This window comes from Cricetulus griseus, chromosome 5, assembly GCF_003668045.3.
Source record: "Cricetulus griseus strain 17A/GY chromosome 5, alternate assembly CriGri-PICRH-1.0, whole genome shotgun sequence".
Lineage (NCBI taxonomy): Eukaryota > Metazoa > Chordata > Mammalia > Rodentia > Cricetidae > Cricetulus > Cricetulus griseus.
This window is the reverse complement of record NC_048598.1, coordinates 156235385-156307473: the sequence shown is the minus strand read 5'-3', so window position 1 is coordinate 156307473 and position 72089 is coordinate 156235385. Positions and strand designations below refer to the sequence as shown.

The window sequence follows — 72089 nt, the reverse complement described above, 5'->3', positions numbered from 1 at the left end:
ATCGCCAGGGGTTTGTCGTCTAGACAATTCTGGTCTGTTATCCAGACTGATTAGGTGCTAGATGTCAACTGCTTTATTTTTGTTCACAAGCTTAATACATAGTCATACACCAATTGTATTTACTTTTCTTTGCAATTTATAGCTTACTTCTACTACTGAAATAGAAGTTTCAAAGCCATAGCTACTTAATAGGGCATGAACATATGGTATCTCTTCTTATCTTTCCATTTTTGTTCAAGTTATTAGTTAAATTGACCACAGTCACAGAAATCATAATTTCTCACTATGAGGGAGCATTTCTGTAAAGGAAGTAATGAAAACAGTAGTGAAGATAGGAATTTTCTTACCCACAATCACTTGGGATTAATAGAGTTTGATAAATAGTAAAGTCTTATGAGACTTAGTTTTAGCTGAAAAATTGAGCAAGAACCATTTAATAAATCTAAGTCTTCCCCCAAACGATATGACAGACTTTGAAGGTCTCTGTGGAGGGCCTCACTATCCTTGGGGAGGAGTTGGGAAATGGGTTGGGGGATTCGTGGGGGACATGGGAGGATGGGAGGGTGAGGGAATGGGGGGGATGAATATGTAAATATGAGTAGTAATTAAATAATTTAAATTCAAAAAAGATGGAAGAGAGGTTAAAAACCCATGAGGCAAAACGTCGATTAATACAAATGGGTTAATTTAAGTTCTAAGAGCTAGTGGGACAAGCCGAAGCTATAGGCTGATCTTTCATAATCAATAAAAGTCTCTGTGTCATTATTTGGGGCTGTCAGAGTAAAAGAAAGTCCAACTACTGGTAATAAGCCTGCTCTGGATGCAGGTGGACTGCATTTGGGTCCCTAGCACCCATAGAAAAAGCTGTGGCTGCCATCCCATGCCTCTAATCCCATCGCAGGGAAGAGGCATGTGAACTCAGGAACTCTCTGGCCAGCAAGCAAAGTTCCAGATTCAGCAAGATAGCATGCTTCGGAAAATATAGTTGAGAATGACTGGAGCAGACACCAAATATTGGCCTCTGGTCTCCACAGAAGCATGCGTTGATGTATGCACACCTGTACACATACTTGCACGTGCATGCACACATACATACAGATACACATGAATTTTAAAAAAGGAGCCATGTATAAATATGCAATGAACTTAGAGGTTTCTGAATTCAAAAGGGTCCGATAAAAATCTTTTATCTATTTTCCATGAACAATTCTTACCATTTATAAAATAAATTATTGCCTAGGATGGTGATATATGCCTGAAATCCCAGCATATAGAAGGAGAATCATTGCAAGTGTGTGGCTATCCTTGTCTAGGGAGTAAGTGCCAGGCAGCCATGTCTACATAGAAGGAACTTATCACACAAATCAAAGCTGGCTCTTTCTGCATCCGGAATGGATAAAGATGTGATCTCTCAGCATACTCATCTAGATGCCTGATATCATAAGTCCACCTTCCCCCCATTGACTCTATTTAACTGTAAGGAAAAGTAAATTCTTCCTTCATAATTTGTCTTTATGGTGTTGCATCACAGCAACAGAAAAGCAATGAACACGTAAGTTGAACTAGAAAAGCTGTTGAATATCTTAAGAAAAACTTAAAAATCTGTTCTCATAGGATCCTGGAACCACGATGCTCCCAGTAATGTGTATTGTAGAGGCCCATTGAAGAGATTTCAGAATAACCATGTGCTTTAATAGTAAAGTAAGCTAGCAGCTATTTCTGTGATATTTTGTCAAATAATCTGGCTGCCTCTTCCCATGTACTAAGAATTTGCCTGAGGCAAAATTTTAAAGTAATGGACTTTGGCAGAGGAAACTTCAAGACTTCATAATGTTAAGTTTGTATTACAGTTATTACTAATTTCTCTTATGAAGGTCTACAATGAAAATGAGCAATTGCAGCACAATAAAATACAAAATGGAGTTTAGAGAGAAAAAGGACATCAAGGAGCTTATTACACTCAAGCTATGTGCTGAAAGATAGGCTGTACTTGCTAAGGAGTTTATTTAGCCCCATTAAAGAGAAACCTGCCTTATATTATAAAGATAAGAAAAGTACTTCCTAGGCAAGAGAGCATCCAGATCAGCTTCCAACTTCTGACAGGTTTGAAGAAGTTTTCAATTCCCAGAAAGCTCACAAATGTTGTTGCAGAGGTGATTCCAAGGGACAAGAGTCCATCCCAAGCTGGCACCTAAACTCAACAGGGTCATGGATGTGGTAGTAGCTTTGGAGGCATGAAAAATGTAATGATGAAGGGGTTGCGAATTTTTTCCTCTGAAATATCAGAGAGCCACTGAAGCCAGGAAACATGTGGCAGGCTAGTTCCCATTTTTTAGGACTTTTTTTATGAAGGTGGGCAAGTGAAGTCTGAGTTGCAGTAAACACCCCATGAGGTTGTAAAGGCCAGTTCTACTAGACATCTGCCAAGACCTACATACAGGGTATATGACCAGTGAAAGAGGGAGGGTCTGTTGTAGGCAGCAAAGTAGGAAGGCCAGGGCAGTTTAAGCCTTTAGACATTTGATATGGAACCATAAGATAGGGTATTTGCTCTACCATCTTTGGCTCAGTATTTCCTCACAGTGTTTCCATTCCTTCCTTTTCGAAGAGAAATGCATGTTCTATGCAACTTATGTTGGGAGTATGTAACATGCCGTTTTAGTTTTCAGTTTACATTTCAATGACTGCTTTGAATATTAGAAGAGGCATTTGACTTTGGACCTTTAAATGATGTTTAAAGTGTTTTAAACGATGGGGACTTTTGAAGTTGCATTAAACACATTTCACACTATAGGATGACTAAGAGCCAATGGGGGCAGTGAGTGGAAGGTGGTGGTTTGAATGATAAATGCCATTCATGGGCTCAGGTTTTTAAACATTTGGTTTGAACTTTTTGGACAATGTTATGTAACCACTAGGAGGTACAGTGTTGCTTCAGATGAAATAAGCACTAAGAACAGGCATGGAGAATTTATATACTTGTCTCACTTGCAGTTCTCTCTTAGCTTTATTCATATGGGTAAAGAAGTGATCTCTATTATCCTATTTCAGCTTCCTGTTGCCACACTGCCCCACCATCAAGGACCTTCACGGGACCTGCAGCCCACAGTGAATGGGGACTAGGTTTCACCCAGCTTGGTGCTTCCACTGCAGTTGCGCCAAACTCATCCCCCTGCTAGCTCTCTCCAGCCTCCACTTTTATATAGGTTAATTATAATTTTATTCAAGGAGAAGGCACTTACACAAGAAACAGATGACCACCACAAGTTCCCTCTCCAGGTATCCACACAGGCTGCTCTCTGCAACCCGACCTGAACCCAGAGACTGAGCTTGGGTCCTGACCCCCAACCTAATCCTACCCTTTGCCACATTCACACAAGTGACCAAGCCCAAATGGGTGTGGTCATAGCTCCAGATGATGGGGGTGTATATCTCACTAAAATACATAATAATTAAATAAATTTAAAAACAAAAACTCGGAGACTAGCAACAAATGTTACTGCTAGTGCTCTCAAGACTTGTTTTCCTACTGGATCCCATGGAGTCATCATCATCCCATTTCAGCAGGAAATAAATCTAAGGAAAGAACAACCCCTTTCTCTACAGTTGGCATTAAGAGTATTTTCAATTTTTTCCTTTTCTCTCTTTGATGCAAAAGGAATAATTCACCTGCTTAGGGTTGGTTTTAAGTTGTATAAGGTAGAGTATGGAAGGTGATGCTCAGACTAGGGTATCTCTTTTAGTAAAGCTTAAGGGTATTGATGAGCAAGGTATTGTTAGTATGGGATATGGTTAGATTAACATATTTTCTAGTGACCTAACTTTAGCAACTGTTCTCTATAGATAACTTAAACTGTTTTATTCTTGTATGTTAACTCTTTGGGTCTTTCTCTGTTTATAATGTTTTGCACACAAATATAAATATATCTTGATGTATATATTTTTGTATATTGATACAACTTAGGATTTTTATAATATTGCACTTTACAGTTCTACGTGTAGTCAAGATGTTTCAGTTCTATCTCTGTTTGAGAAATATATATATATATATATATATATGTATATAGTTTTTTGAAGTCATTGTCCTTGCCAAATTATTGTGGGAAGCATCAGCTATTGTACAACTATGTTTCTGAGAATTACAGATTTTTATCATCCATGTTTCTTACCTATGAGATTAGTCAGACATAGATACTTCAAACACTTCAAAGACCTGCAGAATATGGCATTTAAAAGTTTTAATATTTGTACTGCATTGATTTGAGACACAATTGCTACTGACAGCACCAAGCTATTCCTTAGAAAATGTTGGGCACTGATGACACTTCTTCTGGAGTCCATTTGCTCCTTGGTAAATGGCCTCTTGTGCATAAAACTGCCCCCACCTCAACTGCTGACTTTGGACATGCTGTTCTAGCTGAACTTGCAGGAGATAAACATAAAGAAGACTGCTGAACCTTGTTAGGTCAGGGTAAGACAGACTTTCAACATCCCTGCTTCTGTCTTGGTCAGTCAGATACTCTAGGCCTTAGCCAAAGCTGGTTGCCCCTATGCTACTGTGAGACTTTGCACGACTGTCCAGGTAGCCTGCTGTTTCTGTCTTCACCGAATCTTTTTGAAGTTGCTTGCCTGCACTTCCTGCCTACCCTAGTATTGTTATCCTTCTTATCAGGTCTTTGATGAGGTTGAAGATTAGACTGTCACAATTATTCTCTCTTCCTAGGTAGAAATTTTCTCTTCCTAGGTACAAGACTTAAACTTTCCAGCTTAGCAGAACTCCTTAGTAATCTCTGTTCTGCCTTTACCCTAGGAATGGATATGTAGTTCTTGCCATTTGATCTTGTTGCTTCACTGGCAATAGGTCTTAAGTGTGTATGCTCTTAAGTTTCCTTCTCCTGGAGCACACTTGATATTTGCTATCTTTGTATAGTTTTTTTTTTTTTTTATCAAGCCTAAATCCTTTTCATTAGAGTAAAAGGGGAATTATAGTGAGATATGCACACCCGCAACCTGTAATGCTGACCACACCTGATGGGGAATGTACTACTGTGTACGTTTATCTTATTGATTATTGAATAAAATACTGTTTGGCCAATGAGACAACAAGTTAGATGGAACTAGGAGTCAAAGAGGATTCTGGGAAATGTAGTGGAGAACTGCTGATCCAGGCAGGAAGTTACATAGCAAGGAGACTCATATTTAAGTGAAAGAGAAACAGGAAGGGCTCTCTTTTTTCCCCTCGGCTCCTACTCCAGCCGCGCGATATGATCCACCAGCTAGAAGGGACGCCAATAAGGCGTCCGATAAGATAAGTCTTATAAAATATATAGATATATGATAATTAAGACTGAGCTAACAGATGAGAATCCTAGTCATTGGCCAAACAGCATTGTAACTAATACAAGTCTCTCTGTGTATTCATTTGGGCCTAACTCAGGCAGGCGGCTGTCGTAAAGCTCACCCGTGACAGTGGGGCTCAGGCGGCATTTGGCAAAATGATTTATCGTAACACACACCCATTTGGGCTTGGTCACAAGTGTGGACTTGATGGAGGGTAGGATTAGGTCAGGGGTTGGGACCCAAGCTCAGTCTCTGGGTTCAGACTGGGTCCAAGCAAGCAGCCTGTATGGATCCTTGGAGAGGGAAGATCATCTGTTTTTTGTGTAAGTGCTTTCTCCCTGAATAAAAATATATTAACCTATATTGAGCCTTGTACAGTGAATCTCTATCCATGCATCTACAACTACTAACAATGGGAAATAATCTTTAAGTTAGTTAGAAACTTGTTATGTGGCTTTATAGAATTAAAAATATGTGCAGATGAAACTGTTGTGATCATCTCACAAACACGTTCAGTGTATCTTCATTTTAGATGCTGATTTCTCTAACTATACTTTATAGTGTGGTTCAGAAATGAAACCTGCATTTTTGTAATAGTTTATATTATTTCAAACTTATGATTGATTGTTTTTAAAATTGAACACATTTTGACAATTTTAACTGTAAACATGGCAACTTCCTAAGGGAAACCCAGTTAGGGGACACTTTATGTTGGATTAGTCTTTAAACATGTCTGTGGGGATTTGTCTTAATTAGGCTATTGATATGACAAGCTTCAGTTCATTGTGGGTATTACCATTTATTAGTCAGGGTATCCCAAATTGTATGAGAATGGAGAAATCAAGGTGTGAGCAAGTGAGCATGTATGTACTCTTTTCTCTCTGCTCCTGACTGTGAATGTGTTAGGACTAGCCTTTTTATGTTCCTGCTGCCTTGACCTCCCTGTGGTAGACTATAACCTGGAAGTGCGAGTTAAAAACCATCCTTTTCCCTTATTTTAATGTTGTCAATATACTTTATCCCAGAAATCGTAGTTAAAACAGAGCAGAAATAGTATCATTTCTATACTACTAAGTGTTAGTTATAAATTTAACATGTTATTAAGTTCTAAGAAACTTTTACTACAGAAGATACTTTAGGGAAATTAAATAAACCTACTGTAATTCATTAACTGAGAACACTTTTTCCTCTTTGATACCCAGTGACAATCATCTTATAAGTAGGAAAATTACTTTAATAAATTAGGGAAGGATCTAATGTCTGTTTTTGCTTAACATTCATTTACAGAATTATTAATTCAAGCACTTTTTCTATTATTTTACAAGAAACAATTATAGTTAGCCCTAATCAGAATATCTTAGCCATAGTTAATTCATTGATTGAATTTGTAAATGATATGCTAATCAAAAGGTATTAAGGAGGACATAGAATTAGCAATAATTTAGAATATTTTGCATAACATAATTAGTATCTGAAATTAAGTTCAATAGCCTTAAATCATAACAATAACAAATATTAAGTCCTATATTTATAACCAATTAAAAAGCCTATTCCCTAATGAGATTCTACTAGCTAAAATATCATAGATAATAGCAAACTACACACTCTCTATTATAGAAACTAGAGAAAGAAATGCCAAAACAGGCATAAAACTTATGTTTAAAAATACATTGAAGGCCAGGCTTTGGTGGTGCATGCCTTTAAGCCCAACACTTGGGAGGCAGAGGCAGGTGGATCTCTGTGAGTTCGAGGCCAGCCTGCTCTACTGTTCTAGTTACAGGACAGGATCCAAAGAAATACAGAGAAGCCCTGGCTCAAAAACATATATATATATATATATATATATATATATATATATATGATCATCAACAGATACAAAGAAATCACTAGCTCTAAAGATAAAAATTACTCCCTGGTGAAATGAGCTACCCAGATACTTTCTATCAGGGGCATCTGCCATGCTTGAGAATGAATAAGGCCATGTTTGCCACAGGGCAAGTGTCCAACTAGGGAAAACAGAAGCTAGTAGAGGGGAAATGGCCATATAAGCTAGAGTGAATGACTGGAAGACAGACACCTCAAACTTAGGATATGGTTTTTATATGAATATTTGCTGAATAATATGACAATTATGTGGGGCTTGGGGAGCACAACAACAAAGATTAAATCTTCCAAGATTTCAATATGTGGAAAAGAAGATGTCTCATGAGAGAGGGGAGCATATAAAAAACACAGAAAAATCTCATTTGAAACTGAGGTAAAATGACATTTTTATTTATTTTTTATTTAAATTAGAAACAACCTTATTTTATATATCAATCCCAGTTCCCTCTCCTTCCCATCCTCCCATGACCCCCACCTACCTCCATCCCATCACTTTTCTGCTCCATCGAAAGGATGAGACCTTCCATGGGGATCATCAAACTCTGTCACATCATTTGGGGCAGGGCCTAGGCCTTCTACCATGGTTGTAGGCTGAGAGAGTACTCCTCTATGGGGAATGGGATCCCAATGTCTATGTGTATACTAGGGATAAATACTGTTCCACCACCAAAGGACCAGGTCTCCTAACTGACACTCACATTCAGTGGGCCTGGTTCTATCCTATGCTGGTTTCCGAGCTGTCAGTCTGGAGTCTATGAGCTCCCCCTTGTCCAGGTCAGTTGTTTCTGTGGGTTTCCCCAGCCTGGTCTTGACCCCTTTGCTCATTACTCCTCCCTTTCTACAACTGGATTCCAGGAATTCAGCTCACTGCTTAGTTTTGGGTCTCTGCTTCTGCTTCCATCAGCTACTGAATGAAGGCTCTAGGATGGCATATAAGGTAGTCATCAATCTGATTATAGGTGAAAGGCATTTGAAGAATTGACTTGGGGTAAGAACAAAGAAGAGCAAGAAAAGAGACACCTTAATAGAGGGAGCCATTACAGGTTTAAAGGTAAAATTACTTTTAAATTTCTAGTTTTAACTAAGCTGAATGCCTGATAGGTTGTCATTATTTGTTCCTCGACTCACCTTCAAAATATAAAAAAAAATCCATAAACAATTTCCATCAATTAAAGAAATTAAATGCAGTTATCTATGCATTTGTGTGTTTATATAAGGTAGGCAAGGGCAAGTGCAAGTGCATGCGTCCCACAGTGCATAGGTGGAGGTAAGAAGGCAACTTTCTGGAGTATGTCCTGGTTCCCATTCCACCTTGTGGATCCTGGTAACCAAACTAAAACTTTTGGGAAGTTCTTTAACCAATTGATCCATCTCACAACCTTCATGTAAAAAATATAAATTCAAATTATATATATTCTGCCTGGCACACAACTTAAAAGTTAACTAATGTTAACTTTGAGTTTGCTCAATAATTTGGAAAAAATAATATCAACAAAAAATCCAAATACTCATTTGACAAAGATCACATTATAAATAGATTGACTAAATAACAGGGACAAAAATGACATAAAAGATAAAAGAGGAATGCATTAAATAATTATAGTGTATAAAATAAATAACTACTAACATACTTAATCCTTTAAATTAGTTTGAACACAGGCTTGAACAAAGCAAAAGACACTGAATTCACAGACATGCATAAAGTCTCCAAGATGAAGCACAAAGACAGAAAGATTAAAAAAGATGAGCAAATAAAGCATAAAGAATATAGACAATTAATTTCATTAATGTGTCACTAGATCATCAGTGAGATAGGAGCTGGAGAATGCAACAGAAGAAATATTTGAAAAGATAATGACTAGTAAGTTTGCAAAATAGATAAAGGAAATCAAACCGAAGACAAAAGAGACACAGTGAGCACTACTAAGCAGGAAAAATGCAAAGAAACTGGCAAATATATTGTGACTTAACTGTTGTAAATTGAGGATAAGAAGAAAAATTTTAAACCAGATGGAAAAAAATCCAACAAACAAACAAAAACACTACTTCACATTATCTTTATGAAGCCAGTGTAAAACATTTGGTTACTAAAGAACCTACAGAAGCAAAATCCAAAGCTCACTCACTCACTCACTCACTCACTCACTCACTCACTTCCCTCCCTCCCTCACTCAACCAAAGAACATGGTGTGATCTTCTTACTGATGAAAAGGAATGGAATCAGAAACCAGTAATAGTAGAAAATTTAAATATTTGTCAAAGTGGCAGAAAATGAATAAAAGTCTGGAAAGGTAGAGGGAATTTGAAAATACTACATGAAATTCAGGGAGAACCCTCCTATTAGGTATACAAAACAGAAATTTTACATAGCAGGCTAAGCATTGTAGAATGTTGGCATGTTTCAAAAAAGCTCCAGGTGGAGAACTCACATGATTCAGAACTCCTCATTTCCTACAACCTGTGTTTGAAATGTTGGGCATTCAGAAGTTCTGGTGTTCCTTTAGTGTAAGGAGCCTAAAGAAGGTTTAAGAAATGCAGTGGGCTAGAGAAAATATAGGTGTGAACTGTAAATAACATCAACAATCCACAGTCTGATGAAGGATCAGTGTGTCAGTTACTGGTTGACAGAACACAGTACACATATACACAGACACATGATGGGGGAAATATTTCTGTGTATGTTTACAAATAAAGTACTTGCTTGGCCAATGAGACAGCAGGTTAGGTTAGACTAGGAGTCAAAGAGGATTCTGGGAAATGTAGTAGAGAAGTGGTGTTCCAGACAGGAAGTGACATAGCAAGGAGACTCATATTTAAGAAGAGGAAAAAGGAAGTGTCGCTCTCTTCCCCTCGGCTCCTGCTCCAGCAGCATGATGTGATTCACCAGCAAGGAGGGACGCCAATAAGACGTCCGATAAGATAAGTCCCATAAAATATATAGATGTATGGTAATTGAGACTGAGCTAACAAATGAGAATCCTAGTCATTGGCCAAGCAGCTTTGTAACTAATACAAGTCTCTCTGTGTATTCATTTGGGCCTAACTCGGGTGGGCGGCTGGCGTAAAGCTCGCACGTGGCGGTGGGGCTCAGGCAGCTTTTGGCAAAAAGATTTATCGTAACAGACACCCTCAGGAAGAATAACTTTAAAGGAACAGGGAACATGCATGTCATCCTAGCATGCAAGTGGCTGAGGCACAAGGATGCAAATTTTAGACCAGCTGGGACTATACTATGTAGTAAAGGAGTTCTAGGATATACTGGATAACAGAACAAAACCTTGTCAAGAATAAAAGAGAGGGTGAAGGGTGGCAAGACATGAAGAGAAGATAAAAATGAACTTGTATGTTCATACTTCCCTTTGCTATTCTTTCATTGTAGCCTCTTTTTGTTCAGACTTGTTACATCAAATAATTTATACACATCTTTCCATTCTCTTTCATTTAGGTTGTACTATAGGAGACATTTCGCATTTCATTGAGAATTCTCATCACATAGTTTAAAATGCTCTTTGAATGCTCTAGTGACTTTCTTACTCTGTAGCATTCCTAGACATATTGCCTTACATGGACATTTATCTGTATGGAAAGTGTTAGGTAGTCTAGCTTTTATCATAAACACTATCCACATGTCCATGACTTTGACAGTTATGGTGTTTATCATTTATATAAAATCTATAGCAGGATTAATATACTCCCTAAGGCTGGTGTCTTGTGTAGGATGACTTGGCAGTCTTGACAGCTGGAATCACTGGGCACTTTTTTCTCATGCATGACTACTTTGACAAAGTGAATTTCCTATGGCATTGATGGAAACCAGTCAATTAATCATATATAACTGTAAAAGCTTGCAGAATGGGACACTGTTGACAAAGAGTCTCAAATTGCCCACATATGCATAGTTCATCATTGTACTTTTAAACTTCACAAATCAATCTCTGTGATTTGTATAAATTACTTCATATATCTTTTCAGTGATATTTTGTAGAGTAATGAATTTCATGTGGAAAAACAAACAAACAGAAAACAGAATAGCTAAAGCAGTCCTGTGCAATAAAAGAACTCCTGGAGGTATCACCATCCCTGATGTTAAGTTCAACTACAGAGCCATAGTTATAAAAACTGCATGATATGGTGAGAAAAAGACAGGGGATCAATGGAATCAAATAAAAAAACCCAGATGTAAATCCAAACAACTATGGACACCTGATTTTTGACAAAGAAGCCAAAATTATACAACAGAAATAAGATAGCACCTTAAACAAATGCTACTGGTATGACTGGATGTTGGCACATAGAGAAATGCCAATAGATCCACATCTATCACCCTGCATAGTACTCACGTCCAAGTGGATAAAAGACCTCAACATAAATCCAGATACAATGAACCTTATAGAAAAGAGAGTAAGAAATAGCCTTGAATGCATTGGCACTGGAGACAACTTCCTGAACAGGACACCAACAGCACAGACAACATTCAGATCAATAATTAATTAATTGGACCAAATACAACAGAAAAGCTTCTGTAAGAGCAAGGATACTCACTGTCAATAAGATATAATGGCAGCCTATAAAACGGGAAAAAATTTCACAAACCCCACATCTGAACAGAGGGCTGATTTCCAAAATATATAAAGAACTAAAGAAACTAGACATAAGAAAAAAAGCAAAAACAAAAACAAATGAGCCTCATTGTTTGTTTGAGAATAAAAAGCTCATGTGGTGAACTTGGCAAATGAAACATGTTACTACTCTGTTTTTCTTGTTCTTGTACTCTTTGTGTTACTGTTACATTTGGCCTGATGTAGAGGAAATTGTTGATTCTTCCAGTAAAATCCCTTTTTGAGCCCTCAATTTTCTCATAGATTTCAAAATAAAAATCTAAAAATCTCTGGTACTATTGATAACTGCAATGCCTTCATTCACATATTTCAAATATACTATTTTAAATATTTTAATATATAATTATTAATTATTAAATCTTATGTATTGGAAATATGCTGTCATGTTCTGATTATATGCAAAACATTGTATGGAACTGAATAATATAGTTGGGAAGCAAAATACAGGGTGAAAGTTTTCAAAATGGAAGTCAGAGAGGCATGTTTGGTGACAACTGTGAAAACAAAGCAAGAGCAATGGAGCTTTGTAGGTGAAAACATTTCTTTAGCAGAGGTGACACAATCTCCTCCCTCCCTCTCCTCCCTCCCTCCCTCCCTCCCTCCTCCCTCCCTCCCTCTCCTCCCTCCCTCCCTCCTCCTTCTTTCTTTCTCTCTTTTTCCCCCTTCTCTCTCTTTCTCTGTGTGTGTGTATGTCTCTCTCTCTCTTTCTGTGTGTGTGTGTGTGTGTGTGTGTGTGTGTGTGTGTGTGTGTGTGTGTGTGTGTGTTTGAGTATTCCAGTGTGTTGGGAGAAGGTGACGCGGTGAAATAAGAACCGTGACACAATGGATGCATTGGGGGAACTTGTGTGAGACACTGGCTTTTTCTCTGCACTCTGTGGACTATCACTGTGAGATTTCAGTAGGCCCATTTATAAAGAAGCTGCTGACTCATGGGGTAGTCAGACTGAAAGGGACCTATAACAGAGGGTGAGTCAAGAGTGAGGAAGCAATTGGAACAGGTGGTGATATGGGCAGCATGTGGCTGGCAGAAATGATGAGACATTGTTGAGTTCTTTCACTGTTTAGGTGATAACCAGTGAGAATGCCTATGGATGTGGGGTATGAAAGAGAGAAGGAATGCTAAGTAACTTCAAGGCTTAGTGGGCAACAATCAGAACAATTGGAGGAACGTATTGCTGCAGAAAGGGGATTAGGTTCTCATTGGGTGTGTCACCTTTCTGACTTCAGTTGAGATAGCTGGGAGACAGGAGTAATTCATAGGACTCAGTTGTAGACACTCTGTCTGCATAGTCCTAATATAAACCTGTGACACTAGATGTGTTCATTGAATGCACTGTTTAAGATAAAAAGCAGAATACATTTAAAGCATAACATCTAAACTACTTGAGCATTAAAAGGTCTTGGGACAAATCAGAACAAATAGGAAGAAAAAAACCAAAACAAATGGAAATAAAGAACCTGTATTGTATAGTTCTTCAAACTCTGCCACTGCATTGCTGTTACTACAATATAAAGTAGGACCTGAGGTTTGGCCATTGCTTGCCTCTGTGGTCTCTGGAGACTGTGGTGATACTGTGGTTATAGGGTTCTGTCATGTAGGAAGGAGCTCCTTGAAACATTGAAAACATGTTCCCTACAGGTTGCTTCAGCTACACAGATCATGCCTATTTGTAAGTATAATTTGTGAAATGCTTTAGTGACTTAGAAAACACAGCTGGTTTTACTCTATCACCTCAGAGGAGCACCATTCTAGCAGCTGAACAAAGTTGTAGTATTTGCTAATGGAAGCCCTGTTCACAAAGACAGTTTCTAGAGTGGAATCAAAAGAAAGAAAAGGGAAGAACCAAACATATGCACAAAATAAAAGGATGCACAATTCTTACCATTGGGAAGCCAAAAAAGTATAAAAAGTAAAAATAAAGTTGTGTCTTTATTTAGAAGGATTTAGAATCACAACAATATTATGTGTCACATGCAAATGGAAAACTCAGTGAGGCACGGTTTTCTGCCCTTGATACTGGACATGGTTTATGGTGTTGTCTCCTTTAATCTTTCCTTGTGAGAGGAAAAAGAAACAGAGACATATAGTTAACAATAACATTTAAAACTGCATGTGTCATTTGTCCAAACTTACAGTCACAGCACCCAGAAAATGCATAGGATACAGTAAACAATCAGTGAAGGCTTGCTGAATATGGCAGTGGTTTGAATTGTGTTTGTATTCACAGTCCTTGAGCCTTTGCTGAAGAGTCTCCAGGCAGTTTTCCACAGTCTGTCTATACAGCTCTTCACTTGGGCATTTTTAGTTGGGAGAGTGAGCATCACAGGACACACTTATTCACAAGCTAATTTATCAAGACCCAAGAGCAGGCTTTTCTATTTCTACATGTGACCCAGACATGTTTGACACAATTTCAGTGTTCAACATAATCACAGATTTGTACATTCAAAAGCCACTTCATTATGCAAGTTGTATTAACATTTGTTATCCTGCCAAATAATTCATTCAATAAATTTAAATTTAAAATATGTCTTAAATGCTGATGTTTTACTGATTATAAAATAACATATGCTTATTATAGGAAGTTGGGAATATGCAGAAAAATCCAAAGAAGGAAACCCTTCACTCTCAGTCCCAGAGTTAACAGAAAACACTTTTCAAAGATTTGGTGTGATTTTCTTTTGCCAGTCATTAAAAGTTCATTGCTCTGGAAGTAACTGTAATAATAACTCCATTGCTTATTCACACACAAGGTGAATTACCTGACCTAAATGTACCAAAAAATCTGTGAAGAAAAGGAATTAGTGTTAAGACATTTCATGAGTGAGATAAACAAGACAAGGAGACTGGGCTGCTTTCTCAAGGTTGCAGTTAGAGCCCTACTGACGCCATTGAACTCACCCCTCTGGTTTCAAGTGCTGTTAAATCTAACTTCTCTCTGGTTGATAAAGGTCTATTCTGCTTTTACATGTCCATCACAAACACTTTAACAATTAAACATTCCTCTCCCTATCCTTCATTGATTGAGCCCCTTGAAGACACAGCCTTCCTAGGCCTTGCTCTCTGATTCCACATGCTCCTTTATAACGATACACTTGTTCTTAGGTTTGTGGTCTCCTTTTGTTGTTTGACAAAAAAAATATTTGAAATATAAATTATTGACAAGACAAGAGTTGCTGAATAAAACAAATTGTCCAGCAGGTGACATTCTGCGTCTCACTCCTAATGCTGCTTTTGGGGTCCACCACTTTCTTGCCTGCCTCGCGAATGTCAGTACAGGCTGAGGTGAACCCTTTCCATGAATTATTACTTTCAAAATCTTATGGAGGAAAAGGGCTCAGTGCTTTGCAGTTTGAAGGCTGGGGCAGATTTGTCAGACATGGTTTGACACTTCGTGAATCCATCCGCTGGATAACAGTAAGACTCATTTCCCAGCAGCATCAGTGGTTCTCTCAAGGAGAGGGTGGTTAGGCTTATTTTCTATAAGGAAGCCTGCTGCATTAAAAAGGGAAATAAATACTCTGCTTTCGTTTTACTTTTATTTTCTCTAGAGAAGACAGAATCACTTCTTTGAGGTGCCCAACTTTGAAAGGTCTGCTGAGGTTGCTATTATCATCGTTTGTTACAGTGGCTTTAAAAAACAAAACAAAAGATGCCTATATTCAGTGTGTCTCTTCAGAACTTATTTTATTTTCAACACCCAGTCCTGCTTCTTTGCTGATCTTTTGCATGATGCTGTGCTGGCATTAGCTTTGCTATTTATGATTTCTACATTTCCATTATGATGCTCACATGTTTATTTTAGTGCAGAAATATATTTCACCAACTCTAAAAACCCAAACCATTAGAATATACATCTGCCATTGAAATCTTGCTGATTGTATCCACAAATGAAAAGAGAAGACCCTTGCTCCCATTTTAATCCATTAAAATGGATAGTTCATTATCTCTTCTTAGGTCTCCAGGAGGCTGGATATCTACTGGGGGGCTGGGGAGGGGGGGTACAGAGCCATTGTTTACTATGATGAACTACTAAAACCTGTCTGCATTTCAGTTGCAAACCCAGAGGCATGGCCCTGCCCCATTTAGGGAATGTCTTCACATTGCTTAACTCTGTGTTCCTATAGGGAAATGCACACAATGTTTTTTCTGTATAAAGCATAAAGATGAAATTCGAAAGCCTGGCTCTGCTACTCAATACCCAGACTGGAAAGGAGATCACATTGATGCTTTCTACAAGGAACCTTATTTTTTGTTGCCACAGTCCTCCAAACTGTGACCCTTTTATCTTTGCCTTCATAATATCTAACACACTTCTCCTGGGGATGAATGTTATGTTACCCTATTATTTCCTGCATTTCTGGTCATACATTAAAAACTAATGTACTTTATATTTGTAATTATGTATAAAGTCACAAATTTCATTTTTTATTTGTCCAATCATATTAAGTAAGCAGTTTCCAAATACAGTAACTTTTACCTAGAGTCAGATATTGATAATTCTTTAGTTAATTTGTTATTATTTTGGAGTATTATGTGTCTGTCTTTGAAGCTGAGATGTGTTTCTTGTATGCAATGGAAGAATGGATTCTGTCTTCATATCCATTCTGTTAGCCTGTATCTTTTTATAGGCAAGTTAAGATCATTGACATTGAGGGATATTAATGACCATTGATTGTTGATTCTTTTTTGTTTTGGATTTGTTGGTGGTGGCGTTATTGTGTGTGTATTTCCCCACTTTTTTTTTTTTGGTAAAGTGGGATTTCCCGTGGTTTTTTTGAGTGTAGTTATATTTATTACGTTGGAGTTTTCCTTCCATTAATTTCTGTAGGGCTGGATTTGTGGACATGTGTTGCTTAAATCTGGTTTTGTCATGGAATATCTTGGTTTTCCATCTATAGTGATTGAATGCTTTGCTGGATAAAGTAGTCTGGGATGACATCCATGTTCCCTTAGAGTTTGTAGAACATCTATCCATAATCTTCTGGCTTTCAAAGTTTCCATTGACAAGTCGGGTGTAATTCAGATAGGTTTGCCTTTGTATGTTACTTGGCCTTTTTCTTTTGCTGCTCTTAATATTTTTTTTTTATTCTGTACGTTTGGTGTTTTGATTATTATGTGGTGAGGGGACTTCCTTTTGTCGTCCAATCTATTTGGTGTTCTGTAAGCTTCTTGTACTTTCATAGACATATCTTTCTGTAGGTTAGGGAAGTTTTCTTCTATGATTTTGTTGAATCTGTACCGTTGTGCTGAATTTCTTCACCTTCTTCTATACCTATTATTCTTAGGTTTGGTCTTTTCATGGTGTCCCATATTTCCTGGATATTTTGTGTTAGGGATTTGTTGGACTTGAGATTTTCTTTGGTCTGTATATCCTCTAGTGAGTCTTCAACACCTGAGATTCTCTCTTCTATATCTTGTATTCTATTGGTTATGCTTTCATCTGTTTACCCAGCTTTTCTATTTCCAGCATCCCCTCATTCTGTGTTTTCTTTAATGTTTCTAATTGTGCTTTCAAACCGTGAACTGTTTGAATTGTTTCCTTCACTTGTTTGGTTGTTTTTTCTTGGTTTTCTTTAGATTCTTTAAGGGATTTGTTTATTTCTTGAATTTTTGATTTGTCTTTTCCTCCATTTCATGTAAGTTTTTGCTTGTTTTTTCTTCTATTTCTTTAAGGGATTTTCTTTTTTTCCTCTTTAATAGTCTGTATCATCTTCATAAGATAATTTTTAAGGTCAGTCTCTTTTTCATCTTCTGCATTGGGCTTTTCAGTTCTTGCTTGTGTAGAGTCCCTAGATTCTGGTGGTGTCATATTGGTCTTTCTGTTGTTGAGTGTGTTCTTATACTGTCATCTTCCCATCCCTTCTTCCAGTGGGTGCAGGTGGGGTCTCTCCCTCTCTCAGGTGGCAAGTGGAAGGCTCAGGCAGCAGACTCAGGTGGCAGCTGGAGGGAAGAGGGCAGTGGGTGGACAAGGGTTAGGTGTATCCGGACTCAGGGTGGGCCTTCCGGTCTGGGAAGTTCCACTGCACTATTGTTGCGGGGACGGCTCAGGCAGAAGCAATCAGGGGGTGATGGGGAGGTTGGGGGTAGAGCAGCTCCCAGACTCACTCAGGTGGCAGGTGGAGGGCAGAAGGCAGAGGGCAGAGGGTGGACAAGGATGAGGTGTGTCTGTACTCAGGGTGCCCCACCACATCCCCCATCAGCTATTTTCTTTGATGATAAAATGTCTCTAAGGGGTCCTATTTGCTTATCCAGAACAAGCCTCCATTAGAACCACAAAGGTCCATTTAGTGAGTGAGTATAGACTTGAACACTTTTGGTGGTCAGGCAAAACACTATTATTTTATTCTATGAGATGTTGTGTCCCAACAGGCATTTGTGTTTGTAAGTGATGTGGAAAGGAATGAGTAGCCACTGAGCCATTTATCCTGACTATGTAAGTTATTAGTTATTATGAAATACCATAAACAAAAGTTTTCTAACATCCTTACATAGCACAAAGAATGTGAAATAGTAATTATTATTATACTTAGTTAGTTATAAGTTAACTAGATAAGCTCAGAGTCATATCAGTTGGGTCTAGTAAATACTTGTCTATCAGTACACCACCTGAGTTTTGATAAAATACCATAAACAACAGTGCAGAATGCCCAGAGAGGAGACTAACTGTTTATGCCAGCCAGAATGATAATTCTCATCATCCATAAACTACTAACAGAAATCTCACAATAACCACCACCCATTCAAACTCTACAAATCAGGCAAAGGAACAGGAACAATGAAGAGAATAGTCCAATCAATAGAAGGCAACAGAACATATCTTAAAATTGGCAGAGGATATAATATACTTATTTTGACTGTATTTCATATAGTAAGAACTATGAGTCTTTAAAGAAAGAAATTAAAGAATATACCAGAAAATGGAAAGATCTCCCATGCTCCTGGATAGCTAGAATCAACATACTAAAAATGGCAATCTTGCCAAAAGCAATCTACAGATTAATGCAATTCCCACCAAAATCCCAACACAATTCTTCACAGACCTTGAAAGAACAGTACTCAACTTCATGTGAAAAACAAAAAACCCAGGATAGCCAAAAAAGCCCTATACAATAGCAGAACTTCCAGAGGCATCACTATCCCTGAATTCAAGCTCTATTATAGAGCTATAGTCCTGAAAACAGCTTGGCATTGGTACAAAAGTAGGCAGGTTGAACAATGGAATCAAATTGAAAACCCTTATATTAACCCATATACCTTATGAACACCTGATTTTTGACAAACAACCTAAATTTGTACAGTGGAAAAAAGAAAACATCTTCAACAAATGGTGCTGGCATAACTGGATTCAGACATATAGAAGATTGCAGAGTGACCCATATCTATCGTCAGAACTAAACTTAAGTCCAAATGGATCAAAGAGCTCAACGTAAATTCAGCCACACTGAACCTCCTAGAAGAGAAGGTAGGTGGTACCCATGAACAAATTAGTACAGGAGACCATTTTCTGAACATAACAGCACTAGTTCAAATATTGAGATTGACAATTAATAAATAGGACCTCCTGAAACCAAGAAGCTTCTGTAAAGCAAAGGACACAGTCAGCAAGACGAAATGCCAGCCTACAGAATGGGAAAAATTATTCACCAACCCCACATCTGACAGAGGGCTGATCACCAAAATATACAATGAACTCAAGAAGCTAGCCACCAAAACACTAAACAATGCAATGAAAAGATAAGAGTACAGAAATAGAGAATTCTCAACAAAGGAATCCAAAATGGCTGAAAAACACTTGAGAAAGTGCTCAACATACACCCAAAGAATGCACACTCATACAATAAGGACATATGTTCAACTATGTTCATAGCAGCATTATTGTAATAGCCAGAACCTGGAAACAACCTAGATGTCCCTCAACTAACGAATGGATAGAGAAAATGTGGTATATTTACACAATTTCCCCACTCTGTGGGGGAAAACAACAACCAAAAAAACAATGGAATCTTGAAATTCGCAGGCAAATGGATAGAAGTAGAAGAAACCATCCTCAGTGAGGTAACCCAAATCACTAAAAGATAAACATGGTATGTACTCACTCATTTTTGATTTTTAGACATAGAGCAAAGTATCACAAGCCTACATTCCACATTGCCAGAGGAGCTAGGAAACAAGGAGGACCCCAAGAGAAGATTGCATAGGCTCTTGAAAAAGGGGATGGGGACAAGAACCCCTGACCAAACTGGAGCCCGTGGGCAGGGAGAGGAAGGAGAGGCTTCATCCAGTTGCTGTTTGAAGCAAAAACAGACAACCATAGCTAGGCACTGAACAATACTACTGGAATTCGGTTGTGGAGAGGGAGGATTGTTGAGCAAACTAGCCAAGACGGTGATGACGAAACCTACAGAAATATTGGACCTGACCTACTGTCATAAAGCTGGGGAAACAGCATTGGACCAAACCAAACCCTCTGAATGTGGGTACCAGCTAGGAGCCCAAGAGAGTCTATGGTTCCTCTAACAGTGGAGCCAGTCTTTATCCCTAGGGCACAAATAGACATTGGGAGCCCATTCCCTATGGAGGGATACAATTGCAGCCCAGACACAGCAAGGAGGGTCTAGATCCTCCCCCAAACAATAACACAGACTTTGAATGTCCTTGGTGGAGGGCCTCACTATCCCTGGGGAGGATTCGGGGTGTGTAGTAGGGTGGGGTGTGTTGGTTGGGGAACATGGGAGGATGGGAGGGTGAGAGAATGGGGGAGATGGATATGTAAACATGAGTAATTAAAAATAATTAAAAATGAAAAAAGAAACCAGCTGATAAGCTGAGGAGAGAAAGTAAGAAGATAATTGGCCAATGCCCAAATTCATCCATCCTAGACAACACGGAGATTATAAGTGGAAGATGACTTTGTCATATACATATAAGTTGAAAGAAAGAAATTGTGCTTATTCATCTTTTCTGGAGATACATTCTGAAGGAATGTAGAAGAGTAATCCTAACCATAATGTTTTGCCCAGGTAAGTATACTACATTTCAGTGGTCTAGTGGATACCATGACCAACCAGTACATCTTTATATCTTACAGGCTCAGGGACTGGAACCTGTCATAACTGTGAAACTTACACAGCACCGACTGCAAAATGCTGTCTTTATTAGTTGAGGTAGCGAGTGGAAGTTACTGGCATACGGTTTGCAATTTTGTGACCTAATTAAAGAACTCACTTTCAGTCTTGCAGTCAACCCCAACTTAAATTAAGCATAGTGAGGTGAACAGAATTCTTCTCTTGGCACAAAATATTAATGTAACCTTTGATCTCTCTGATCTCTGGTTATATTATATCAGCGGCAACAAAAAAAAGAACATTGTAGCTGTAATGGTTACTTGTTGGGCCTGAGATGCCTAGATCATGCTGCCCATATCTGGAAATAGTTACTTCCATGGTGGTTGGAACAGATTTGTAAATACATGTTGTCAGTTAGAGATCCTCAAAAATATTGGCAAGAGGGAATACTGACAGATCAAAACAAGGCCCGTGGGGTCTTGGGGCTTTGCATACAGGCATCAATAAAAATTTATTTACCACCTTTATAAAGTACTTTGGCATGACTGGTGGCAGTAGTCAAGTATTAATCTATACAATTCAATTATATAATGAGGTAATTTAATAAATTAGAAAAGTCTTAGGGAGCCCTGCTTTGAATAAGGCACTGTAGTACTTTCCACACAGGATTAATGAGTTAATTCATGGCCTATCCAAAAAATAATGTGTATAGTTTTGCAGAAGGAACTTGAAGAGTACAAAAATCCAGAGTGTAAGGCAGAGAACAAAACTGTATTTTTTATTAGTGTTGCATATAGATAGGTAGTCAGTTAGTGCTTGTTTTTCAGCAGATAATATAAGAAATAGACAGTGCTAAAGAGCTTGTAGCTCCTTCTGTTTACCTGATTCAGAATTGCCTTAATAGGAGGTGACATCAAGCCCATGCTTAAATAGCAGACAGTAGTTTAAACAGGTAGGAGAGCATTTTAGAAACTGAAACCAAGAAGTGGAAAAGTGTGGCAATGTTTTTAGGTTGGATGGATTACTATGGGAGCCACTGAAGAGAAGCCTAGAAAGTTCAGGGACGGTGTGGATTTTATTGACTATTAAAGGCAATAAGGAATCATCCAGGGTTTTAAAGGAGAGAAATAAAGGATTATCAGTCTTTGCATTATTTCGCTAGTCCAAATGATTTTTCCATTTAACATTGACCATAGCCTTTCCAGACCAAATAAAAAGCTGGAGTACTTTGCAAATGCAACACCTTTCTCCCTAAGCCAGGAGGGGCACAGTACTGATTACCTTCCATTTCCAACGACCTACATGTCATTCACTTTGCATTTCTTTTATTTTTTATTAAATTTAAGTTTTTAAATTTTATTTTACAATTCAACCAAACCAAAGTTCTCCCTCCCATCCCTCCTCCCCCCCATTACCTCCCCCCCCCGCTACACCCCCTCACCTACTCCTCCCAACAGGTAAGTACTCCCATGGGGAGTAGACAAATTCTGGCACATTAAGTTGGGGCAGGACTAAGCCCGTCTCCCACGCATGAAGGCTGAGTATGGCAACCCCTCATAGGGAATGGGTGTCAACAAGCTAGCTCATTCACCAGGGATAGCCCCTGGTCCTACTGCCAGGGTCCCTTCAGATAAACCAAGCTTCACAATTGTCTCCTGCCTATGAAGGGCCTAGTTTCCTATGGGAAGTATTTTCCTAATGATGAAAAAATATTTTAAGCTTGAAGGAATATGAAGGAAGATTGGAAGCTTAATAACATATTAACATGGGTACCCAAGTTATTTTGTTTTTAAAATAATTTTAATTACTTTTAAATTTAAAAATATTTTAAAAATCAAATGTTTCATTATTTTGATGTGGCTAATTATCTTGGTACAACAGACATATGGAACAGAAAACAAGGTACTGGGTATGAAGTTTAATTTTTGCTGTGTGGTTAACTTGAATGGACAAAGCACTGAGGTTTTTTTGTTTTTTCTTTAGCAACACAGATACACACACACACACACACACACACACACACACACACACACACACACACACACACACACCTGATAAAGGATGAAAGTAGAAATAAAGTATTATTTCAAAGAAGAAAGGAAGGTAGAAGGGAGGGAGGTAGGAAGAGAGGGAGGGAAGAAAGGAGGAAAGCCCTGAAGGTGAAACCTACTTTTATTTAATCATGTGTGCTATAAAACTGACTAGAAAGAAGACAAGGTTAAAAGCCATTGAAACTAAGGCTGGGGAGGGACCAGAGAGAAGAGCATTCAAAATGTACAGTTAATATGGAAACCAGTGTGTTTGCTGAAGAAACACAGCTCCATGATCAGTTGCTTGGGTCTTTTCTCCATCAAAATAACTCTTCTTAGAATCTCTGGTATAAAATTTTTAGCTTTCATTGTCTGACACACAATACCCTCCAATAATCTATTATATTGCACCACAAAAAGGTATTATTTTAGTAAGCTGAGTGGTTCAGCAGTTGAAATTGCATGGGATTCAACCTCCTCCTCCTACGGTTCCAACAGAGATGTGCAGAAGAGGCATTCCAGAGCAGTGTATGCTCCTGCTTCTCTAACTTCTGCCAGGTCTGACACCCTGACAAACTGGGTGGATTAGTGAGGGATTGTAAGAAACTGTTCCTGAAGAGAAGAACATGCACCCAAGTTGCAATGGTTTTCAGAAGTGGTTCTATCTGTTACCCATTCCAACCCCATCGATTTTTGTCCCAGGCTTCACATGGTCTGATTAGTGGAATGTGTGGTAAGGGTGGAAATTCCTAAAGGATAGCTCAACTACAGAAGTAGCATATTCCTATACCTGGAAAGCATCATTCTAGCTGAAAAGTCTTGGGAGAATTGCTATTTGAAAGGAAAAGAAAGGAAAAATCTCTCCATGAAAAAACTGAATGAGCAACCAGCACCATGTCTGGGAGCATCAAGTATCTGACCATCTACACCCTGGTTGAGCTGCTAGAGATCTTCTATGTGCTCCAAGAGTATCCTTTCCCCTCCTTTTTTTAAATTTAGAGATAGTCTTATTTTACATATCAATCCCCCCATTCCCTCTCACTCCTATCCTCCCATGCCCCTTACCAACCCCTATCCCTCTCCAAGGATGGTGAGGCCTTCCATGGGAGATCATCAAAGTCTGTCACATCATTTGGGGGAGGGCCTAGACCCAGCTGCTTGTATCTGGGCTGAATTAGTAGCCCTCCATAGGGAATGGGCTCCCAAGTAACTTTCAGTGAGTTTCTGATATCCCCTGTAGTCCAGGGTGGTACAATACTGTCTGATTTTCAGGATAACTCACCCTGCCTTTGCTCTTACTCATCTCTGTTTTAGAACCTTTATCTGCTTTTGTCAAGAATACTTACAAAGTACCAGATGCCTTCTTTTTTGCTTTTCCAACAAACCCCACTGTTCCCCAAGATCGTTTGCAATCAGTGAATCTTGTTGAACCGCTATGCTAAGAGTTAATCAATCAAAAGTACATTTTCTCCTTCTTGGAGAAAAGAATATTTAATTCTGAACTTAAACACAGTGGTCAAGGAAGGAGGTAAAAGGTAAATCAAACCAGTCTTGCCACTGGTGACCTGTCACAATATGATAATGGCCTCAAAATGGTCACAGTATTATTGTTTTCTTACAATATGATAAAGGGTACATTGGAGTGGGTTTTTGTTTCTTTTAGTGTACATGAGAAATGAATGACTAGGAGAGTTTTTTGTGAAGGTTTACTAAACTTTGCAAAGAACACAAAGAAAATGAAATCTTCCTTGTGTTAAATTCATTTATCATATAAAACTTGGAATGGTTCTTATCTGCATATTAAAGAGTTTTGTCATTCTTTTTGTTTCTTTTGTCTGATTGGCTACTAGATGATGTCTTCTAGAATAAATGGAAAAATTTTAAATTACAGTACTTAAAAAAATTGCCAGGTACTTTTGTAGCAAAACTGACAAAACAGAGACCATTATATAAGCAGTGGGGGTGTAGGCTACAAGGGCTGAGAGAAAAATTGTTTCTATCCACTGCCCTAAATTTAAACAGACCTACCAGTATGTGTTTCCTTAGAGAGGGAAGAATATAACATGGTACTGATGAATATTTTCTGGATTCAAAACAAGGCAGGATTTTGATGAAGAGAGAGAATGCCTGGTCTGCACATTATGAGGAATGGAGATTTACATTGTTTACTGTTTGTTGTCTGAGGAAAGGGGAGATTTGATGGCTGCTATTATTGTGGAAAGGATGGTGGCCTCCACTCTTTGCTACTCTTTCTTTGACTCACTGTTTTCTCTAAAATGCACACATGCATGTCAATAGGCATCTGCTGTAGCCCTCTCACACAAGGAGGATTCATGACTATTATGACCTGTATAGTTGTGTCCACATCAAAATGCATACATTGAAATAGAATCTCCAGTATAATTGTGTTTAGGGATGGTACATATCAATGGGATTTAGTTTATGAAAATGGAGAAGTCCTGAACAGGATCTGTGCCTTCTAAGAAGTCATAGTGCAAGCTTGGGCTCTTTCTAAAGTAGATGAGGACTCACTTGTCCAGAACCTTTCCACTCTGCATCCCGATTGTGTGTTTGGGTTGCAGTCATCCAGTAATAATTTACACACACACACACACACACACACACACACACACACACACACACACACGGGGTAGGGGAAGACAGAGAGAGGGAGGGAGAGTTTGTTCTAATGGTCTTACAACAATCTATAACAGCAGGGCAGTTTGGGGGTGTCAACCATCCAGTGTGTATTATGTGCAAATGTGATCCATTCTAACTCACCCAGAGTGATCCTCAGTATACCTGGCCCATGTCAGAACATCTGATCACTGCACAAAAATGATCAGGAAATCATTTCAACATCTGTGAGCAGTCATTTGCCCCATTGCGGGGGTAGTTAGACCCTGAAGGCAAACTTTTTCAGTGACTCAAAGTTGGAATTCTTGCTTTGACTGTGGCTCCTGCATTTGTTTTGTTTCTTGAATAATTATGCCCTAGGAAGAAGGGAAGAAAGGGGAGTTAGAGAATTTGAGGCTTTCTCTGGGAAGATGGAACTGGAGAAGGAAAGAATGCCAGTAGTACCTGGAACTGAACACTCCCCACCAAGCCCAGTGCAGCTACTGTGACCAACCAGCTTTCTAGCTGAGGTAGGCCATTGCAATCCAAGAAACTCTAGCAGGACCATCAAGGGCACAGACTGAGGATTTTATTTTCTGGTTGTTTAGTAGATGAAGAAAAATGGTAATGAGCCAACTACGCATTTTCTAAGTGAAACAGTCATTGTTGAAAGCGACAAACAGGCTTTCCCCAACATTTACCCTTTCTCATGGGGGTAGAAGTCCAAATCCTCAACTGTTTTTTTTCAAGCTAATGGATCTTTCAGAGGATCAACTAAACAATCTTTTGAAGCTTAGCATAACTCTAGCAGATCGTAAATAGTAAATATTGTACTAACTTAAATGAAGTTGGGTGGCAGAAGGGTGACCTTCCCCACAAGACAGCACTAGATGTTTTTTACATCCTGTCTATCTGTGCAGCACTAGCCTCCTGTCCTTTCTCTGAGAAAGTCCCTCTTTGGTAATCATTCCTCTGGGACTCCCAGATATCCCTCTGCTCTACAAAGAACCTGATGGTCATCTTCATAGATAGTAAATTTCTGTATGTGTGGGTATAACATATGTCTGTATGTTTATATAGGTGTGTGGGAGATGGTCCACACCCATTAACACTCGCAGAGACTGAAGGAGAAGTTGGGATTCCTGTTACACTATTCCACATTTTTTCAGGAAGCATCTGTCAATAAACCCAGAACTTATCATTTTTATCTAGGCTGGCTGACCAACAAGCCTGGGAGATCTTCCAGTCTTCCCTCATCCCACCAACATGGGTTACTGGTAGATTTGGCTATACTTACATTTTCCATCAAGGTTGAACATCCTTGGATAAGGATGATTCAGGTCCCCATGCCTATGTAACACATGTATTTGCCCACTGAACCATCTCTCTATGCCCAGAACTAAATTTTAATCCTGAAACGAAGTAGTCATTTCAGGATTCATAGAAGATTTCTGGTTTGTCTCCTTGCTTAAAATTTTCTTTGTAACATAGAGCCTGGGTGAATGGACGTGTGTGCTGTAAGAGAGACACATTAACTAGGAAATGCATTCATTTTCTTGTTAGCAGAGTGTTGATAGTAACTGGGTATGTATCCCTGAAGAATGTGTGTGGTTCTAAAGGAAGACTTTATAAAGATAAAATAGTGCTGACAAGGAGCTAGACTTGCAGGTGGTTTGGGGCTGCCTATATGGGTTGTGGAAACCTGAACTTAGGACTTCTTAAAGAATACTAAGCATTCTTAACTACAGCCTCAATAACTTCATTTTTAAACTGTGGTTTTACACCTGGACAAAGAGTATGTATGGGTGGTACATGGTGCTGTCTGTGTTGGACAACCTGATTTTTTGAGTTCTCATCTCATTGTCTTGTCATCTCTAAGCATTGCACTGAATATACAAACTAATATGAGATCTTAAGAATGTAGCTGTCGTGTAGATTCTGGGATCCTTTTCCCAAATTAAGCTTGCTATCTATATATTTGGGGCAAGATATTGACTACATTTGAGCTTCTCAAATAGACTTGACCCATGGAATAGAAGTATCTGCTTTAAACGATATTCCAGAATGTGTGTGAGGGGAGAAAAGAGGGAAGGAGGAAGACAGACAGAGACAGACAGAGAGAGGAGAGGGAGAGGAAAAGGAAGGAGAGAGAGAGAGAGAGAGAGAGAGAGAGAGAGAGAGAGAGAGAGAGAGAGAGAGAGCATATATACACATATACACATGGAGATCAAACGCTATCCATCCTTTCTGTAATGTAAGGATGGGCAGTTAGAAGGGGAGGCAGCAAGAGAGGCATGTAGGGAAAGAAGATGCATGAAAACTGTGTGTAAAATATCATAGAGAAATCCAATTGTTTGTATGCTGCTTCTTACAAGTTAATAAAGCAAACAACAAAAACAATAAAGAGTACAGCATAAGAGTAGCACAGGTCGCATTCTTTCATTCTTTCTTGGTTGTAGGTATTGAGTGCTCTCTGTTCTGTGGGTTTTACTGGGAGCATTGTTCTTTTTGCTGTTGTTGATGTTTGGTTGTTGTTGTTTTCTTATTATTTTAGGCTCTCTCCATAGCAGAAGAAGCCTGCTATGGGAGCAGACACCATGTAATCCAGATGTGGATCACTACACAAAGGCACCAGAGAAAGTTTTAAGAGCCAGGGAGAGAGATGCAGACAAAGGATTGGAAAATCTTTCAATATACTCAGTCTCAGCTCAAGTATTTCAAAATGCCAGATTCTCTACCGGCATTTACAGTGAAAATCCAGCAGCAGACCACACTGCCTGACTCTAGATCCATGTGGACATGCTCAGTGTAATCAAGAAGAGGGTTTGGCATCTGCAATCTGACAGCTTTCATCTTTTGCAGAAGCTGTGTTTGAAAATCTTGTGATATATGCCCTTTCCTCACATCTAAACACACAGCATAGCTTCTCGTCTATGAAGTGTTTCCATGTTGGAATTTCAACAGTCAAGAAGAGAAATGCCAGGAGAATTGTTTGTGACAACAAGATGATATGCAAAATAGTTTTGGATATCAGTTCCCTTGGAACGTCTCAAATGTGAAAGCTTATTTGTTTGGAAGAGAGGAATTCTCTTTAGCAGCAAAGAGAGTAACAAAACAGCCAAGGTGGAGTGAACATGATTAAAAAGAAATAGAGTCAGGGAAACAGCATTATATTACATTTTCCTCTAAATCTAAGCTACTATATCTGTATATGAGCAGAGAACAGAAAAGCTGGTATGCAGAAAGCAGGCGTCCATCCTAATATCCCAACACACTGGATGTAAGAAAGCACCAGCTACATGCCATAAGATCTAATTACCACGAATTGCCTTTCCTGCCCCACAGCAATCATTTTGATGACAGGCTTCTCTGCACTGTAAAACAAAATGGGAAACCTGTGCTGTATAAACCACCTCATGCTTCTTTTCTTCCTCTGCTATCGGCCTCCCTATCTCATTTATTTTCCACACATTAATGGTAGCAGTCACCTTGAGCTGGTGATGCAGAGTAATTTTCACAGAAACCTTGATCAGAAACCATAAATCAGTCTGATGTGCTTTTATGGTCTAATAACATTCCGTTTGCTCCTACAGGTCTGTATGTAAAACTGCATTGCAGTGAGTCCTCTGGATTTTCTTTTTCTTTTTTTGTGTAGCTCATTCTTGCTCTCAGGCACTTACTCACTCTCCCTCCCTTCATTCTCCTTCTCCCTCTCAGCCTCTCTAACATGATTTCTAGGCACACATAAGCGCATACCCATCATCATTGGTATAGTTCGTGTGTTACAAAACAGCATTTAACTGCCATTGTATACATGCCAAGGTAGCGGGGATGCATACACTTTCAGAAGGGGAAAACGATGTGTGTTAGATAACAATGAAGTATCTCTGACCGCAGTAGTGAATGCATCAGTTGTCCAGGCTGTGCTATGTCTTGGTCGACTTCAGAATGAGGTTTGCATGTGTATGATTGTGTTCTGCTGTATACTGATTGCCAGAGGCTTGCACTCTTCCCTCAGTCCAGCAGAAAGAGTATGATGTGGAGTGGAATGTAGGCTAGTGGGATATCTGGAAGAAGATCTGTGATCTCAAGGCAAAGGAGGCATGAGTTTGAAGTAAATGCAGTAGGATAAAGGCAGCAGTGCAAAGGTTGCTATCTGTTGAAGGTGAGGTCCTGAGCCTGTTATTCAGTTGCATCAATGGCAGGACTGATAAGCAAGCATCAGCATGCCATCAGGCTACTGTGAAGTATGTGCAAGTTAGCCATAGTGATCACCTACCTTAGCCTGCAGCATAATCTGAACATATCTGTGTACTTGGCTCAAGGACCAGGAGGAAAAGGCAAACCAGGTAAAAACCAATCTCCACCATCTCACCTACTTATGTGTGTGCTACCTAAAAGTCCTCTGGGTAGGTACAATGTAATGGGTAGCCGTTTCCCTTTTAGACAGAAGAAAGAACACTTATATCTGTGTTTTCCACAGGATGGAAACATCTACAAGTGAAAAATCATTCCTGCATTGCAGTTTGGTGAATCAGTGCAGGAAATGAACAAAGACCCTCTGACTCAGGCTGGGAGAGTCAAGCTTTGCTTTGGAAGGGAGGAAAGCTGGCAACAAGCTCTGATTTTTTTCACTGCTAATGTATCGAGTGATAATTACTCCCCAGTAGACCTCCATAAATTCCAACATTCTTAACCGGTGCTTCATGAATATACGAAAGGGCTGAAATGTACCCAGGTGTATTAATCAAAATTTCTAGGACACTCTTCCTTACTTGGTAGTAAGATACATCTCCAATTATTTATACCTATATCTATTTTCATATCTGCAGGCATTGCCCTTGTGCATGTGAGTAGAGTCTTGTATTGGATGCTGGCATAGCAAGCAATCATAAGGACATTCAAAATGTCAATGAAAGGATAACTGTAGAATGTGGATGTCAGCTTCATCTGTAGGGCTCTTTGTTTCCAACTGTAAGTCACATCAATCCCCTTGCCTCACATGCAATAGTATTCAAGTTAGGCAGCAGGGCTGTGTTCCTTTTTGTTTAAATTTATTTCCTTTAGCAAGAAAATATTTTTTCTCCCATCATATCACAGAGTCCTGTCACCATTGCTGCACCCTGAGTCCTCAGTAACAGTTCAGCACTGAATTTTCAGAAACTGACAGGCAATTTCTCCTTTTGCAACAGCTGGGGCTTTTCAGTGCTGCAGTAGCAAAGGCTAAATGTGAAAAGGAAATGGGGGTGAACACAAGTCCTTTCTCTCCAGTGTCCACTGCCCTTGGATTCACAGCCCAGCATTTGCTGTCTGTGTAGGAACTATTTCTAAACCCTCATAGCTGGAGGCAATGTACACCAGACCAGTGGGGTGGGAGTAATAAAGGAGAGATTCAGTAAAGAACAAATTCTTTTCAGATTAGCTGATTGGCAGCTGTGAGTAACTCGGCTCTGGCAGCAAGGCTGGAAAGAGCAGCCTCAACCTTGGTGCTCATTATTTAGCTGTAAGCCTTTCCTGCCAGGAACATTTTTCTCTTTCAATTCCTAAACTACTTTAACTCCTTATGATCCAATCCTTCATCAAAAAGAGTGAACTAAAAAGACCTTTATTGGAACCCCTAGGTTGTAGATGAGAATTGACTGCAAGATACAACTTCCTTTACCAACAATTCTAATCAGAGCTGATATTATGTTAGGAAAGTCTGAATTAACACTAGGTATATAATACTCATTCTGTGTCAGATCTGATAGATGTCTTGAGGAAAAAAAAGAAGAAATTAGTATCATATGTAGGTTTTATATATGACTACATAAAGAATTTAACCTACTAAGAACAAGAGGGAACATGAAGTAATAATTTACTGATTCTAAAGGTATCTCTTCTTGGCAGTCAGGACAATGCAATCAACAGAGGTAATGTTCTTAAAGCCTCCTGATCTAAACGTAAAAACGTCATCAGAGCTAACAGGAGGCCACTTTGACTCTGAACTGCTGTAAGAGAAACATAAGCAAAACTAACCTTTAAAGCCACAGTCTTATGATTTAATCAAAATATGTTTATGTACATTCAATTATGACATCTAACTGACAGAAAAAGGACTTGTAAAAATCATTTGTCTCTCTACGTATATCTCTTGGGTGTATATTGATGTATTTCTACAGATATTTATAAAGAACTTGTTTTTTCCATGAAGCTCAAAAATTACATTATAATTTAAAAATATTGATGCCATTTTTTCTTACTATAAGATCAATAAATGTTTAAATAAAGCATTGAATAAGGATATAATTTGTCTAAAAGCTGCTTTGTTGGATCTTGTGGTTATAAAAATCGTGGGTACCTATCTTCAATTATCTTGGCAATAGTGTTTAGAGGGAGGAATTAATGGATCTTTGGAGACAAAACCAGGTCTATGGTTTATTCTTTCTTGTAGTGCAAAATATGAATCTAAAAGCAGGAGCCTAGGTCACTCATCTTCTTGCTCAGCCTTGTGGAGGATGTGATTTCACTTTTCTGATTGATACACATTTTTTCTATATGTAGAGATAAAAAATAGGTTATGGGTTATTAATAGCTGGGACAACATAACATTCATTCTTAAAGTGTGATGTTTTTCCTAAATTATATAATAAAATAACACATCTAAGCATTTTTATTCAAAAAAGACAGGAATAATACAAGACTTTTTCAAAATGACTAACATTTAGTCTTATCAGGCTCCTTTCTGATGCAGTTGCTAGGAGATTAAAAGATCATTTTGTAGGCTAATGTGCAAATATCAGAGGTTATGTCTGATCTTTAATATAGCTAAAATATGTGGCTTTTCTAAGGCTCAAAAGCCTATCAATGAATTATTATTGAACACTTGGCATTTAATAATTTCACATGGTTTTTCATTTCTCACTTTTTGAATGATATGAGAGACATGTGGCAATTGAACCCAAGTCCATCTTTATGAAAGTCACTTCTGGGTCTTCAGTAACTACAGCTGTTTCTGTAATTTCATAGCGCATATATGTAGAATCGTTTCATTCTGGAAGTTGAATGGCAGGGTGCCCTCTCAGTTCCTCACTTCAGTGAAGTTCTATTAACTACCCTTACACTGTAATCCCATGGCCAAACTAACAATTCAAGTCTCAAGTCTTTCCTCACTCTCCTATCTGCGTTTTGGTGGCAGTGGTTGTCTTCCATCCTATCATCTACTACAGTGATTCTCAACCTTCCAAATGCTGCAACCTTTATCACATTTCTCCATGTTGTGGTGACTCCAGCTAAAAACTATTTTTGTTCCTATTTCATAACTGCACAGGAAAAGAAGCAAAGCATGGCGCATGTCATAAGTCTCAGGCCTGTGGACAGTCAGGTCTAACCATGTTCAGTGATGCTCCAAAGCCCTGAGCTTTTGCCCTTCTTATATTTAGATTCCATTTATTGTATTTGTTCCTTCTGACTAGTCTAAAGATGGAAACTCTATTTTATTCATCTTTGTTTCTCTGAGTCGGGTAGCATAGTGTATTATAACAGGCTGGGGCTGTATACAATTTAAGTTTAATTTAACTTAATTTGAATAGAATATGTAAAATGCAATAAAATATGTATATTTTTTCTTATAAATTACTTTATAAATGTAATTTACAAATGCCCACTATGGTTAAAGGTATAGGAATATATAGAAAATATCCTCTCTCTTTTCGGAACTGATTATCTAGGAGGAGGTAGCCTGGTAATTACAAGTGAGTACCACTTAATGTAAATATTTGAAGACTAGAGATTGACAGTCCTTTATGTGAGGCACATCTATTGGAAATTTTTTTGATTTATTCCTCTTTATAAGTTTTTTCAAGATGTTTCAAGTTTCTGAGAAACTGAAGTAGACAGGAATTACGAAATACAGAAAAAATAATACAAGAAACAGTACAAGAGAGAGAAGGAGACAAAAGTGTTATGTACAATAACTCTACGCAGCTGGGAAGGAGCCCTAAGCACTGAGTGGCCAACTTCTAAGCCACACTCTCAGAAGGCTCCCTAAAATGACACTCTTTTCCTAGATTGCCACGAGGAACAGCAAGCACAGCCATTACTGCACTCTGATTTTGTGTCCCTGGTGTCACTGTTTTCATTAGTTGCCAATAACAACTCAGTTGTACAATCTGTGCCCTGTGTAGAGTTACATGGGATTAAAAAGCATTATTAACCCTCCACAATCCTTCCAAAAATTCCTTTAATATCTTTGATTTTTATCATGTCCTCTCCGTGGTTTTTTGTTTACTGTATTTCTGAGCATTCACAGCAAATTCAGCTCCTTGCCCAGTGCTTTTTCCCAATCTCTTAATAAATGTTTGCTGAAAAATATAAGTAAATGAATGTGAAAAAGAGATACATCACCCTATTAAAAGAAGAGATCAATACGTTTTCCATTTCAGGACTGTTCAGGTTGTAGGATAAAGGAATTCAGTGTTCTTCATAATTTACCTAGCAGTCATTATTATCCCAGGCAAGTGAGCATGTGGCTATTTCTCAGGATGAATCAGTCCACATTTTAATAGTTCGTTCCGGCAGTTCAAAGTGGAATGGATTTATTTCAAGAGGTTCAAGAAAACCTCATTTTGAAGCCTCTAATAAAAAGTAAGGATGATAAAGAACACTGTTTTTCATGATAAGGAAAATTCTGCCTTTCAAGAGAGACATCATAATTTCTTCTAATTATAAGAAAAATGTTGCTGCCTTGAGTGCTCTTATTCATGTGTACAGCCAAAGGGATTTTCTGCATAAAAGAGTAATTAGGTTCAATCCCTTCATACTAAAAAAAGTAATCTATTTTACTTTTCCTTTATACATCCCCTGCCTCATATTCTTTGACCTCCACTCTTCTGAATCTTTCATATGTCATGGAAAGGGAGATTTAGAGGCTTTGATTCCACAATGCCTCCAGTGCCTGGCAGTGTTTGCTGTACTGAGTTTGGAAGTGCCTAATTTGAGAGTTCTGGTTGTGTGGGGCTATAAAGTGATCAGATTTCATTTTACGTGTGAAGATCATTTCCAGTGCATGGAATTAAGAATTTTATTTTCCCAAGATACATTCTAAATACGGTTCTGTGAACAAATTTTTAGGGCCCCTCAAAGGGTGACTTTGTTTTCAAGACAAGATAGTAGAAGGAGATTTCCTTTTACTTGCCTGAAAATTCAGAAAAAGGCTGATGGCCATCTGAAAGTTCTGGGATGGCCAATTAAGACCATATCTGTAGCTGTGGAATTGAGAAAAATAGGACATAGAAGCTAGGCATAGCACTATACGTCTGTAATCTTAGCTCATGTGATGCCGGTGAACAAGGACAGGTAATGTTTGAGGTTAGCCTAGGTCACATAGTGAGTTCCAAGTCAGCCTGGATTTTCACTTTACTTAAGAAGATCAAATACACACACACACACACACACACACACACACACACACACACACACACACACACCAATTAGAACCTCTCACTGATCTGATTTCTTTGGTCCATCATTTTCAATTGGATACTCACTGGGAGAGGAAGTATGTAGATATAGTAAACCAAATCCAGTAAACAATGCCAGCAAAAATAATGAGAGAATACTCAAATTTACACTGCATTATAATAGCATTTTTTGACTTTTGTCTGGAGCTGTTGAACCTTAATGTGAAATACAGTTAGTTATTGGCTTTTGAATCGAGTGATCAGTGATAAATATGGACAATAAAAGAAGTCCTTTGGGTTAAAATTCCCTAAGCAAATTCTGTGGTTTCTGAAGTAATAATCACTACCATTTATTGATCATTCTGGAATAGACCTGATTTTAAGGATTAGAGACTATTGTCTTCACTTTGCACACAAACCCCTGGAAGGGAACAAATGTGGAGTGGTGTAGGCAGCAGAAGGACTAATTTATTTAAAAAGTCATATGGTTAGGTACTTGTCAATTAGCTCACAGTGCATTATTTATAATGTATCTTGGACTAATAAAATGCTTGAGTCCATGAGCTGAAAATGATGTTCATACACAAGTTAAATCTGGTCAGTTTGTCACTTCTCAAACCTGACATCAAATGGTTTTAAATAAATGTTATCAAACTCAGCATGTAAAAAGGAAGATTTCGCATCGAGTTTTGTTATACAAGTTATACTGAGACATATTTATGAAATAACAAGTTTATTTTAAGTTAATTGCATTTTGAAATAGCTGCTCCTAGCCACTGGAAGACTGAGATACATCACATGTAGTAATGATCTGTCCCTCTATTGATGAGGGATCTCTTTAAACTAATAGCTGGTGAATTCCTCCCTTTCTTTTTATATATTTTACTCTCCCATCTTACTTTTCTTGAATTAAGCAACCTGTTATTTATAAAAATTTCATGGGCTATTATATCAAAAAAGGAGTAAATCAAGTTGATCTGTACCCAAAGTAAAATGCCCACTATCACTTGACAGTCACTATGCTAGTAAGCTTGGGTACTGTGCTCAGAGTGGTGGGATTGTGTGATGATTGAGAACAAAGACTAGAGATCTGGTGCAGCACAGACTTACAGTTAGTATGTATATGGCTTTGGATGAGTTATTGATGCTCTGTTCCTTTGTTTCCTCACATGTAAAGCAGTGCTCAAACCCATAGAATGTGGGACTAAATGAATTTATGTACATGTGTTGAGACCAGCTGATGATACACCTTAAGTGGTACTGAATAAATAAATGTGAAATGTTTAGATTAATTTTCTTGTAGATCCTCACTACATTATAGAAGAAAAGTCATGTTACATTTATTTAATAGATTACTAGATGATCCTCATAGCAACTGACTTGTTTATAATCAATCAGCTCCCAAATATTCAAACTGAAACAGTCAGGATCCTAAGCCAAGTTTTTAGGTGAATCTAGGATGTGTGATATGTGATTTTAATTCTAGATGATACCTTTAAAATAGCTAGTTGCCCCATTCTAAAGGATTTCCAAGACAAAATTTATTCTCTGGGATCCAGTGCTTAAAATATTTCAGTATTAAGGCTCTCATACTGGTCTATTTGACATTCTGCTCCTGACAAACCCATAATACATATCCCATAGCCTTCCATCTAAAAACACAGACAAATCAAGTATAATAATATCCTGATGATAGCTACAGTGTAGAAATAACCTTCACCTTTGTTGTTGCTGTTACTTTTGGAACTTTTATATTCATAGAGGTCACCCAATTACCCTTCAGATGGCAACAAGCTCAGTCCCTTTAAGATTCTTTTTTTTGTCCTCTTACGTAGACTATAATATACATATACATATACATATATATATATTGCTAATATATATATTAGCAATTCATAGATTTCATAGATATTATTTGATATTTCTACTTAAAAATAACAATTTCTGGCAGTTAGATACTATCAATATACTTTGTGTAGCCTATACCAAACACAGGGCACTGTTTGTGTGGAGAAAAGGAGCCAACAAGGTGTTGACAATAGTGGTGGGTTATAGGGGTGAACATGTGTAATATGTTATAACATGTTATAATAAAACATTATTTTATGCTAAAAATTCATAAAAACATGAAAAATTATGTACTCTGAAGATTCATAGAACATATAGATCTCATATTTATGTTTCAAGTTGAGTGATTTGAAGTTAACTCAAATATAAATAATAAATAAATATTTCTTGTCATAAACAGGGAATGTCTAATGTGTCCACATGAAGATACTAAGGAGAAAAATTTGTGAATGCCATCTGGAAGTGAAACATAATGCTTGGAATAATATTATATATTTTAAAAGAACTTTTTTGGTTTTCCAAATGTTGTCACATGTATTATCTTTGAGGTTCATGATAACTTTGAAGTAAATAACACCACTATTATTATCCTCATTTTACAAATGAGAAAACTAGATCTTAAAAGAGAAATGGCATATATAAAATCACTCACTCAGGAGTAAAGTAATTTTAAACCCATTATATAACTCTCAACACTTAGCCATTTACTACATGAAGTTATTTCGACAGCATCATGCCATTCTCACCTTTTTACAATGAAGCTAGATAAAATTTAGAAATAAGTAGGATATATTAATTCACAAGGATGATGCAGGAACTTCTTCCATGTACTCACAGAATCCTCAAAATAGCAGTGTAAGTAGAAATGATTAATCCATCTTAAATGAAGACAAGGGGCATTTAAAAATGTAACTAGTCAAAGGTTGTATCAATGGTAAGTGGTACAGTTAATTTTAACTAATATTTATTGAGTTCAAATGTGATTAATATCAAAAGCAGATGCTCAGAAGACCAAACCAGTACGGCAACCCTGAGTCTTATCCAGAGTGGAATGTGTAGCCTATGAGTTTAACCTGACACCTAGAAACGACTGGATGCTAAGTGATTCTGAGAAATCTATTCAGTTGCTGGTGGAAAAAGTATAGCATTTAGTGACCTTGACAGGTAAAGTATTTAGGGACCTAACCAAGTGACTTTAGAATTTAGAGATGGACATTTAGCTTAACAGGAGCTGGACAAGGAAGCAGAAATTAGAACAAAATATAAATCACACTGACAGGAAGCAGATGAAGATGCAGTTCATTTTTCTGAAATGGACTCTTCTGCACATTCATTAAGATTTCTCCTATTTCCATTATCTACCAGAAAAGGACCAGTCCACTTGCTATTAATATGCTGATGTCCCCCAAGTAGCAGTAACCCTCAAACTGCCCTCCCCATATTCCATACCCTTTTAATTACTGCCTGCTGGTGCTTCATATGAGTGTTCTCTGGGCATGTTCCCAGTAAATAGTCACAATATTGGTCTTATTAAATATCATCTCCCAGAAAATTTGACTTTCATATAATATAGATTTTAACAAATATGTCATCATTTACCCACTGGCCCATACAATAAATTTTAATGATATGTCTAAATCTCATTAACTTAATTTTACATTTATTTAACCATTCCCTATCTTAGGACTCTGTGTCTTTAAACTTATTTAAGCTGACTAGCTCCCACTATTATTTTCAGAGCTCAAGTTTTTAAATTACTCTAAACTAGATGATTATCTTTAACCTAGCTCATCTCTACCAGGTGATCCACAATGAACACAAACAAAAAAGATCTTTCTAATAGGTCCATTTGGTTATATCATTCTTTCGATTAAAACCTTCAACTTTCTCCCATTGTCCTAAAGATGAAGTATGAAATCATGTTTTCTCATAATAATTTATGTGTATCTGTATAATTATATGTTGCACGTGGGTGGGTGCCTGTGGATACCAGAAGAAATTATAAGATCTTGTGAAGCTGGGTTTACAGGTGGTTATGAGCCATCTTGTCTGGGTGTTTAGAACTGAATTTGGATCTTCTAGAAGCAGAATATGTGTTCTTTTTGTTTGTTTGTTTGTTTGTTTGGTTTTCGAGACCGGGTTTCTCTGTGGCTTTGGATGCTGTCCTGGAACTAGTTCTTGTAGACCAGGCTGGTCTTGAACTCACAGAAGTCCGCCTGCCTCTGCCTCCCAAGTTCTGGGATTAAAGGCATGCTCCACCACTGCCCGGTCAGTATGTGGTTTTAATTACTGAGCCATCTCTGCAGCTCTGAAAGTTAATTGAATTTAGTGTGAAATACAAGCTCCTTCCTAACTTGGTCTTGGTCAACCTGTGTCATTCCACAGTTTACATCCCATGCTTTTGTGCTTTGTTGACATATTTTGGAGTTCCTGAATATCTCCACTCCCCTTGTTTTTGGATTTAATTATTCTTATGTTCTCACTGTACACTTTGCCATATTTACATTTAATGTAATACTTACCATTGTTTATTGAAATTGCTAAACTTCTCACTACACAATTAACATTAAACTCATTAGGAGAAGAAGTGGAATGCTTTTCATTGTTGATTCCCTGACACTACTTAAGGCAGTTGGCACATAATTATGATCAACCAATATTAGTTGAGTAAATGAAATGAGTCCTGGGTGGAATCATACTTGCTTCAGGATCATGGGCCAATTCCAAACACACTTTCTGCAGGGTGATAGTGAGTCTGATGAAAGGCATGGTCTACTGGTCCAGGAACTTAGAGACACGATCTGCAGCATAAACTTTTTCTGCAGCATCGGCAGCTGTCCAGTGTGGTGGCAGACAGGTACAGCTGATTTTAGAAAGAAAATATAGGTGTGTTCTCTGCATTGGACATTTATGTCTTTGTGCTTATCGTTAAAACAATAATCACAGAACTTGCTCTGTGGCTACTGGGAGACAGTCTATGTTGATTCTGTGTTGAGCTCTATGTTCTCTTACAGCATTCTTCTTTGACCTAATTTCATCTTTCAAAAGCTTTACAGGTAATAAATAATTCCAGGGACTGGAGAAAAAGAAGAGAGGGTGGTGTCAGGCAGAATTAAGCAAATTTTCAGATCTTACACTATTGATTTTATTGGGAAATATCTCTTGTTCCATTAAGTGGAGTTTTACATAGTGAATTCTAGAGTTGCTTGAAAACATAGAATACATATTTCTACTTTATTAGTGGGCCACACAGAAAATTCTATTTTAGTCCATATAGAAATATCAGGGAGAAAATCCATCCATTGGCATGAGGTGGATTATGTTTCCCCCATACATAATCCCCTGGCTGTTCCTTTGATCACCAGTACAAATCCTAATTAATGTTCCATCTGATAATTTGATTTCATGATAAAAATCTATTCTGAGTCAGGAGCTTTGCCTCCATAAATTCCTGAGGTTAATGAAAATCACTAATCCAATGGATAAACAGGCAACGGAAAAAGTCAAACCATAACTTTTATGTTTTCAGAAATACTGTGATTTAAGGATTTGGAGGCCTAAACAATTAAGAAAGATGGAGATGCAAATTTCACTGAGAGGAAGAAGAAAACTTCAGAAGTGGGAAAGGAAACTAGGCAAATGGCTTTGATGTATTAAAAGTACTATAATGTATAATGCTACTAACTTCCCAAGTGTTAAAGTAGCTTTCTTCCTAAATGCCAAGAAAGGCCAGGAAGGTGAAACTGAGATGTTTAGAATAAAAGCAGTCCAAAATTCTGAGAGTAAAATTGGGGACCTTCCTTACTCCACATGTTCTTCTTCTATGGCTGCTAAGTTTCTGTGAAGACCACCCCACCCAACTCTGTCAGAGCAATGCCAAGCTAATCAGGAAAGGGTCATATTTTTCATCAGGTATCAATGAACAAATTGGGGAAGTAAATGATACATTTATCTTTCCAAAATCCCAAGAATTTGGGAAAATTAAAAAAGACTTTTAACAATTTCCCCCAACAGCCAGAGCTAATAGCATAGTTAACATATTAATGCAAATAGTATTATATTAGGGTGTGTGTAGTAGGATGAGTCCACATTTATTTCACAAAAATTAATTAAGTATGAAAAGGAAAGAGAAGCAAGAGGAACATAGAGGAAATAATACCAATGTATGAGAAAAGGAATGAGAAAAGCTTAACAGAGAGCTGAGATACTGGGGTGCAATGCAGAAGCTAAATGCAAATATACCTGTAGTCCAATACTATGGATGTTACTGTGCAACAATAAAATGATTATGGAATATAGATATTTCTACTATTCCTTTTCATTCCATTTTATTGGAATATCAAGAGAGTCACTGAGATACATGTTTGTCTTATATCAATCATAAAAAAACATGAAGAAAAGCATACATGAAGCACATTTACACAAATATGCCTTCAAAATCTGACATAAAAATCACACTGTGGCTGTGCACACTTTACCCTGAAAAGTCACTGGCTTTAATGTTTCTATTGATGTTTTGTAAGGATAGGCATAGATACTTCTACCCTATTCATGAGGAAATCTCTTCGTTTCAAGTACAGAAGGTAGGGAACAGTGTGTGAAATGTAATCTATTTAGAATTATAGGAAGATATTAATGATGGGAAAACTACTGCATATTAAAGCCCACAGGAATATGTTTTGAAAGACTTTTGTGACTTGTGACTGTTTTGAAGAGAATGTAAACCATCAGTCATTGATAACTATAAAACCAAATGAGTCTCTTGCCAAAGTAAACAGCTAAGAACCCTACTGTTCTTTGGTTTTCAAAAACAGTGTCTGTTTGTCAGCAAGACTTAGAATGTAAGAAGACTATTAGTTTAAAAAATAAAAGGCAGAAAAAAATGGAAAAGAATTTATTCCCCTTTGTTATTATTCCTTATTCCAAAGATATACCCTTTATTAATACCTGAAAAATGGTGTGTGTGTGTGTGTGTGTGTGTGTGTGTGTGTGTGTGTGTGTGTGTGTGTGTATGAGTACATACCTATGTATTTCCTTCAAAACCCCTACCCAAATTTCACATCCATTTGTGCATTAATAGTACACACACACACACACACACACACACACACACACACACACACACACACACACTTATATACCCCACACACATATCTTTGAGTGTTCTATCTTTGGAGAAAGAATACAACAACTTTTATCCCTATAAAACACCAGAAGTTCAAATTATCCTCCTTTTAAAAAAAGTATCTGTATCTGTCTTTTTTTTCCGAGATTCAGCCAAAGCTATATCTAAACCTAAATAGCTTAAATCATGTACAGTGGACTCTGAACAGAATGTATCTAAATGCAAAGTAGTTATAGGAATTGAACAGTTGGGTTGTATAATAGACTCTTCATTTCAATCCAGAAGTAAACAACTACCACACACATAAATAGCTTCTCTGTGGGAACTCTTCCTTCACCACTAAATAAGACAACTTAAATTTTAGATCCAAGAATATTCTCAGATTGAAGGGATTTTATGAAATCCAATTTACCAATAAAATCACAGTATATTGCTATCAAATTGAAGCAAAATAATAAATGCTCATTGACAGTTTTCTGTGTATGGTTATGCTCTTAGAATATGGGAAGAAGATGCAGTGTGAGGTCAGGCTATTAGATCTTCAGTGACATAAATATCTCCTGCAAGGCAAACACTCTTTCTAGGTACTAAGTAATGATAGAAAAATAAAGAAAATGCATCAGGCAGCATGTAAATATTATATATGTGTGAATGCACATGTATCCAACATACTTAAGTCACTTAAAGTAGTGTAGTATGATTCAAATTCAAACCAAAGAGCATGTATTTTAATTCAAGCTCTACAACTTCCTTGCTATTTGATACTTCAGAAAGTCAGTTAACCCTTGAGCATTTTAATTTTCTCATTTACAAGCCAGATATAATAATAATCTCTGACACAGAGTATGACTCACTGTAACACAAAAAATAAATTACTCAAGAGACGGGTATTGGGACTCAAACTGCAAGCTGAAGTTCAGAACAGCAAAGTAGCAGACCACTAGTTCTTACCATTACCTCAGGCTGACTGGGCTGATCCTGCTGCCTCTCCTCAATGTGGCTGAAAAATCGTCAATGTGGATGGAGAATGAATCCTTCTGCTTCAGTATGGCTGAAGAATGAATGCCTCATACTGAATACTGAAGACCCTGCTTGTATCTTTAATACCTCTCTAGTGCTGGGATTAAAGGTATGTGAGTTGTTATTCTTTCAGACTTATTCAATCTCATGTATTCCTGGGTGGCCTTGAACTCAGAGAGATCCATCTGCCTCTTGATACTGAGTCCTATGATTAATGGTGTGTACCACCACCTCCTAGCTCCTGGCTTCTGGGATTAAAGGTGTGTGCCTGGCTTTTATGGATTCTGGCTGACTTTGCCTTCTGAATCCTCTGGCAAGCTTTAATAAATCATAAATCATATATCACCATTACTGACAAAAAAGACTTAATCCATGCAAAATGTTTACCTTACAGCCAACAAAATATGGCTATTTTGTGTATGTCTGTCAATATTGTAATTATTATCAATCTTAGAACAAATACCACATACACACACATACTGTCTTAGTTAGGATTTCTATTGCTGTAAAGATACACCATGACCATGGTAACTCTTATAAGGGAAAAACATTTAATTGTGGTAGCTCACTTACAATTCAGAGGTTAATCTATTATTGTCATAGTTGGACATGGCAGCATGCAGGCAGACAGGGTGCGGGAGAGGTAGAAGAGAGTTCTTACATTTTGACTTACAAGCAACAGGAAGTGGTCTGAGATACTGGGCATGGCTCTAGCATATATGAGATCTCAAAGCCCACCTCCACAGGGACATACTTCCTGCAACAAGGTAATACCTCCCAATAGTGCTACTCCCTTTGGGAAGAATTTTCTTTCAAACCACTGCATTCCAGTCCTTGGCCCCCAAATGTTTGTAACCATACCATAATGAAAAAGTGCATTCATTCCAACTTCAAAAGTCCCAGTAGCCTATAACTCTCAAACTTATTTAAATATCCAAATTCAAAGTGTCTTTTGAAATTAATGTAATCTCTTAACCATAATCCCCTATAAAATTAGAAGCAAAAAGCAGATCACATACTTCCAACATATAATGCCCCAGGATATATATTACCATTACAAAACATAGGGAAGGAAGCATAGCAACAAAATACTGGACCAAAGCAAGACCAAAATGCATCTGGGAAAATTCCAAATTCTTGATCTCCATGTCTGATGTCAAAGCACTCTTTAGATATCCTTTCAGCTTTATTGACACAATATTTATATAATTTATATATAAATTATATAAGTGTGTATTTATATAGCACACTTCTTTCTTTTGGGAAGTTTCCACTTCCTGTTAGCAGATTTCTTCAGCAGGTGTCCCATGGCTCTATCATCTTCAACATTTTTTGGATCTCCAAGGCAATAAGGCTTCAACTTCACAGATTCACACAATGTCATTTCTAGGCCTCCATTCAGGGAGCCTCTAAAACATGCCTTGCAAAACGGGATTTCCATAGTCGTGGAGGTAGTTTCTATACCACTTTTCTTCTATCCTTGACTCTAAAGCCAGAGCCATGTGGCTGAAACTGCTAGTTTCTGCTGCTTGCTGGGGCTGAACAGAGCCCCCACACCCATTCAATTATAGCTTCACTTGTTTTTTGTTTTCCATGGTTTCCTTCATTGCCTAAGAATGGTGTCAGTGAGTGGGATGACCCCATGCCCCAAGGATTCCAGAGGAAGAGAGAAACCTGCTGCCACAGCCTGATCTATCCATGTTGGTGGTGCACGCCTTTAATCCCAGCACTGGGGAGACAGAGGCAGGTGGATATCTATGAGTTCAAGGCCAGCCTGGTCTCCACAGTGAGTGCCAGGATAGGCTCCAAAGCTACACAGAGAAACCCTGTCTCAAAAAAAAAATAAAAATAAAATAATAGAAAAGCCACCTAAAGATGAAAAATACACAGAGTCTGGATACTATATGCTATATTGTCTTTAAATTGTTTGATTGCCAAAGAAAGACTTACTGCTGCTAAAATACATTTGATTATTAATGCTGCTAAATTAATCCAACTTACACATTTTAAAAATGCTTTGACTTCAAAATTTAAGTCTAAGGACAGGCTACTTGGAAAAAAGTTTTTGCTTGTGTTTTCACAGAAAAATCAAAAGCTGTGGATTCCTTCCACACTAATATGGTTTCATCAAGCAAGACTCCCTGAAGCTGAGACGATACAGCCTTACAGAATACAAAAACAAGGACTTGGTCAGATTTCTATGTTTTATCATGATTCCCATGGTATGGACATTGCCCCCAATCAGCAGGAGGCTGTTTGGAATGAACTATGCCCAAATTCCCAAATATTATTCATAATAATTGTTTTCATTTAAATGGGGTTGGTTATAAATAGTAATAAGCATAGTCACTCTCTTTTTAAAAGAAAAAAAGGAATAGGAAAATAGGATATAGAAATGAATACTTTACATTGGTATGGATTTTTATTTATTGATACAACTTTAAGGTCAATTTTGTGATATGTATATGTCTCCTCTGGTTTAGGTATTGTGTTTATGCAGATCTTTTAAAATGATATACATAATTAAATTCAGGTTATATAGTCACCTATAATAATCGTAACTTATAATTAGGTTAGTTAGGTTTTCTAGATATATGGAGATGTATTTGAGATGAATAAGTATTCTTCAAACTTTTCAAAGACCTACAGAAATGTGGCATTTAAATGGTTTAGGGTTTTTCTTGGCAGTGAGACACAACTGCTCCTGGCTCACCAATTACATCAGAAAGGAGGATGGGCATTGAAGAAACTTGTTATGGAGTTTGCTTTCAACATGGCAAGATTAGCCATTTGGGCAAGAAACGGTTCTTGCCTAGACTGTTTGTTGCTGTATAAACTGGACATGCAAGACCCACAAGAAAGTGACTGTTGAACTTACAAAACAAGAGAGTACTAAAGGGTTCCTGTTGAAATGGAGAAGTGTGCCAGACACACTGTGGCCTATAGGCTGAAGATGGATGCCCCAAGGTTACAGAGGAACTTTGGGTGACTGTCCAGGTATCGAGATGTCTCTGTCAATTCTAGTGTTTATATATTTTCCTTCTGTGGTCTTTGATAGAGTTGAAGACAGATAGTTATGGTTTTAGTTTTCTTCAGTTATTATAAAAGATAAGTTATCCTTTTTATTTAGACAGAAAAGAGGAAATGATGGGGAATGTACTATGTATGTTCATCCCATTGGTTGTTGAATAAAGTACTGTTTGACCAATGAGTCGGCAAGTTAGACGGGACTAGGAGTCAAAGAGGATTCTGGGAAATGTAGTAGAAAAGTGGTGATCCAGGCAGGAAGTGACATAGCAAGGAGACTCATATTTAAGTAAGGACAAACAGGAAGTGGTCTTTTTTCCCCTTTGATCCTCCAGTGGTGCCATGTGATCCACTGACAAGGGAGGACACCAATGGAAGCGGTCTGATAAATCTTATAAAATATATAGATTTATGATAATTAAGACTGAGCTAGCAGATGAGAAATCCTAGTCATTGGCCAAGCAGCATTTGTACATAATATAAGTCTCTGTATTATTTTGTCCATCCACACTGCAGGCAGAACTCGGGCAGCTGGCTGAGACTGCCCACGTGGCTGTAGGGCTCAGGCAGCTTTTGGCAGAAGATTTATCATAACATATGGTCTTAGCAGTCCTGAAGTTGGATCTGTAGACAAGACTGGCCTTGAACACAGAGATCTTTTAATTACATTTTCAGCAGCTTTCTGTTTTTGATGGTGACTTTCATTGCCTAAGATTGGCTATTTTGGAATTTGTTTTGTAGACAAGGCTGGCCTCAAATTGGAAGATGCATCATTTCTTCTGCCTCTGGAGTGCTAGGGTTAAAGGTGTACATCACTACACCTGACTCTAAGGTTTTCTTTAATTCCTTTTCACTAGTTGGAAAAATAGCTGGTTGGGATCTTACCTTGATGTCATCACTTCCTTTATGAAATTTCTCAATTTATTTATCTCCTTGATCACAGACCTTAGCTCTACTTTAATTCCTTGTGCTCGCTTTCTGCTAAAATTTTATATTTTGTAATTTACCCTACTTAGCTTTCTCCTTTTCATTATAAATCTTCATTAGGGTTACCACTAATACCCACATGACAGAGTCTATACTAGGTTGTTTTTTGATTTACTCTGCCAAAGGAATTAATCCAAAACTCTTTACTCTTGCCTTAGGCACTCTCTTTGGACAATGGCAAAAAGCAGCCACATTCTTCACCAAAATACTATAAGAATACTCTCTAGGGCACACATTAGTAATCTTCTCCTATAAAACAACTGAGCGAGTCCCCCACAGTTCAAATAACTTTTAGTACCACTGTCTTCAATGCTCCTACTTGTATGTCCCATCAAGCAGAACTTAAAATATTCTACTGCTTTCCTAAATGAAACTCCTGAAGCACATATTATTCAAAACAAAAGCCTATTCAGGCCTGTCATAACAATACCACAGTCCCTGGAAACAAATTCTGTCTTAGCTAGGGTTTCTATTGCTGTGTAGAGACACCATGACCACAGCAACTCTTATAAAGGAAAACATTTAATTGTGGTGGCTCTCTTGGAGTTTGGAGGTTTAGTTCATTATTTTCATAGTTGGATATGGGGACATACAGGCAAACATGGTGCCAAAGAGGTGGCAGAGAGTTCTTACATCTTGAGTCTTAGGCAACAGGAAGTAGTCTGAGATCCTTGGTGTAGATTGAGCATATATGAGACCTCAAAGCCCATCTCCACAGTTACACTCTTCCTCCAACAAGGCCATACCTACTCTAATGCCACACCTCACAGTTCCACTTCCTTTGTCAAGTTTACAATCAAGTGTATTCTGACAATATGCCCAGTTTCTGAAGGAATGTTCTACAATGCATGAACTCAATATTGAAAATTGGCAAAGAAATTTTGGTAAAATTGAAGCCAATGAAAAGTTCAAGGAAAATCTAAGATGCTTCTTAAGTTTTCTCAGAATGGTAGGAATATTTTCAATCACAAAACTGTAAAATTTGGGATGTAAGACAAAGAAATACAAGTCAAATAAGCAATGAGGCCTTTATGGATATAGAATCTGAATATTGTATTTAAATGATATCAGATAGTGCCTCCTCCTGTGTTATCAAAATATACAGTTATTATTTCACTTTAGAAAATGTACATGCTTCTCCACACCCACTACCACAATACATATAGTTAAAAATCGAGTATGCAGACATCTCAAAGAATATGCTTCTTGAGAGATTTTGAGGAGTCTTAACTATGCTCATGTGAACCACAAAGTAAGTGGCTTATGTCAAAGACAGGTAGACATATTAAATGGCATAAATATTAGTAGAATTTGCTGTGAGGGTTTTGTTGTGATCTGAGAATTAAAGAATTCGGCAAAGACCACACCACCATATAGACCTAGCACAAGAGATTTATTGATGAAGTGGGTGCCTCTGAGCACAGAGAAGAGAGAGGGGGATGAGAGGGAGGAAGGGAAGGAGGTGAAACAGAGAGAGAAAAAGAGTAAGTGAGAGAGAGAGAAGTGATGCAGTACCCTTTATAAAGGGGACTCAATTCATGGCAAAAGTAGAAATGTGCCACATTTGGCAGTTGGTAACGACATGGATACTGGAACTCAGTCACTAGTGGTTGCCTGGGTGTGCACCTGGTTCTGGAATGTGGGTTATTCTTAGTTTACCAACATCCCTTTCTCTCTTATTTATTATAAAAAGTAAGGAAATGGGAAAGGGTCAGGAATTGGAGTGATATATTCTTCAGACTTCTTCCTGTTGTCCAGGGGCATTGACTTCTTTGGATACTCAAGAAAGCAGGGATGCTGGCCCAGTCCAGGGAGAGCAGGCTGTCCAGGATATAGATTTTGAGGTTACATCTGTTAAAGTTAAGGAGTTTAGGGGGATTTTTTTTCTTCGGCATATATTTGAAACTTCCAGGTCCATGATCTTGATAGTTGGATGAGAGGAGTCCCAAGACTAGAGAAGGAGAAAGGAGATGGACTGTCAGGAATAAGGAGAATAGGCAGGTGGGGAAACAAGCTGTTGATTGACAGTACTTTCTGGAATCCATTTGACCCATGAGAAATGCAATTAATTCCCTGAAAATTACAAAAGCTTTTAAGTTTTCAAAAAGGTAAATGTTTTAGGTATGTTAGCATTACCACTGTTTGTAATCTCTACTGAAATCCACATTATGGAAAAGGCAGTAGATTCTCACCTTTGAGTTATAGTAGAAGCTTGGGGACTCAAAATAATTTTGGGTAAAAAGCATCAACTCTCTCTTCTTTATCCAGAACACTTGTGTTTATAGGTTAGTCAGCTGATTTTTAGCACAATGAGAAGCACTTTTAAGTCTTAGAACACAACCAAATGAAATTTAAAATCTTGAGCTTGTGACTATGATAACAATAGACAGGGTTTGCCAGGCTAGATTAATAGCTTATCCAAACTCCACTGATTAATGGTAGAACTCTAAATTTTTGAAATCTTAATATAACAATAGCATATACAGGGAAAGAAAGATTAAATATTTAAATCACTTTCTTATACCTTTACAATGACATTTACACCCCTTAAGACATATTCTTAGACCTTTATAACCACAATTTACATGTCTACAAACACTTCTTTTAGATCCTTACAATTTATTTAAGCTTTTATAATATGCTCAGAATTTACATAAACTTTACACTCTTTTTATATCCAATCATTTACCATGAGACACAGGTGGTTGATTCCTGTGAGCAGTCATTGTAAAGTGAGTTGCTTTTAAATAACAGAACATAAGAAAGTCACATTGAAATCTGTTGTGTGATGTTATCTCTTTTTAGAATCTGGTGTCAGGATAGACCAGATCTACACACAGTAGTAGTGCTAGGAAAACGAGGCCTGAGACCTGATTTTTACGTGTGAAGAGAACTAAAAAGACAACTGAAGCTTTGGTTGCTGCTGTTAAACTGACAAAGCTATCATTAGCCTAGTTGTTAATGCCATCAGAGATCCTAGAAGGATACATTCTCCTCACCCAGGTAAGGAGGAAGTACATACCAAGCAATTCTAAGATATATATAAAAAGGCAGAGACTTACCAGCTACCTGGAAAATTACCCTTGCTTCCTCCATAATAGTATTGATTCTATGAGGGTGCAGGGCCAGATGTCCCAGGTCTCCCTTCTTTGGCTTCCAGGCCTAAAAGATCTAAAAGACTCTCCTATGGAGTTGAAACTTGAGAGACCAGCCTACTTTGTCTACTCAAAGTGGGGTAATTGACTCCTGACTTTCCACACTTTGGACAGGGTCCTGGTAGCAGGTGAGACAAGGGCAGTTTTTCACTCAGTAGCTAGCTATTTCACATTTAAAACAAGCTCCACACAGATTCTTTGCCCCATCATCTTCTTTGTAGACCTTGAGGTTACTGCTAGTATCAGGGAGTCTTTGTGTGTCATAGTAATCTCTTTCCATTAAACATTTAAATGCCATATTCAGAAGACCTCTGCCGTTTGAAGACCATTATCTTTAAGCATATCTAAACTAAACAAATGATAGTCTCACTATTTGTTTTATGCTTAACTTTGAAAAGATTAGGACTTTACATTTTTATTTCTATTAAGTTTATCCTTAAAAATAACAATTTTTTTAACTGAAGGTCTTTTAGTATAAAAATAAAACTTGTAATCATAGATAAAATCTATAGGATGACTGGCAACTTTACTGATCCTTTTATGGTCCACTACTATAGAACATTGCTGTCTTTTGTATAATTTAGCTTATCTAAATAGCTAAAGCTTAAAGTGAGCAAAGACTAAGAAGCTAGACAAATATTACTGTGAACCTGAGTAGACCTTAGGAATTTATAAATCTTAATTATCAAATATCCCTTATTTAATAAACTTATGTTGTCACCTAAATGTTCTTAGAAGCCTGGTGTTGAACACTTTGCAAAGAAATAATTAGGTATAAAACTCTAAGTCATATTTTGTTAATTGGAATAGAATTTTATAACTTTAAAATTTTATTGCCATGTAGAGCATATTGTAAACCAGAGTTAAAACACATATATAATATGTTATAGCAAATATAACCTTAAATTTTCTCACCATAGAAAGATCTATACCAATCCAAAGTGTTTTGGAGTCTTGATGTTTCCTTATCCTAGAAAGAGATACAATGACAAAGAGCTCATTAGGACTAAGAAGTTTTACAATTGTTCTAAGTCACATGATAGGTACTCTTTAAACTTAGTAAAGATGGCTCCCATCCATGTAGTTGGTTCCATCTTGATGAGGACATTGGCTAAGATGGAGGAGAGCCAAATGGTTGCTACTTAAAAAACATCTGTTTTTCTAGTACATTTATGTTTTTAAATGAAAATTGAATCTATGTATACAGAATTGAATCTGTATACATACCTATACAGAGCTGATTCCAACTTACAAACACACATACATACACACTTAGATCCAAGTTACATACACAAATATACATACACCTATAGAGTTGAATCTACCTTTCTCTCTCTCTCTCTCTCTCTCTCTCTTACACACACACACACACACACACACACTCACAGAGTTGAATCCAAGTTACATATACATATAGACATACACATAAAAATCCTAAACAAGAATTATATTATAAATATGTTGCTGAAAATTAACATTACCTATGTATAGACCTATGTATAGAATTTTAATTATAAGCCTTTGGTTATAAGTTTAAAGACAAACTTTGTTACAGATTATATAGATTTTTAATCTGCAACATGATAAATAAAAGACTCAGAAATAGATACTGGGGTTCAAACTACAAGATGAAGATAAGAAAAGCAAAGTAGCCAGCCACTAGCTCTTACTCTACTTCAGATGGAAAGGCTATCCTGGCTCCACCCAACCTCAGACCGATGCCTCCCCTCATCTTGGCAGGAGAATCCTGAGACTTAATGCCTTCCTATCTTCAATGTGCCCAGAGAATGAATAGCTCTGAAACCCTGTTCCTTTCTTATGATCTTGTCCTTTCATGAGTCCTGGGATTCAAGGCATGTGATCCCAAGTGCTGAGGTCATCTTTGTGTGAGCTGTTTCTCTTTAGGACTGGATCAATATCACGTAGCTCAGTGTATCCTTCAATGAACAGAGATCCATCTAACTCTTAATCCTAAATTCTGGGATTAAAGGTGTGTACCTGGCTTCCATGGCTTGTGGCTGACTTTCCTTTCTGAATACTTGGGCAAGCTTTAATAAATCATACCTAATGGATTTACAAATCTTGAGACAGAGTCTCCGTCATAGTCTTTTAAGAGAAATTTTGAGAGCAGAGAAATCATAAAGATAAGAGATTCCTAAAACTGGGAAGTTGAACCCTAGAGATCAGTGACAATGGGATCATTTCTTTGGGTGGTGACAGAAATTGTTAAAATCTGTGACAATTTGGAAATCAAGTGTGCCAATTTTTTTGGTCATTGATTTGAAGTGAACCTGAGCTGTAGTAATAAAACATTAGTCCATGCAGGAAAATAGAAAAAAGAGTTGCAAAACAGAGCACTGCACATGGGGGAGAGGTTGTTCCTGTAATCTCCAAGAGGGTTTAGGCTTAGGGTTAGAGCTGAAGTTGCTAGAGTCTGGAGTGAAAGGTGACCAGGAGAGTGCAAGGGAAAAGGGATCCAGTAGTACAGAGACCCTGATGGCTGTAGCAGGTCACAGTCAAGAGAATGCTGGCCACAGTGTGGTCACCAAGGACATAGCAGGCTCTGGGAACCAGAGAGACACTTATGGCATAGACAAGGAGAGGAGAGGTAAAGGAGTAAGGAGGAATAGGCAGGAATTCCACCCAACTGGGGATTCCAATATCATAGAAACTTAGAGGATGTAGATAACCTACAGGATTTGGCAGGCACCTGCTTGGTGCAGGCAAGGAAACTCAAAAAGTATTCGTCCACAAGGACACAAGGAGAGACAGCATGTAACTCCCAGGGTAAGGAAGAAAGGAAAAGAGTCCCAGGCTGCAGCAGGTAGGACTGCAGCTCCTGGGGGAGGTGAGAGAGCTGAGAAAGCTGGAGAAAAGAGAGATGCCCATACAGGCACATGGGTATAGTAGGTGTAGCATAGAGCAGGTCAGAGGTGTGATAGACTACGTGGCCCAGACAGACAAGAGCGGTGGTCAGAAAGCAGATAGAGGGACGCAGCAGCTGAAGTATTGAACTCTAGAATTTGAAATCAAATTTTGTGGGTGGCAGAAGCCAGCAGAAACAGATGATCCTTACATACCTTATGAGAGGTCACTACTGGAAATACCAGGGAGAATCACTAGCCAGTGAGGGGCGTGCTTGGTGTATGCAATCTGCAGTTGATCTCCTTTGCAAAAGCAAATAAATTTGGGGCCCTTCTGGTTGGGATCCTATTTAGTACACCGGGGAGGGGCATGAAAACACATTCCAAAAAGTCCATGTTATGTAGAAATAGAGGTTATAAGACCCTTGTCTTGTTTACTTGGAGTTTTCTTAGAAGCTTTCAGAAATTTCACACAGATTCATTCATGGACCCTGTCCTGACACAAATGAAAATAAACAATAATATTTAATATCTAGCACCACTATACTTGCCATCCATTAGTTACTTAAAGTTTTTCAGGGAAAACTAACTCTATCATTAAAAATATTTATTTAAGTTTGCAGAAGAAATGTTGTCCCACCCAAGTTAAAGGGGTAAAGACTTCTTTCACATCTATTTCATCAGGAAAATGAGAATCACAAAATGGGAAAGGGAGGTTAAGTCCAACTCTACTGGGAGAAAAGGCAGGAGGTGTCTAGATTATCTATTGGAAAGTACTGATGGGCCTCAGAGAGCAAGTGGATGAATGGAGTGAGGCCGTTTGGTGTTTGCTGAGTGGGGTTGATTGGAATTAAACTCTTGATCTCCCATAGAGACTCATAGATCAAAAGAGTACACAACAGCATCACTCCATCCTGTTTTCAATGTTTAACCATTTTATTTCATTTCATTTCATTTCATTTCATTTTATTTCATTTCATTTCATTTCATTTATTTTCATATACAGTTTTAGTCACTCGTCTATTTCTGTGAAGACACTATGATGGCAGAAACTCATAAAATAAAGCATTTAATTGGGGGCTTGCTTACAGGTCCAGAGGTTCAGTCTATTATCATCATGGTGGGAAACATGGAGGTACACAGGCAGACATGGTGCTAGAGAAATTGCCGAGAGTTCTACATCCTGACATGGTGAGATTAGGTTATTTAACTGCAGTTAGGAAATATTTCCATTTATGAAAGTGACAATAGAGGTTCTCCTCTTGATTCCATGACCTCAGCAGCCTTAGCAGTTGACTAAGTTTCCATGAGTAGGGAAAGATTCCCTCCTATTGAGCATAATACCAAACACCCAATGTCTTGGTCAGCATTCTATTGCTGTGAAGAGAGACCATAACCATGGCAACTTTTATAAAGCAAAGTACTTAATTGAAGCTTCCTTACAGTTTCAGAAGTTTAGTCCATTCTTAGCATAGTGGGGAGCATAGCAGCATGCAGGCAGACATGGTGCTAGAGAAAAAGCAGAGAATTCTAAATTCAGATCTGCAGGCAGCAGAGAAGGAGAACCACTGGGCCTGGCTTACTTTTTAAATCTCAAAGCCCACCCTCAGTGGCCTACTTCCTCCAACAAGGACACACCTCCTAATCCTTTGAAAATTTGCTACTCCCTAAGCGTTTAAATATACTAACCTATGGGGGGGCATTAATATTTAGATAACTACACCCTTCATTAATGATGCTTCTTTTTGCGGTAGACAGAGCCCATCACAGAAATCAACAACTGGCCAAAATTCAGAGAACAACTGACCTGGTAGTGCACGTTAATATCATAACCCCTCTAATAAAGGCTTTGGGAATATCTCAGAAGTTTTGTAAGTACCAGAGGGTCTGGCCAGTTGCAGTGAGTTAGTGTCTTCTATATATGACAGTGTGGCAATCATGAAATCTTAAAAATACATTTGTTGTGTCATTAAAACAGTCTCCTTTGGTGATCTTTGATGATTGCTTCTGAAGGGAATGACTCCTACGTTCCTGAGACACACATTTCTGGATTACAAAACTGGCAGAAACCTGGGAGAATAATTGCATCTGAAAGGATCAGAGAACAAAATTGATAATTGAAAGTTTTAAATTAATTAAATCATTTAAATAAATAATTGATTATTTAAATAAATATTAAATAATTATGTAAATAATTTAAATAATTGTATTAATTAATTAAATAAGATAATAAAATAATTAATTAATTTAATTAAAAGAAAAGAAATCTGGGGTTTTTAGTTAGGATGAAACTCATCTGAAGTTTGTCAAGTTGAGCAGAAAGTGAAGGACATCTTGAATAATGTTAAACATGGAAAACTCATTGCATCTTCAGTAAAAACAAAAGGAAAACATCTTGTAATTGGAATACAAATATTAGAGAATCAAATTCTAGATTTTTAACCTTAATTTTTATATGAGTTGATGTGTAGTTGTAATAGATACAATGTGATATGTTCAATTGCATTATGTATGTAGACTGGAATAAATCCAGGCAGGTGTAATAGATAGGTGTTGCAATTCTTCTATGGGACTGAACAAATGTAGCTGAATAGTTTCTAGGGAGTCTCCTCCATGGATGTACAATTTTACCATCTTGACAATTTTGCTAAAAAATGATGACCTGAATCTAACTACCTTAATAAAGCGATTGCACCAATCAAATCTACACTGAAGGACATTTTCTAAAATAATTGACTTTTCTCTCAGAAGTTATCCATATTATTCAAGAAACTTCCATATATTGAAGAAATATTAAGATGGAAGGCACCAAAAGAGACATGACAGAAAAAGGAAAATATGGTCAAAAGTTCTCATTTACTGAGACACTACACCTGTTGTGGCAACCTGAAAAATCTGACACCATATAAATGCAAATTAGATAATAATATTTGATGAGACAATATTTTGATTTAGGTAAATAATGTAATGAAAATTATAAGAATAATCTGATTACTTAAAAAATATACAGACTAACTATTCAGAGGTAATGGAGGTTTGTATCTGCAAAATAGTACCAGAAGTCCAGGTTTAAAAAGAAAAGTGTGGGTTGTGTTTGTGTGTGTGTGTGTGTGTGTGTGTGTGTGTGTGTATGTGTGTGTGTGTGTATAGAGATGTGGAAAATAAATACTGAACAATGTTTACTAACTTGATGTTGTTTGTGCAGGTCTTTGACAGGTAACCACCACTGCTGTCAGTTCCTGGATGCAATGGACTTGTCATGTTCCAAAGACTTTATTTGGGAGCTGCCTTCCACATGTTCTGTATCATCCAGTCTTCCTGCCCTCTGCCATGATATCTTCTGAGCCTTGAAGAGAAGGCCTATGATGCAAATGTCTCAATTCAAGCTGATTTTGGAATGAGAGATTATATTGAACTATCTTGATATGTGCAGGTTCATCATATCATAATCATCTTTATAAATATAGGAATGAAGCCAAATGTCATAGTTAGAGTGAGATTTGAGAGTACTGGATCCCTGACTCCAATATAGAGGAGTGAGCTGTGACCCTAGGAACATAGATGGTTTCTAAAGGATTCTAAAGGCAAGTAAGTAAGGAAAACAGATCTATTGACATTTACATTGTTGTTGACTAAATCCACAACTTGGTGCTTATTTGTTGTAATTGTATTAGCAAACTAATTTGGATTTTTGAAAGCTTTCTATTAGATTAAAATTATTGTAAAATGAGCTTTGAAAATAAGTCTCTGGAGAATATTACTGAAAATGAGAGTCATCTTTTAAGTTCTGTTTTCTGAAATCTCAGAGGCAGAGTTTTTAGTTACAACTATGAAATGGCCATAAAAAATGGGGAAAAACATGAAAAATCCAGAAGCTACTGAATAAATATCTGTGCTAAATGTGGCACTATTTTTCACACTTTAACAAATCCAGCATGTCAACATTAATGAGCAATAGGTGTAAGCATTCTAGTGATCATATCATAGGCATTTATAACTATTTCAATTTTACATTTTATACTCTCTTCAGAAGAGTTGGAACAAATTGAATTTGATATTACCTAGTTCTCCCAACCAATTCACCATTTATTTGAAGACAGTTGTTCAAATGATAAATGATTCTTCGGTAAAATCATCTCTACACTGACTGAATACTGCCCAACTCAGAAGCTATAGGGCAAGCTGTTGACATGAGCTAAGCAAGGCTTCTGTTGAATGGTAGACTTGAATTATGGCTTGAGCTAGAAGTGTGGATCAACATTTAGTGAGTTGAGGAAATTATAGTTTTTGGAAATGGATGAAAGAATTAAGTGTTGAAGACAAGGTTAGATGATGGGTGGTTTAATAGGCACATGTGTAAAGATATTGAGAGTTGGAGTGTGATTAATGCCAATTAGAATTGAGTCAGGAGTCAATGAGAATTTAAATTCTAAAGTTTGTTTAGCTTCAAGAACCATCCTTAAGCACTGAATGCAATTTTTCTATTTTATTTGTAATGTTTAAATGGCTTATTTGGCATTTCACTGTTACTTTGAGAGTTATAGCTAATTACCTATTAATTACAGGAGATTGAATTAAAAGTATTGCTCAACCTGAGTGTGTGCTCATCATCAGGCAAAAGAAATAGGCTATACCTGATAAATCAATATATATTTCAACTTAACTTGTTGAAAGTGTGGCCAGACTCTGCAGTGCCATAGATACATGCGAATTACCTCACCCCAAAGACCAAATGTGTGGAGAATATTTCTGCCCTGTGTAGGGGCTGTTTGAGTTTTTGTTGGTTTAGGCTAGACCCTTGATATTATTTAGCATGGTTTATTGTACATAATTAGATTCTAATTTCTGGAGAGAGACACATTTATTTCCAGCTCTGAATTGGTAATTCGAGTGAGGGTAGTTTTAAATCCAGCCTGAGTGTTATTCATGCTGTATACTAACACACTTTAGAGGTAATTGTTTCTACTGCTTTTTAGGACACAGCTTGATGAATAAAATAAATTTGGAAAAGGAGAGACACAAAATGTAGAAATATAGACCATTAAAAAACTTATAAACCCACAACAAATACTTTAATTACATTGGATGAATATAAATCATGAATGTCGAGCAGCTGGATGCTATGAAAATGTAAATGCAAACTAATCAGTGGAAGTAGAATAAAGCTGGTGGCAATATAAATCAAAACACCCATTGGGGGAGGGGACAGTCTTCAGGCAATTTTAACACAGCCAAATACTGGGGCATTCCAGCACATATATACACCTAAAGATAATAGCAAGATTTTGGATGGGCCATCAACCTTAACATGGCTCCTTGGATCCTCATACCCATAATAAGCTTCTTTGAAACAAGTACCTGATTTAATTTTTATGAAGCCACTAAGTCATCCTTGTTATTTTAATTATTTGACTGGAGCTAAAATTTTAAGCTTTTGTGAGCTTTTCTTGTGGCATTCATGACAACATGTGAGGTGAACAAAAGAAGGGACTGAAAGGTTCAGAATACAATGTTATTAGCTCACCTATGAGCTTTCTTGTGCATATGCTATAAAATAATAGGAATTCATCAATATTCTTGTTGGTCTTTGGAGTAATTTCCAATTATTCCAAACCCAGATGAAACTATCTCCTTAGCTTATTTATTTAAACCTTCACATTTGTACTATGAGTACAAAAGTCTGTTTTTCTACAACAACAAAACAAGACTTTCTTTCCTTTAGTACTGAGTGTAATGTATACAAGTAGCTAACCTGTAGGTTTCTTCCCTAAAGTATTTAGGAAAACATGTCTTTCTCTACATTTTTGTTTTAGTGGTTCCTAAAACTCACTGTACTTTAGATATTCCTGGGGGACTTTTTGAAATTACTATGGTTTGTGTCCTTCCACTAGAGATCCCATTTTAACTGACTTGTTGTAGGTTCTAATAATCAAAAATATTTTCTAAACTTTCCTGTGTGAATTCTTTTTAAATGTATGTGTGAATTTGTGTGTGGTGATGTGTCTGTACCTGTGTGCAGGCCAGAGAGCAACTTCAGGTTCCTTGAGAACTGAGAATTAGTTATTTGTTCTTTGAGACAGGACTTTTTTGGAACCTGAAGCTGTCCAATAACGTAAGGCTAGAGGGCTGACAAATCCAAGCAATCCTCTTCAATCTGTAATTATAAACAGGGTGCAACCACACCCAGCTTTTTACATGGTTCTGGGAATGGAACTCTGATCCTTGTGATTGCATGGCTTCAGTTGTCAACTGAGCTATCTTCCCAGTACGTTCTCTGTGTGATATTATTATTAACTGAATTGGTACAGAGTCTTCATATGAGCTTTCTTGTGCATATACCCATTGTGGCCTAGAACTCCTGGGCTCAAGAGTTCCTCCCTTTTAAGGTCTTAAGTGGTTAGAATTTTTGGCATGTCCTGCCTAACCTGGTTATTTGGACCTTATACTAATATGCACAAAAATTGTGAGAACTGGTCTATGTTCTCATTGATGCTTCATGGTAGAATCTTTCTTGTGAGAAGTACCTGACTGTAGAGCATTCTAGAAAAGAGAAACTTCATCTCCTTCTCATTTTATCATTCCCAGAATGGAAATCTCTCTTTCCAAGACCCAAGATTCAATCCTTAATCCTTATGATTTTGGCAAACAAATTTTAACTTTTCATTTTATTCAAATCATTACTTCTTTTCCTTCTTTTTTGGTATTCTCTTCAGTAGCTGTCACCTGAGCCTTAGATGCTTAAGTTGTCACAAATGAAGTTATCACAAAACACCTGTACAGTCCTGCAGCCATGATGTTCTTATAGGTCTTTTAAGCTACTTCATCAACACCAAAAGGATGTTAGATTTTCAGGATGCCTTTGACCCTCTCTCCCTTTTAGAGTGTTATTGCCAGGAAGAGGTTTTCTTCACAGCCAGGTAAATGCCTGTTAATTCCCTGAAATGTTGTAGTGGCCAGAGGTTTATTAGACTGAAAAACATTTATATTTATGTTAGATTTGTCTTTTTTTATTTTGAAGCTACCAGTTAGGTTATATAGATTATAAGCAGACATTTTCTCCATAGTTTCATGTAATGAAAGATAAAGAGGAACTTGCACTTTTCTACTATGAGGGTAAGAGTATGATGGTGATAAGTATGGTGGAAAGCCAGGGTATTTGTTTCAAATACAATGAAACTTTCCAAACATTGAATGTGCAGTAACTATTCCTATCAAAGAACATAAAGACATTGGTAAAGCATTGGAACAAAAACCTTAAGTTGACAATGACACTGAGAAATTAACTGGAAGAGATCTTAACAATTTTAGCAAATTTCTCATATGACCCACCAAACTCAAAGAAATGCAAGAAACCCATCATGGTCTTCTGAGTAGAGACCACATGGAACACTTGATAGGATTTTAAGTCATATCTCCCTGTTTCAATCTAAGTTGTTCAAACTTTAAATTTATCAAGAACTGTACTGAATGTTGAAGTGTCTTATGAAAAGATTTTGGAAGACTTTTGATGGGGAAGTGCTTCTGTGTATGTGTTTGTCTTACTGGATGATAAATAAAGGACTGTTTGGCCAATGAGGCAGCAAGTTAGGCAGGACTAGGATTTGAGGAGGATTCTGGGAAATGTAGTAAGAAGTGGTGATCCAAGCAGGAAGAGACATAGCAGGGAGACTCATATTTAAGGAAGGACAAGCAGGAAGTGGCCCCTTTCCCCCTCTCACTTCCTCCAGAGGTGCCATGTGATCCACCGGCAAGAGAGGGCACCAGCAGAAGGAATAATCTATAAGATAAGTCTTATAAAATATATAGGTTTATGATAATTAAGACTGAGCTAACAGATGAGACTCCTAGTCATTGGCCAAGCAGCGAATGTACATAATACAAGTCTCTGTGCATTAATTTGGGCCCTAACTCAGCAGGCAGAACTCAGGCGGCTGGTGGAGACTGCCTAGGTGGTGGTAGGGCTTGGGCGGCTTTTGGCGGAAAGATTTATCATAACAGACTTTCATCATTGAGTGATAAACAGCAACCAAGAAAATTAAAGAATCAGCCCCATTCAAAGAGCTACAGGAAACCCTGGGAATTCCTAGAACTATCGAATTTGATGGATCTTCTTGTTTTGGCATGTATTGTGCCTACATTCTGGGTTCTGATGCCTAAATGGTACTTTGGTACATCTGTCATGAAATCTATTGTGCTAAGATCTGTGGGCCTGTCACCCAATGGAGTAGATAGTTCCACCGACAATGTGTGAGGGATTGGGCATGTGAAAATTTGGTCTACAATCTGCAGGTTGCTCATGTCTGATTCACTGTAAAGGACTCTCTTGGTTATTAAACTTTTCCATTTCATGTTCAATAATTACACAACTAGACACTCCTAAGAATCTCCAAATTTCTAACTCATTTTTGATCAGCAAAACCAGACATGCCATCTGTATGCTGCTTGAGGAACATTTTAGGAAAACATTATTTATTAGTAAATATCACTAGGGATTTGATTTACTTGTTGGAAACATATTTTATATCATGACTTCACCTCTGTCTAATTGTCCTTAAAATTTTCAGTTTCTCTAGGATCAGATAATGGATGACAGAAGACGACCAAGTCTTGCCTATCCAGCAGTATTATGTGATGTCTTCAAAGGCAAAGGTTTTCTATTTTTCTCTCTTCTCCTTCCCTTCCCTTCTCTTCCCTTCCCCTTCCTTCTTTCCTTCCTTCCTCTTCCTTCCTTCTTTCCTTCCTTCCTCTTCCTTCCTCTCTTTGTTCTCTGTTTGTTTGTTTGTTTGTTTGTTTTGCAGTCTCATCCATACAAGATGAGCCTCAAACTTGCTATATGGCCAAATAAAATAGTTACCCTGTTTACTGGCTAGTTTTGTGTGTCAACTTGACATAAGAAAGAGTCATTAGAGGGAGGAACCTCAACGGTGGAAATTCCTCCATGAGATTCAGCAGTAAGGAATTTTCTTAATTAATGTTCAATGGGGTTGGGCCCAGCCCAAGGTGGGTGATGCCATCCCTGGGCTGCTGGCCCTGGGTTATATAAGAAGTTATGCAGAGCCAATCAGGAGAAGTAAGCCAGTAAGTATCTCTCCTCCATGGCCTTAGCATCATCTCCTGATGGGGGAAGTCATTTGTACATATGTCTTACATATTGGTTGATGAATAAAGAAAGATGCCCAAATTCCTAAATATTGTTTCTAATTTTTTTCATTTAATTGGGGTTGCTAATGAATGGTTAATGATCACAACCAATCTCTTTTTAAAATTAAAAGAGAGATTATGGTATAGAAATTAATACTTTGTATTGGAATGGATTTTCATTTCTTGATACAATTTAAGGTCAAATTTGCTCTATGTATATTTATCCTTTTATTTAGGTATTAAATGCCTACAGAATATGGCATTTAAAATGGTTTAGGGTTTTTCTTGACAGTGAGACACAACTGCTCCTGGCAATACACCAACTGTGTCAAAAGAGAAGATGAACATTGAAGAAACTCATCATGGAGTTTGCTTCCAATGTGGCAAGACTAGCCATTTGGGAAAGAAACTGCTCTTGTCTGGACTGTTTGACTTATTGTATGAACTGGACATGCAAGACCCACAAGGTTAAGAATGTGCATAGTGGCATCTGCTTGTTATCCCTGCATTCAGGAGGCTGAGGGAAAGTGACTGCTGAAACAAGGTGGACATTGCTACTGGGTTCCTGCTTCCTGGAAGACTCTTCCAGACATCCTACAGGACACAAAGAAAAGTGACTAACAAACTGCCAATACAGGCAGACAGTTTAAAATTTCCTGCATTACCGAGGAGTCTGCCAAACACCTTTTGGCTATGGGCCAAAGATGGAACATTACAAAAGAACTTCAGGTGACTGACCAGGCAGCAAGTTGTTTTTGTCAATTCTAGAGTTTATATATTATCCTTCTTTGGTCTTTGATGGAGTTGAAGACAGATAGTTATGGTTATAGTTTTCCTTAGTTATGATAAAAGATAAGTTATTTACAAAACTTTAGACTCACAAAGAGAGGATAGATAAAATATTTTCAATAATCTTACTAAATGTTATTGAACCAAATATTGTAATTATAGTTCTTGCTTAATAAGTATTTTGTTATATATAATTTGAAGATGTTAAAGTGAAAACTTTCTTTTTTTTAGACAGATAAGAGGACATGATGGGGGAAGTGTTCTGTACATAAGTTTCTCTTATTGGTTGATGAATAAAACACTGTTAGCAAATAAGGAAGCAAGGTAGGTGAGGCTAGGAGACAGGGAGTATTCTGGAAAGTGTAGTAAGAGAGAGGTTGCCATGTGATCCCAGGAGGAGAGGACACATGAGTCTGGTGTTCTTAGTAAAATAAGTCCATGTAGAAATACATATATTAGTAGATGTGGGTTAATACTTAAGACAGAGCTAACCTATAAGAAATCCTAGTCATCGGCCAACAGATTATAATTAATATAATGTATCGTGTGTTTCTTGAGGGCTCTGAGGCAGAGGAACCAGGCAGGAACACTGTAACAAATTCCTGTCTTTGGGATCCTGCCCTGTTTGAGTTCCTGTCCTGACTTCCTTCAATGATGAACAGCAATGCTGAAGTGGAAGACAAATAAGCCCTTTTCTCCCCAATTTGCTTTTTGGTCATGATGTTTCTTTGAAACAATAAAAACCCTAACTAAAATACCCGGATACCCCTGCCTATACCTCCTTAGTAGTGCTGAAATTACAGTTGTATACAAAAATACCTGGCTTATTATATGCTTTTATCAACTCAGGATTTGGTTGTTGCTAGACAATTTTATCAACTGAGCTACATTCCCAGTCCTTATGATTAATTTTATATGGTATGTTACTTAAGGTCTATCAATGGCAAATTTACACATGGAATCCATGTTTGTTATGTTGCGGATATCTCTCCATCTTGTGTAGTGCAGAAAAGGCATAATAAAAGTAACTCCTAGGCAATAGCAGGCTATGCCACATTAGAAGATCAGTATTAGATCACATGTGTGGCAGGGAAGATATTTGGCTAAATAATCCCTTTTGAGTGGGATCCTGTGCTATTTGACTAATGGAACCTCATATAGCTAAATTGTCAGTATTGAAGGGCTTATAGCAGAAACTGGCAGCAGAACCTAATTGAGTGAGTTTTCTGGCTACCAGGCTATTTAGTGCTATTCTGTAGGGGTGCAAAATCCTGAGCAGTGGAAGAGTGTCTCATTGTTAATAACTCATGTATCCAACTTTATAGTCTAGGCTTGTTGATCTGTCGATGTCAGCATTACACAGTAGCAAGAGAAAAATCTAGCCAAACTCTGTTCTAATCAAGATGATTGTCAGAGCCTTCTGACAGACATAATAGATGTTTTAATGTTCTATCTATTCTCAACTTTACTTGTCAGGTGGTCACACTGGCTTGTCACACTTGCCAGTTCTGAATGAATCCAGGTCCCCAATGAAATAGAACCTAGGATGCATAATGTTACTTGAATATTTTAGGTTCATACTATTGGCATGTTTCAACTGCGATATTCATTTACATTCTTCCTCTCTGCTTCTATTCACAGCATGAAGAATTCATTTCTAAAGATAATACATGGTGTGAAGATAACAAGATTCATTGTGGGGGTCAGAGAATTGCTGTGGTACAATGGAGCACATACATAATCTAATCAAGAGGATGATGGTGTACACATCAGTGTCCCAAGAGAGTCACTTGTGATCACTTCTGTAGAGAAGTCTGTCAGAACATAAGAAAGATAAGGAGAGCATTCAGGTTTGGGATAATGTGACATAGTCTGCTGAAAGTGCTCTGTCAATGGAAAAATCTTGTTATTATCAAACATATAATGCATTCATGTATATATACATGAATATATATATATATATATATATGTTAATGCTGTTATTGATCTGGTACTTTATTTTATTGCCTTCTGGAACAATTTTTCTTTATGTTACCTGAATTTTTCTGTCCTGCCTATCTATACATTATTCTCCCTATGCAATATTGCTAGCAACTACCTATTCCCAATGGTTTATGAACTACATATATATATACATATGTCATGCATTATATATTAGTCAAAGATTTATAACTGGATACAAATGATACACAGCTGCTAAGATTTAGTTTGGATGAATAGGTTCTTGTATGCTGGTATCTAGGATGGTAACTATAGATGATGATAATGTGGTACAGTTGTCCAAAAGCTAGAAGAAAGAGCATTGAATAACTTCGTATTAATAAGAAAATCAGGAGCAAGGCAAGGCTGTCCACTCTCTCCATACCTCTTCAATATTGTACTTGAAGTACTAGCTAGAGCAATTAGACAACAAAACAGATCAAGAGGATACAAATGGGAAAAGAATAAGTCAGACTTTCCCTATTTTCAGATGATATGATAGTTTACATAAGTGACCAAAAAACTCAACCAGGGAATGCCTACATCTGATAAACACCTTCAGCACAGTGGCAGGATATAAAATTAACTAGAAAAAAGTAGTTGCCCTATGGATGATAAAAGGGGTGAGAATGAAATCAAAGAAACATCACCATTTAAAATTGCCAAAAAATATATAAAATACTTTGGGGGTAACACTAACCAAACCAGTGAAAGGCCTGTATAGCAAAAACTATGAGTCTTTAAAGAAAGGAATTAAAGAAGATACCAGAAAATGGAAAGATCTCCCATGCTCTTGGATAGGTAGGATCAACATAGTAAAAATGGAGATCTTGCCAAAATAAATCTATAGATTTAATGCATTCCCCATCAAAATCCAGTACAATTCTTTACAGACCTTGAAAGAGCAATTCTGAACTTTATATGGAAAAACAAAAGACCCAGGATAGCCAAAACAACTCTGTACAATACAGGAACTTCTGAAGACATCATCATTCTTGACTTCAAGTTCTATTATAGAGACACAGTTCTGAAAACAGCTTGGTATATGCACAAAAATAGACAAGTAGACCAATGGAATTGAATTGAAAACCCTGATATTAATCCACACACCTATGAACATCTGATTTTTGACAAAGAAGTTAAAGTTATACAGTGGAATAAAGAAAGCATCTTCAACATATAGTGCCGGCATAACTTGATGCTGACATGTAGAAGATTGCAGATAGATAGATCTATATCTATCACCTCGTACAAAACCTAAGTCCAAATGGTTCAAAGATTTCAACATAAATCCAGTCACACTGGATTTCTCTTAGAAGAGAAATTGGTACAGGAGACCACTTCCTGAATATAGCATCAATAGCACAGATACTGAGATCGACAATTAATAAATGGGGCCTCCTGAATCTGAGAATCTTCTGTAAGGAAAAGGATGTAGGCAACAAGACAAAATGGCAGCCCACAGAATGGGAAAAGATATTCACCAACACCACATCTGACAGAGGGCTGATTTCCAAAATATAAAAAGAACTCAAGAAGCTAGCCACCAAAACACTAACTAATCCAATTAAAAGGTAGGGTACAGAACTAAATAGAGAATTCTCAATGGAGGAATCTAAAATGGCTGAAAGACACCTAAGAAAGTGCTCTTTGAATTTCTGATAGAATTCTTCACTGAAGCCATCTGGTCCTGGGCTTTTTTTGGGGGGGTGGGGTTGGGAAACTTTTGATGACTTCTTCTATTTCATTAGGGGTCTATTTAAATTGCTTATCTGTTCTTGATTCAATTTTGGTAATTGAAATCTATCCAGAAAATGATCCATTTCCTTTAGATTTTCAAATTTTGAAGAATACAGGTTTTCAAAGCATGACCTGATGATTCTCTGGATTTCCTCAGTGTATGTGGTTATGTCCCCCTTTTCTTTTCTTTTTTTTTTAATTTTAATTTAATTTTATTAGTTCAAATTAGGAACAAGCTTGCTTCAGATGTCAATCCCTTCTCCCTCCTCTCCCCCCCAACATCCCACCTGCCATTCCCCCTCCACTCCCCAGGCAGGGTAAGGCCCTCAAAAGGGCCTCCCCAAAGTCTACCACATCATCCTGGGCCAGGGCTAGGCCCTTCCTCATGTGTCCAGGTCAAGAGAACATCCCTTCATATGGGATGGGCTCTCAGAATCCCTTCTTTTTTTTTAAGACCTTACATATTTAATATAGTGTGTTACCCCTGTACAAATGGAAAAAAATTAAGTTCAACATTTCTAGAACAATATGGCTGTTAATTTTTGTACAATGCCAACTGAACGCGATAAACTGGGATACTTTTTTCCAAAGTTGACAGCACAGCTAAAGTTTCCAAAAATTCAAATTATATATGTACATTATATTTATATTTATATTTATATAAAAAGACCAATAATAGCAGTATGTTATGCATCAATAGCAGCAACAGCTTTTCCAGGTTCTGCAGTCATTTAAACAAAATTGTAAAGACATCCAGTACTCTCCATTTAAAAAAAAAAAAAAGTAAAAAACAAAATCCCAGAAAAACAGCACAGTTCTGTTACCCTTGTGGTACCTGGCACCATTTTTTTTTTAATTAGCTTCTCAATCATAATCTGGAGGGAAACCATTCTGAGCAACATCACTAAAAACAGCTCTGATAAAGCACGGTTACTAATATGTATCATAAAGCAGGTCACTTATGAGTGAGGACATATCATGTTTGTCTTTTTGTGATTGGGTTACCTCGCTCAGAATGGTTTCTTCTAGTTTCATCCATTTGCCTGTGAGTTTCAAGATTCCATTGTTTTTTTCTGCTGAGTAGTACTCCATTGTGTAAATGTACCACATTTTCTGTATTCATTCTTCATTTGAGGGGCATCTAGGCTGCTTCCAGTTTCTGGCTATTACAAATAATGCTGCTATGAACATGGTTGAACATATGTCCTTGTTATATGAATGTGCTTCTTTTGGGTATATGCCTAGGAGTGGAATTGCTAGAACTTGTGATAGACTCATTCCCATTTTCTTGTGGAGTCACCATACTGCTTTCCAAAGTGGCTGTACAAGTTGGCACTCCCATCAGCAGTGGAGGAGTATCCCCCTTTTCATTCCTTACTCTATTAATTTACATGTTCACTCTGTCCTTTGGTAAGTTTGGATAAAGGTTTGTTTATCTTGTTGATTTTCTGGAAGAACCAATTCTTCAGTACATTGATTCTTTGTATTGTTTTCCTAGTTTCTACTTATTGATTTCAGCCCTCAATTTGATTATTTCCTGACGTCTACTACTCCAGGGTGCATTGGCTTATTTGTGTTCCAGAGCTTTCAGTTTTGTTGTTAATTCTCTAGTGTGACTATTCTCCAGTTTCTTCATGTTGGCTCTTAGTTCTGTGAACTTTCCTCTTAGACCTGTTTTCAAAGTGTACCATAAGTTTAGCTATGTTGTGTCCTCATTATCACTGAATTCTAGGAAATCTTAAATTTCTTTTTTTTTTTTTTTATTTCTTCCTTGACCCAGGGATGGTGCAATTGGGTATTATTCAGTCTCCATATGTTTGTAAGTTTTCTGAAATTTGTTTTAATTCTAACTTTCACCATCCTGTGTGAGGTAACCCACTTGCAAAAAGACAAAAATGGTATGTACTCCCTCATATATGGATTTTATATCTAGAGCAGAAGTAGCAGCCTACAATCCACACTGCCAGAGAAGCTAGGAAACAAGGAAGAGCCTAAGAAAGACACACATTGTCCCCCTGAGAAGGGGAAAGGGACAAGATTTCCTAAGCTAATGGGGATCATGGGGGGAGGAGAGAGGGAGTTAGAAGAAAGAGAGAAGAGGAGGGGAGAGGAGCACATGAGGGAATAGGAAGATCTAGTCAGAGGAAGAATAGAGGAGAGCAAGAAAAGAGATACCATCATAGAGGGATCCATTATAGGTTTAAAGAGAGTTCTGGCACTAGGGAAATGTCCAGAGATCTATGAGTATGATAACAACAATCTAAGCAATAGTTGAGAAGCTACCTTAAACGCCCTTCTCCCATAATAAGATTGATGACTACCTTATATGCCATCCTAGAGCCTTCATCCAGTAGTTGATAGAAGCAGAAGAAGACACCCACAGCTAAAGACTGAGCTGAACCCTGAAATTCAAATGCATAGAGGAAGGAATGATGAGAAAAGGGGTCAAGACCACGCTGGAGAAACCCACAGAAACAGCTGACCTGAACAAGGGAGAGCTCATGGACCCTAGACTGATAGCTGGGAAACCAGTATAGTGTCCCTCGCGATCGTCTCGCCAGCAAGAATGACACAGGACACTCGGATCCTTCTGCAGTAAAGCTTTAATGCATCTTGAGAGAGAGAGAGCATAAGCTTACAGGGCGGAGACCCTGAACTCCCAAAAACCCATCCCTTATATAGGCTGGCAACCGCCGCTTCAGACGTGTCACCCCATGATTGGCTGCAGCTCATCGGACCATATGACGCTACGGGAGAGGCAGAGACCAAGGGATGGAAAGTTACCCAGCGCCTGCGCACTAACTTGTTTACATTCGGTGCTGCTCAAGCCAGACACTCTACCCTGTGCAATGAGCCTAGGCTCCGGGTGTGCAAGAGCTGTCTGGCCGGCGGCCTATTGCTTAAGCATTGTTAACCAAATGTCAGTGGAAGCCCCTTGTTCCAAAGCTACAAGCGCTTGGGCGATAACCACCTTGTCTCTCTTAGTTTGAGCCCTGAGCCTACAGACCAGCCAGAGAAGCAACACCAATCCGCAGCAAACGGCTGCACCAAACAATCCCACCCCCACCCATTCCTTAAAATAGGAGACAGCTGAAGCGATCCATGATGACAATCCCTCCATCAAGGACAGGTCAAGGCGTGTGGAGTTAATCTGGATAATAGCGGCTCTCAACTCCCGGGGAGAAGGTGGAGTTCCGACTTTTGATGGTCCGAAGGGGCTCTTCGGGTGAGTCTTTCTGGGATCCACAGGGGATACTCTTCATCCTGTGGAAAAACACATATAGCTCCCCTGGATCTTATGAGAATAGGATCCGGGCCTCTCCAAAGACCAGTCAAGATATCTTTCCATTTTACCATTTCCTTTGGCCTTTCAGGTTCTGAGGTCTGGCGCTCGGCCGCAGTATGGCCCTGAGCATCAATGTTTAGAAAATTAAGGGTAAAGAGTGCCATGGATATTGCAACTCTTGGCACCAAGGGTAAGGATGCTCCCATTCCCTCGTTTTGTTTGATTAAATAAGACTTAAGCGTGCGATGGGCACGTTCCACAATGCCTTGTCCTTGAGGGTTATAAGGTACGCCAGTCAGATGGGTAACCTTCATCTGTCTGTAGAAGTGCCGAAACTTTTGAGAGGTATAAGCCGGCCCATTTTCTGTTTTTAGGAAGCACACAGGTGGCTAGGTAAAGTCTTATTTCTGTAATACAGCTGAACTTAAAACTATATAGAGCTACATTATATTCCTTAAACAATAGCTTAACTTCTTTCTGAGGCAGGGTTTTTCTGTGACTTTGGACCCTGTCCTGGAATTCGATCTGCCGGACCAGGCAGGCCTTGAACTCATAAAGATCCATCTGCCTCTTACTCCCGAGTGTTGGGATTAAAGGAGTGTGCCACCAACACCCTGAGCTTAAAGGTGTGTGCTACCAAATCAAACATTTGAAACTGGTTTTAAAAAGAAATTTAAATTCCCTTAAGGTCTTTCTGTAATATATAGAAGCATTAACATTTTAAATCTTAACTGAAAAACTTGTTTCTAAGATGGTACCTTTAATTTCCATGCGGTCACCTTTAGTCAAGATGGCAGTTTAAGTATCCTTTTTTTTTTTAGCAAAATGGCTACCAGGAAACAGAATATTTTAAAACAAGTATACATAAATTACTTGAGCAACTTTAGGATATGAGGCTTTCCCCAGGCACCCCAGGCACCCCAGGCCTCCAAGCAGTGTTGAATAACATGCGCCGCCTTTTCCCCTGTCAAAGACTGGGAAAGCCATCTGTAGTTTCCTCTGCTCCTCTATTGGTAAAAAGGAGTCGGTACCAAATTTTTGTAATAGGGGTGCTGATGGAAGTACACCCGCTGGATTAACAGGCGGTGGCCTCATATTTGCTTTCACTTTTGGCAGCCGATATCTATCGGGGTGGTATCTGTCCTCCTCTAGCTCTGTTTCCTCGCTAGAGTCTAAAATCTCAGAGTCTGAGTTGCTCAGCTCCAAGGCCTCTAGTTTCACCGTAGGGTAGAGACTAGGTTTTGAGTCTTTATTTCTCTTAAATTTACCGGGGTGTGACCGGTCATCCCCTATTTTCTCTCCCCCCTTTTTTGTATACTGGGGAGGGCCCTTTTTCTTAGACATGTCCTTCCTTTTTTGAGCTCCTAATCTCTCATCTCGTTCGGTTTCTGATATATTATCCTGTACCTCTTTAAGTGTTTTTTGACTCTCTGCTACCGTGGGACAGCAAGCCTCATCCTCTAGACAGTTTTTAATTAGGTCTCTCAGTTTTGAAGAGCCCATTATGCTGGCAGCTACCTGGGGTAAGCTTGGTCGCGAACTGAAACACCATCCACGATGAGCACAATATAAGACCAATGTGAACAAGAGAAGAATGAAGACTAGAGTTAAGGCTTTTACTGACCCATCCCATGGTGGTGACAAATTAAGGACAAAGTCAAAAATAAAAAGGTATCAGGATTAAGCATACCTCTCCGAACTTACCACCCTGCAGTTCTGAATCTGCCCCGTCCTCCCAGGGGTCTCCTCAGTGCCAGCGATGTTAACAAGTTCCCGGGTTTCGGCACCAGATGTCCCTCGCGATCGTCTCGCCAGCAAGAACGACACAGGACACTCGGATCCTTCTGCTTTAATGCATCTTGAGAGAGAGAGCATAAGCTTACAGGGCGGAGACCCCGAACTCCCAAAAACCCATCCCTTATATAGGCTGGCAACCACCACCTCGGACGTGTCACCCCATGATTGGCTGCAGCTCATCGGACCATATGACGCTACGGGAGAGGCAGAGACCAAGGGATGGAAAGTTACCCAGCGCCTGCGCACTAACTTGTTTACATTTGGTGCCTGCCAGATGCAGGCGCCATCTTGTAATGGAGAATGCAGGGATGGCTCCCTACAGTATAGGACTG

At 38.0% G+C, this 72089-nt stretch overlaps 2 long non-coding RNA genes across 3 annotated transcripts; both read left to right on the top strand.

The window, feature by feature from the left end:
• The first annotated feature begins 20435 nt into the window (after positions 1–20435).
• On the top strand, positions 20436–45735 carry LOC107978216. Its single transcript, XR_003486232.2, has 4 exons — positions 20436–26088; positions 28113–43100; positions 45075–45180; positions 45680–45735. It is a non-coding gene; the product is annotated as an uncharacterized LOC107978216 (long non-coding RNA).
• Positions 45736–45923: 188 nt separating this feature from the next.
• LOC113834517 lies at positions 45924–64928 on the top strand. 2 transcript variants are annotated; one of them, XR_003486231.2, is made up of 5 exons: positions 45924–45988; positions 56230–56612; positions 61589–61673; positions 62458–62894; positions 64596–64928. It is a non-coding gene; the product is annotated as an uncharacterized LOC113834517 (long non-coding RNA). The 2 variants fall into 2 exon arrangements; XR_003486230.1 differs by lacking the exons at positions 61589–61673; positions 62458–62894; positions 64596–64928 and having other exon boundaries at positions 56230–57620.
• The last annotated feature ends 7161 nt before the right edge of the window (positions 64929–72089 follow it).